General features: G+C 42.5%; 2 protein-coding genes across 4 annotated transcripts in view; both read right to left on the reverse strand.

Moving 5' to 3' along the window:
• Positions 1-980: 980 nt before the first annotated feature.
• On the reverse strand, positions 981-37,376 carry Ywhae (tyrosine 3-monooxygenase/tryptophan 5-monooxygenase activation protein epsilon). 2 transcript variants are annotated; one of them, XM_041665159.1, is made up of 7 exons: positions 37,192-37,376; positions 17,540-17,739; positions 13,634-13,740; positions 12,288-12,494; positions 8,840-8,976; positions 3,796-3,839; positions 981-2,005 (listed from the first exon to the last, which is right to left on the reverse strand). In XM_041665159.1, exons 1-6 carry the CDS (start codon positions 37,253-37,255, stop codon positions 3,832-3,834), a joined length of 723 nt encoding a protein of 240 aa, XP_041521093.1. In that variant the 5' UTR covers positions 37,256-37,376; the 3' UTR covers positions 981-2,005; positions 3,796-3,831. The 2 variants fall into 2 exon arrangements, with proteins under 2 accessions (XP_041521093.1, XP_041521092.1); XM_041665158.1 differs by lacking the exon at positions 3,796-3,839 and having other exon boundaries at positions 37,192-37,375.
• A 14,106-nt stretch (positions 37,377-51,482) lies between these two features.
• The window catches only part of Crk (CRK proto-oncogene, adaptor protein), a 27,405-nt gene continuing 15,492 nt past the window's right edge, over positions 51,483-63,395 (reverse strand). The window contains exon 3 of one of the 2 annotated variants that reach the window (XM_041664075.1): positions 51,483-55,078. In XM_041664075.1, coding sequence (XP_041520009.1) covers positions 54,941-55,078 — 138 coding nt within the window. In that variant the 3' untranslated portion in view covers positions 51,483-54,940. The remainder of the gene's footprint in view (positions 55,079-63,395) is intronic. The other variant, XM_041664076.1, reaches the window with a different exon arrangement.

Raw genomic sequence — 63,395 nt, forward strand, 5'->3', positions numbered from 1 at the left:
TACCCAAGTGTCATAAACTGTCACAAGGCTTTATGACTTTCTTGACTTGGGCCTTAAGTACCTGGAAACCGTATGCTGGATATAGATAGTGATCAATCATCTGAAAAATCATACTTTATGGAAACAGAATTCACAAAATCAAAATAACTGCTGGCATGTTCTGGTGATAAAACTAAAATCTGGCTATGTGCATGCTTAAAATCCTAACAATTTGGCTGAGGCAGGATGGGACCGTTGCGTTAGCTGATCTGTGGAACTAGGCTAGGCCTCATCATCCATTAAATAATAACTGGAGTACACTGCATGCCACTTCAGAAAAAGTGAACTGTGGGGAGTGTTTTCTAATTGGAAATTCTTTAAACACTTAACACTACAAAAGGTATGTTTTCTCAGGATATTTACAAACGCACCATGCGACCCATGCAAACACTCAACATTGCTTACTGCAGCACCTAAATGACGCCAAAACTGGATCCACTTTGTGAGTTGTTCTTAGGAACTCAGGCATTCGACAATGTTAAAGGAGACCAAAGTATCAACACACTACCACATACACTGTCTCTGAACAAACTATGCACATGCTGTAAATGTTTCTGCTAAGGCCAACACTAAGAGGGGATTCAATCACTCTGCTCTTGCCACTAGTTTTTTCAGTGAGAAAGTGTAATTTTCCTTTAGACCAAAGAGCATTATTGACATGTTGAACCTATCTGGTTGTACAACTCAAAATTACACAATAGAAAATGATCCATAGCTACACCTGTGTTAAATATGATTGTTATACTTTAATGATAAACAAACATAAATACTATGTTGCTAACTGGTTTCAAAGACAGGACATGTAACCTACTGACTTGGCTGTTCAACACCACATTACAAGCAGTTTCCCCGTGCCCCAAATACAGATCATTGGGAAACAAATGATTTATGGAAGATAAAATGGGAACTATTTTCACATTCAGACAAACAATAATGTCAAGTATGTTTGGACTAGAGATTTTATTTTAGAAGTATAAAGGATGGAGGCGTAATATATTTGGCATTTTTAATTTAGGTTTGTTTTATTTAAGTTTAATGTTAATTCCATGCTGTGTTTCAGTAAGAACAATACAGATGCTGCATCTGTGGCTCCAGTCAGACATCCAGTAGTACAAATTAGCTTCAAGTTACACATACTGAACAAAAGAGGTTGAGCGAGCGGAAGAGGAGGAAGAGGGAAGGAGGCTAAGGAGCGAGGGGAAAGGAAGAGAGTTGAACACGCATGCAGGCTTCCATACCACCTTCAATGCTAACCTGCTTCAGAGGGGGAGGAGTCGGCAAGAATGAGCAGCCACGGATTGTTGAACTGTTACCAGCACCATGCCTTTCAGCAACACTTCAGCAGAGTTCCAAACACATTTGACAGCAAAACCATTATAACAAACTCCCCCAAAACATCTCAAGCTAATATCCAATTAAGTTTAAACATTGGTATAAAATTCAATTTAAACAATTAAAAAAGGAAAAATGACAGCACATATGCGCCTCTATCATGTGATTAATCTTTCTTAGATGCATCACCTAGAAGTCTAATGGCTTTCAAATGTCATTTCCATTTCTATTGATGATCTTGCCCGTGTGGCTGGAGACAATACAGTAATGCTGAAAAAGCCTCTATGCAGTCCTGTTAGTGTCGTAAAGAACCTAAAAGCTGGGACCAGTAAAATCCACAGAAATTCACTCTTGCCTTTAAGAACTTCTGAAAACTGTTTGTTTGTTTGTTTGTTTAAAAAAAGGGGGGAGGGGAGAAAAAAAAAGAGGAAGAAAGAAAAACAACAGGGCAGGAACCTAAATTCTGAGACCAAATGTGAAAGTCAAATTTGGTGGTTCTCAGTGACAATGGGGAACTTCCAAGGGGAGGGTGGGGAGGGAGGGTGATCAGAGATGTGTTCTCTTGTTGGCTTTAGTACGTCTCACTGATTTTCATCTTCCACATCCTGCAGCGCTTCTTTATTCTGCTCTTCACCTGTAAGGAACAAGGCACAATTACTTCACACTGTCACACACTCTAATGGTCAAGCTAAAGGTTCATAGTTTCACTACAACTGTTAGCAAACATGGGCAGGCAGAGATCTTCTAACCTCACATCTGAGGGGCTTAAACCAAGAGCTGCCAACCACCAACCAGTCCTGAAACAGTCAAGTGTTAGAGGGTGATAAAATTAAAACTTTTAAAGGCAAAGAAATCAAATGTCTCTGTTAAATAAGCTCTTCAAGAATACACAGCAGAAAGAATACTCTTAAATGAACTTCAGGCCTTTGTGTGTTTCTTGGGCCAAATACTCTTTTCTTTCTCAATAACCTTGCCTCTTCAAAAAGCAACAGCATTTTGCTTTTTATCTAGGGAGGCGGGGAGTAAGAGGAGGGGCCATCTACCCACAAGCAATCCTTCTAGGGAATAAAAGCGAGCACGACCACAGTGGTTCTATGGTGTCTGGGAAGATGTACTACTGTGCTGGGCTATTTCTCTGTATGGTGGCCAAATAGGCCACACAGTGGAGTCTTTTCTTCAGAGTAAACCACTCGGTCACTGAGGTTATTACAGAAGGGCATTTGGGCCAGCTCTCAGGCTATTTCTCTTTACTCTTTGGACATGACAATTAGCCTGCCAAGTTTCAACTGCACTATGGCATGCAAGAGAAAGTCAAGTTTATTCACTGGAGGATCACCTACCTACTTATAAGCATTAATCAAGTCAGCCATAGTTAAGGAAACATGCAAAGCTTTTGTTAAAAAATGATTCAACTGATAAAAATTATATTTTGTTGTATATTTTAATATGGAGAATTACAAAAAAAAAATATATAACCACTCAATTAACCAGAAGGTAGGGTGTATAGCATGTACTTAGCATGCATAAGGCTCTACGTCCAATCCCTAGCAACACATAAAAATAAGAATACACAACCACACAGTTAACTGCTACTAAACCAATTTTGAAAGTGCTACCAAACAATTAAAAAAAAAAGCACCTAACAATAGAAATGGCTTAGATAGCATTTATACTAAGATCAACTTTTAAACAGTCTGATGCACCACCACAGCAGTAAGCATCAAGTAAAGAGCTACAAACATTCTTGTAAGGAAATCTGACATTGACATGTGATTAACAAGTCAGGTCTTTATAACAGCACAAAGGTTCAAGGCCTTGAGACACTGTCTCAAAAATAGAAGTTACTTAAAGCACATGGAGGATTTAACTTGTAAGATAGAAAAGACGGGCGGGCGGTGGTGGCGCACACCTTTAATCCGAGCACTCGGGAGCAGAGGCAGGCGGATCTCTGTGAGTTCGAGGCCAGCCTGGTCTACAGAGGTAGTTTCAGGACAGGCTCCAAAGCTACAGAGAAACCCTGTCTTGAAAAATCAAAGATAGAAAAGACATGCAAAAACAAACATATCCATCTCCTAGGAAAGAATGGAGGGAAGCTAACTCTCCAGAGGAGTACATCCAAGCTTAGGAGCTTGCATGTTTTCTCTCATTTGCAACAGGAACAAGTGGCAAGTATGCTAAGAGACCACAGGAACACACACAAGCAACTTGCAGACATGGCAAGAGTCTCAGCCACAAGTCATGAAAGTCACTGCATATATAAGGCACACCCAAGTAGACAAGGCAGGTAGCAGGCCACGGCTGTCTCCAGACTTAGCACCTGAGAACATAATAGGGTGAGTCTCTAAGGACAGGTGGAAACAGGCAAGCATCATCAGTGAGAACCAAACTAAAAGCAGAGCTCCCTGCACCACAGCAATGACTTACAAAGTAGTTTTAAAGGAAGAAGAGTTGGGTTTTCCTTTAGGAATCTACAGTCAAGAAGAGAGGGAGGGAGAGCAATCAGATGAAAGCACATTACAGAAAAACAAACCACAACAGGACAAAGGAAACATCCCAGGAGTCAGCTCTGGTCTTTCTACATGAATAAACTCAAGAATTAACCTGTCCAGTTGTTCCCTTTACTCCTAAGAAACCTCTGGAGGCTTATAAATTGGGGAAGGGCCCACAGATATTTTTTTTTTTTTTTTTTTTTTTTGCTTAGAGGAAGAAAAGGAGCAAGTAGAGCAAACACATTTCCTCTATGAAACAGTCATTCTTGCAGTGTGACCTCACTAAAGAATCGCTGTTGGGGGCTGGAGAGATGGCTCAGAGGTTGAGAGCATTGCCTGCTCTTCCAGGAGTCCTGAGTTCAATTCCCAGCAACCACTTGTGGTTCACAGCCATCTGTGATGGGGTCTGGTGCCCTCTTCTGGCCTTCAGGCATACACGCAGACAGAATATTGTACACATAATAAATTAAAAAAAAAAAAGAATCGCTGTGCTTCATAATGTACTGCAGCATGCACATGTGCGTACACACACACACACACACACACATTTTTTAAAGGAATTATCTCACTGGGCTGATGAGACAGCTCAGCACTTAACGCTGGCTGTTCTTGCAGGACACAGGTTCAGTTCTCAGCACCCATGTGGTGGCTCATAGCCATGTGTAACTCAAGTTCCCAGTGATCTGACACCCTCTTTTGGCCTCTGCAGGTACCAGGCAGGCAAGTAAGCATGTAGTACACACACATACACACAGGCAAAACACTCATAAAATAAAACAAAAAAATTATATCCCAATAAATTAGACCAGTCATTAGGATACGCTACAGGAAAAAGACACAAAAGAAGTAAAACATACACATCATTAGATGTCCTCAATTCAAACATTTAATGATGCTAATTTTCATGACCAGCAGTAAAATAAAAGGGCTCTAACTTTAGCCAGCTTTAATCCCAGCATTTGAGGGGAGGCAAAGGTAGGTGGATCTCTGAGTTCCAGGCCAGCCAAGGAAACCCTGCCTTGAAATAAAAATTCAACAAAAAGTGCTTGAACTTAAATTGAATGCTAGAAAACTGCTAATCCCTCAACAGAAGTATTTCCACATGTACACCCTCAGAACAACTGAAGAACTGTCTGTAAAATTGTAAACATGAGCTGAGCGGTGGTGGCGCACGCCTTTAATCCCAGCAATCGGGAGGCAGGGGCAGGCGAATCTCTCTGAGTTTGTGATCAGCCTGATCTACAAGAGCTAGTTCAAGGACAGGCTCCAAAGCTAGAGGAAATCCCCTGTCTCAAAATAAATAAATAAATAAAGTAAAAGTGCTTGCTACACAAGCATAAAAAGACCACATAATGTGGCAGATGGGTCTCTGCAGATGTTGGGGAGCCACACTAGACAATTGACACACACACGGTGGATGGTACCTCTGGCCTCCACACATAAGAATAAACAATTTTTTGGACCTAGTAAAATGGCCCAGATTAAGATGACATATTGTTGTGCAAGCCTGACGATGGGATAATCCTCAGAACCCAAGTAAAGGTGGAGAGAGCTAGGTGTGGTGGCACACACACAGGCAGGTTGATCTGAGATCAAGGCCAGCCTGGTCTACACAGAGAAACCAGAAACACACCGCACCCACCCCCCAGAAGTTGGAAAGAAACTCCACAAAATTATCTTCAGACTTCCATGTGTATGTACTCCATGCACATGCATGCGCAAACACACAAAAATGAAGTTTAAGTAAATTGAATTTAAATCTGTATAAATTATATTTCATTCATTTATGGGCGGAGGGAAGAGCAGGGTTTTACTATGTAATCCTCACTGGCCTGGAATTCACTAGCAGACCAAGATGGCCTCCAAATCAAAGATCTGCCCACCTCTGCCTCTTGAGTGCTGGGATTAAAGGCAAGTGGCTACATTACTTTTATTGATGTTGGTTTATCATGATAAAGAGCTACAGCAGAATTGTAAAATACAAACTTGGCAAACTTCGCAACTTATTGTATGTAATGATGTAGCTCAGGTAGGCCTCAAATTTATTACATATAGGAAAGTTCTCTACCAACTAAAGATCTTAAAAGGCATTTTAAAGATTGGCAAGATGACTCAGTGGGTATGAGTTCAACAGAGATGGCTCAATGGTTAAGAGCCACCTGCTCTTCCAGAGGTCCCGAGTTCAATTCCCAGGAACCTTACATGGTAGCTCATAACCATCTGTAATGAGATCTGGCGCCCTCTTCTGGCCTGCAGGCACACATGCAGACAGAACACTGTATATATAATAAATCTTGTTAAAGCATTTAACCCCATTCTAAATACCAATATCCACATGAAAGCTGGGCACAGCTGCAATTGCTACAATATGGGAGCTCAATGGTCAGCCAGGCTAACCACAACGGTGAGCTTTGGATTCAAAGAGACCTTGTCTCAAACAGTAAGGTAGAAAGGGATTTAAGACATCCCACATCATGCTATGCCTCCACATGTGCCTAAGTACCAACACTAACATGGGTGCACATAGTCCCACACACACATATATACTTTTTTTTTTTTTTGTATTTTTTGTTTGAGACCAGGTTTCTCTGTATAGCCCTGACTGTCCTAGCTAGACTTGCTCTGGAGACCAGGCTGCCCTTGAAATTAGAGATCCACCTACGCTCCCAGTGCACCACCACTCTGGTGGCTCTATCAAGATGGTAGGAAAAGTGTAGGAAGTTCCTATCATGTATCTCATTACAACACTTGTCTTGTAATACATAAATACTTGATTACTTAGTGAGCTTTTAAAAGCCGAACTAACCAAGTTCTCATATTAGCACCACAAGCTAAAGTCAAAAATCAAATCAACTTTGCCAGAGAAAGGAAATGGGTAACATTCATAACCCATGCATTTCCAAGGTCAATACAAAGCATGTCAACCAACCAGAAACTGTAGTTAGAAGTAAGCTATTAAATATAAGCTTCTATCTGAGTAACACACTTAACATGACTATGATTAAAACAGAAAAACTAGATGGGTGGTGGTGCTCTTAATCCTAGCAACCGAGAGGCAGAGGCAGGGGATCTCTGTGAGTTGGAGGACAGCTGGTCTACAAAGTGAGTTCCAATAGCCAGGATTACACAGAGGAACCTTGTCTCGAAAAACCAAACAAACAAAAGCAAAATTACAGATAAACTCTGAGATGGGAGATAATTCATTGGTTGGGGGAGTGCTTATTGCTCTTGGAGATTCTATTCCCATTATTAATTTAGCACTGGATATGCATGAGAAGTTTACACATGCATGCTAACAAAACACTTCTCATTAAAAAAAAAAAAAAAGCAATCTTAAGGTTGGAAAAATGACCACTCACTGATTGCTCTTCCAGAGGTCCCAAGTTTAGTTCCCAGCACCCCCATGATTGCTCACACCTGTCTGACCACTTCTGGCCACTCAAGGCACCAGACACACATGTGCAGCAAAACACCCATACACATAAAACAACTGTTTAATAATGAATAAATCTTATTTTACCTAACACTTTTGTGTCCAATCCCCTACACTAACTTTATAAAATTACCTCATAATATTCAGTAGTTTTCTCATCAACCCCAGATAAAACTGATCTTTGTCTAGACACTAATGGCCCAGGCCTTTAATCCCAGCACTTGGGAGGCAGAGGCAGGCAGATCTCTAAGAGTTTGAGGCCAGACTGGTCTACATAGCTAGTCCTAGGACACCCATGGCTACACAAAAGAAACCCTGTCTCAAAAAATTACAATACCAAACAAAAAAATCTTTGGAGAATGAAGTACAGCTAAGTGTTAGAACATGTGTTTAATTAACATGCATAAGGGTCTGGAGTCTACCTACACACAGAGGCACACACACCTTATCAACAAATAAAACTTCAACTATTATATTTGAAGTTAAAATTTACACGTGCATTCCCCCAAACAGCAATTACTTCCCCCAAATAGTAACTTTGCAAATGAAAACCCAATACCAGACAATACCAGAACTCTTAAGCATGGACCTAGGGACAGATCATTTTATTTCTCGTAGAACCCTAGAGGAAAATAGTTGCTTTTTAGTGAAAAAGATTTCTATGCAGAGACTATGGTATGGCCAGAGGTGAAGTATGTAGCTGGTTCACACAGACCTGAGGTTTGAAGAAAAACCCATGCAGGGTTGTTTCATTAATACATACTAATGCCACAGAGTTTTATAAACCCCTACCGCCCACTCTCAAGTGAATTGCAAGAAGATAAAAGGAAATGATGGGGGCTAGATGTCTCAGTGGCTAAGAGAACTAACTACCTGCTCTTCCAAAGGACCCAGGTTCAATTCCCAGCATCCACATGGAGGCTTACAAACATCTGTTACTCCTGTTCTAGGGGATTCATCATTGCCTCTGGTCTCTGACATTCATGTGGTTAACAGACATGTAGGCAAAACGTTCAAACACATATTAAACAATATAGGTTTAAAAAATAGAAAGGAGGGGCTGGAGAGATGGCTCAGAGGTTGAGAGCATTGCCTACTCTTCCAAAGGTCCTGAGTTCGGTTCCCAGCAACCGCATGGTGGCTCACAACCATCCGTAATGGGGTCTAGTGCCCTCCTCTGGCCTGCAGGCATACACACAGACAGAATATTGTATACATAATAAATAAGTAAATAAATAAATAAATAAATAAAAAATAGAAAGGAAATGGTTTCCAGTCATTTCTTCCTTACACTGATTATAGCATACTAACAAGTCATTTTTAGAGACAAAACTTTTACAATTTTGAATATTGGCATAATATTTCTACACATGTATGAAACTGTCAAACCAGCCCTTTACTTCTTTATCAAGGGTCAAAATGGCACTTGGGCATCATTCCCTATAGAAAGAATAAACTTTAATTACTGCAGACAGGCTATGAGAACCAAAAAAGTTCTTTCTTAGAAGAGGCAACCACCCAAAGAAAAACATCTGGGCTTGCTCACCATCGCCCTGCATGTCTGAGGTCCAAAGCGTCAGGTTATCACGTAGCAGCTGCATGATAAGCGTAGAGTCCTTATAGCTTTCTTCACTCAGCGTGTCCAGTTCTGCAATAGCGTCATCAAAAGCTGCTTTTGCCAACCTGAAATGAATATACCGTCCGTCAGTACTCAATTAACAATAAAGATAGCAACAATGGGCTACTCTCAGTTACTCTAGCAGTCCCACTAATTATAAAGGTAACACAGACAAATGCTGAAAGATAACTTCGAATAAAAATATGAAAGACTTGGTATTTTTGTTCAGCTTACTTTTAACTTAAATAAAAAAATTTTTAAAAAATGTGTATCTAGAATTTGGTATGAATGTAACTGAAGGTCAGATGACAAACCTGTCACGGCTGCCTCTCTCCCTCCATCACATAGATCCCAAGGACCAAACTCAGGCTAATCACGCTTGATAACAAGCATCCCTACCTTCGCAAGCATCTCAAGAGATGTTCGTGCTGCTTTTGAATGTCTTCCTATACAAACCAAGCCTAGTCAAGGGTGTTAACAAACAATGGAGGCAAGATCTAGTCCCATGCCACCTGGGTGACACGGTAAGACTGCAGTTTAAAGCAATTACAAAATGGCCTCAGCCTTTCGGCGTTATGATTACAAGCCTACACCACCTTACCCAACTAAGGAATTAATTCTTTAAAAAAAAAATGGGGGGAGGGGGTCGCTAGAGGGATGACTCAGAGGTTGAGAGCACTGGCTGCTCTTCCAGAGGTCCTGAGTTCGATTCCCAGCAACCACATGGTGGCTCACAACCATCTGTAATGAGATCTGGTGCCCTCTTCTGGTGTGCATGCATACATGCAGACAGAATACCATATACATAACAAATAAATAAATCTTAAAAAAAAAAAAAGATACCTCTCCTGCCCACGAGGAGTTGCTTTTTGTTTGTTTGTTTTTTCTTTGGATTTTTCAAGACAGGGTTTCTCTGTATTGCCCTGTCTGTCCTTGAACTCAACTCGTTCTGTAGACCAGGCTGGCCTCAAACTTCAGCAGATACACCTGCCTCTGCCTCCCCAGTGCTGGGATTAAAGGTCATCACCACCCAGCCAAGATTTACTGTTTTATTTTAAAGTTTTATTTTATGTATATGAGTGCTCTACTGACTTTAGGCCAGAAGAGGGCATCAGATGGTTGTGAGTCACCATGTGGTTGCTGGGAACTGAACTCAGAATCTCAGGAAGAGCAGCCAATGCTCTAAACCGCTGAGCCACCTCTCTAGCTGGAAGATTTATTATTTTTGACTATATGTAGTTGTATTTAAATGTTCAAGAGTACAGGTATCAGATGAGGCTTGAAGACATCAGATAGATCCCCTGGAGCTAGGTCATAAGCACTTGTGATCTCTTCATGTGGGTACTGGAAATAAACTCAGGTACTCTAGAAATACATAGGGAGCCATCCCTCTAGCCCCAAGGCACTAACTATTAATACAATTGTTTTTTTTTTCCTTGGGCGGGGAGTCGAGACAGGGTTTTTCTGTGGCTTTGGAGCCTGTCCTGGAACTAGCCCTTGTAGACCAGGCTGGCCTTGAACTCATAGAAATCCACCTGCCCCTGCCTCCAGAATGCTGGGATTAAGGGTGTGCGCGATGATCTCCCGGCTTCTTGATACAATGTGTATGAACTATTACAAACAGACTAGACTGTGAAAATAATCCATGGAGTCCACCCTAAAACTCCACCAAAATACATGTGTGATAAAGATATTTTCCTGCCAGGCAATGGTAGTACACACCTTTAATCCCAGAGGCAGTAGGATCTCTTTTGAGTTTGAGGCCAGCTTGGTCTGTACAGAGCGAGTTCCAAGGACAGCCAGGGTACACAGAGAAACCCTGCCTGAAAAACTCAAAAAGGTTCAAATATCTTTGAATAAGACAAATGTAGTATATACCTACAATGGATACAATTAAGAATACCACACCCCAACCCAAAGGAAAAGAAGACTGTTTTGTTCAGTGTCTCAAGTAACCCTGGCTGGCTTTGGATGTCTAGCTGCCCGGCTTCCTCTTCTAGAGTGCTGGAATCACAGGGATGCATCTCCACACCCTGCTTTTGAAAGAGGGGCAAAGAGACGGGCGATGGTGGCGCACGCCTTTAATCCCAGCGCTCGGGAGGCAGAGATAGGCGGATCTCTGTGAGTTCGAGACCAGCCTGGTCTACAGAGCTAGTTCCAGGACAGGCTCCAAAGCCACAGAGAAACCCTATCTCGAAAAACCAAAAAAAAAAAAAAAAAAAAAAAAGAGGGGCAAAGAGACAGGATTTCACACTATAACCCAGGCTGGCTTCAACTTGCACTCATCCTCCTGCCTCAGTCTCCTTATAGGCATAAGTCACTGCCTCTGGATAAAAGTTCTATCTGTAGGCATTGTTACCAAGAAATTAATACAGCAAACAAAAAAGGATAGAAATAATTCTACTTATATAAGACGCCAAGAACAAGCAAACTCGGGTTACTCGGGTTAGAAGAGACTGGGGAATGGAGTTACTACTTTAAGCTTAGTTTGGGTGAAGTGATAAAAATCTTTTGAAATGGTTAGTACTGATGGTTATAAAAAATTGTGAGCATATTAAATTCTACTCAATTATATACATGAAAATGGTTACATTGAATTCTTTGAAGTATACATGTTTACCAGTACAATACTTTATTTGCATCCATGATTTCAAAACTAGAAACAAATTGATATAAAAATCAGAGAAAAGGAGGCTGGAGAAATGGCTCAGTGGCTAAGTGTATTTACTGCCTTCCAGAGGATTTCCAAGTTCAATTTCCAGTACCCACAATTGTGCCCATCATAGTAGAAAGAGAATTAATTCCAAGTTGTCCTCTGACCTTCATCTGCCATGTTATAGACACATGTATACGCATACACACCAAAAAGTGCAGAAATTTTAGTGTGACAGTTTCACAAATACCAATGATAATTGTTAAAATTATAATTTAAAAAATGTTCATGTAAGGAGGTGGTGGCACATGCCTTTAATCCCAGCACTTGGGAGGCAGACGCAGGTGGACCTCTTTGAGTTCTAGGACAGCCTGGTTTACACATAACAAGTTCCAGGACAGCCAAGGTTATATAGGAAAACTCTTATCTCGAAAACCAAAAGCAAAAAATAGCAAAAAGTTCACCAAGAATATTAAAAGCATTCCCAGGGAAGTGAGGTGGTAAATGTCTATAATCCCTAACAATTGGAAGAATGACACATGAGAACTGAATGTTCAAAGCGAGGCTAAGCCAGATACCTGGTACCAAGACCCTGTTATAAGACTGAACGAATGCTAATACATAAAAATTAAGCCAACAGACTCCTGTGACAGCCTAAACAGAAGGTAGCTCCTCTGGAACCTTTGCACTTCACACTGGGAACTTGGTTCCTCCATTACTTACCTGCAGGCACGGTCAGGGGAATTAAGAATTTCATAGTAGAATACGGAAAAGTTGAGAGCAAGACCTAAACGAATGGGGTGCGTTGGAGGAAGTTCTGTCATGGCAATGTCACTAGCAGCTTTGTAAGCCACAAGGCTGTTTTCTGCGGCCTCCTTCCTGTCATTTCCTGTGGCAAACTCAGCCAGATACCTGTGGTAGTCCCCTTTCCTACAACACAACAGCAAATAAAATCCCAATTAGAAACTCCTTAGAGAATGACAATTTTCTCTACCACATTATACACAACAAAATACAGTTTAATGATTAACATATATTTTTAGAAACTTTAAAAACAATGTCAGAATCCATCAGCTTGGCTCATCTCTTCTTTCCTTAATAAGGATTTCATATTTAAAATTATTGAGAAACTTTCACAGAAGACAACTAAAGCAAGCAAAAATCACCTAACTAGTATAAAAATGTTTCCAAAGAACCACAAATTCATTAATCACAATACACATTTGCTGTTGTCACTGCAGTGCCAGGACACCTGAAGCCCTGAGCACAATGTGCCCCTACTATTCCTGAGCTATGCCCTTGTAATTTCTCCACAGATAGTTAAGATTACACTGTGAACTTCGCAGCTTTAGCTAAAGAGGAAACCACAAAAGCAAAAACCCCAGGCAGGGTGTGGTGACATATAATCTTAGGAAGCTGCTAGAAAAAGATTATTTGGGCCAGGCAGTAGTGGCACAGGCCTTTAATCCCAGCACTCAGGAGGCAGAGCCAGGAGGATCTGTGTGAGTTCAAGGTCAGCATGGTCTACAGAGCATGGTTCTACCCTTTGCCCAAAAAGAAAGAGAAAAAGAGAGGGAGGAAGGGAGAGAGAAGAGAGAGAGGAAGGAAGGAAGGAAGGAAGGATGGATTACTCTAAAACTGAGGTCAACCTGATGACTGAGTTCCAGACCAGCCAGAGCTGCCCAGACAGACCTTGTTCTCAGAATAAGCTTGGGATGGTGGCACACACCTTAACCCCAGGAGGCGGATGTAGGGCGATATCTGAATTCTAGGCTAGTATGGTCTACCATCTTGACTTCCAAGCCAGTCAAGTATATAAACAATGGGGTGAGAGTGGCAACGACGACCAAAAGTTAGGTATTTTGTACAATAGTCTGGCAATCTCAAATGCAACAATATATTAATTCTTCATCACTACAGTATTTGTAACTAATTAAACTTTAGGTTTTGGTAACTAACCCTCCAATATTCAACTACTTTAAATCAAAGCTGAAAATCCACATTTAAAAAGTTATGGTTCTAAGGCTAACTTTAAATCTCACATTTTTCCCTTCTAGTATAGAACCTACATTTTATAATAGAAAACCTTGGACTCGCCAGTGTTAGCTGCTGGAATGAGGTGTTTGTCCAGTACATCCAGAATGTCACAACAGATTAATTTGAGCTCAGTTTCAACCTAGGGAGGGAAAACATCAGATTAAGTTTGGCAATTCCAAAATCTTGTTATACGAAGTTTAATCTGAAGAGCCCAGTCTTAAACAGAACATCTTATCTGTTTCCAAACTCTTTTCCCAAACCTTAAGTTGGCAGAAAACTACTCAGAGTATAGAAAGTCTCTTGCTTTTTAAACCATGCACATACAACTCACAGTTCCCCTAAAGAATCACCAGTGAGTAATCCACATTCTTTCTAAATGTTAGACACTTACATGAATTAATTTCCATTATAAGGTACCAACTATAAAGGTTACTCTTGGTTGTTTACTTGACTACACTTGGAAGCAACTAAAACCAAAGCAGTTGGGCAGGCCTGGGAGGGATTTTTCTTGGTATGATAATTTGAGTTGGGAGACCCACCCTAAATTCAGATCATGTGAGGGGGCAGCTCACATAAAAGGACAAGGAAGAAGGAAGTGCTTTCTCAGCTCACTCTCATTGGCAAGTTCATCTATCCTGAGCCATTCCCTCTCTAGTGCTAGCACCTACACTAGGAAATTCCAAAAGGGACCGAAAACTAGCAGTTCTAGGACCTCCCAGAGGCTCAAGCACCAGTTTGGGAATGCTAAGACATCCAGTCTTGTGGACTCAAGGACTTCTGAACCCTTGGCCATTCTGTCAGGAGACAATATCAGACTACTCAAGGTCATAGCCTGCAAATAGCTCTTTAAGAAGTCATAAATGTTGTATATATACGCATTTATTTATTTGAAGGATACAGCATTTGCCCAAAGGCCATCAACTTAAAAGAACTTTAAAAAAAACAATGGGAGAGTGAAATGGAGTATAGGTTAGTGGTATGGTGCCAGCCTAGAATGGACCAATTCCCAGCATCACAACAAGTATGTAAAGAGAAGTAGGTGACAGGATTTGAACCAAAGTCACAACTCAAACTCAGACAGTTTGTCTTCAGTACTACTATGTTCCAACATTTACTTCATTGTAGAGATCAGACCCAGCTACAAGAGCAAAAGAACCTGTAGGCCAAATTAAATGCCGACATGAATCTACTGGTTTGCAATGTCTAAAACACGTGGCATCTCTGAACATATTTCACATGAATACATGTTTCATGTTTGAGGATATAATGAATTTATGACAGTCATGGGAATTCGCAAGAAGGGAATTTAAGAGACCAGCAAATGTGAGAAGAAACATGGAAGTGCTTATTTATAACCTTCCTCAGTTTCTAAAGAGTAGTTAGAGTAAATGATGTTCCCATACCACAGACTTTTTCTGAAAACAAATAACATTGTTGTGCTTTATATAAACTTTATAGGACATGTTGGCCAGTGGAGCAGACTTCTCTACTGAACGATAAACTCCTAACTCTGTATCAAAGGAGCTGTAATAATAAAACTGAGCCTTATGCAAATTGCACCAGAGCCTCTCGGGTTGGCTGTGCCTGGAGTCCCTGGTTTCCAGCTTACAGTTCTTCCAGCAATAAGTGAGGAGAGGTGACTGGCGGCCAACCTCTCCCGAACATGTTCATCTCTCTTGCTCTCCGTTTTCTGTAATTCAGACACTTTAAGAATTCTCCCATTTTTCTTGCCTTTAGTTCAATAAGACTGCCTGTACCTCTCTTATGGCTTTTCAAGTTGAGATAGAGTTGCTGTTACAGTCTCCTAAATCCTTACTAGATACTAATCCAAACATCAAACTCAGCTTTAACATCACTGCGTACCTCCATGGTCTTCTCCCTCCTTCACAAAGTAACTATGGTCCACCTTTTTTCCAGTGACTTGATATATCACCATGGTATAAACAAACCAAATCTTCCTCACCCTGCCTGTGTTTAAACAGCACTAACTTTCTACCCTACCCTGGACAGTCCATTCCTGGTCTCCCCTTTTTCTAATTCCTTATTCCTACTAAGATCATCAAGACTTCAGACTCTTGGCTTCACCTCCCAATTGGCCAGTTTTCCCCTTGTCTCCTCATCACATCCTATAATCTTAACTATAATTTTTCTCAATTTCTTCATGTCTGAGGAACACCAAATTATCTGTCAATCCATATTCTTTGGTCCAAGGTATCTAAGGGCAATGATAATTCCAACTTACCTCAAGATTTCTAGCATGTTCCCTAAGAGAGTTGTATCCCCAGTTTTACTATCTATAAATTGGAATAATAGCTACTTTTCCGGGGTCTTTTTTTTTTTACTTACTTCTTAATGTTGCTAGATATTAAGCCCAGAGCCTTACACTGGGAGGCTTCCATTTTTGTATATAAATACACTTACAAATAACTTCATAAATCCTTTTCAGAGTGCTGAAAGCCCCAATAGTTTCTATTGTTTAAAAAAAAAAAAAAAACACCCAGAATGAGTCTCCATAAAGACAGTAATTATGTTTCAGCAGTATTTATACCCAATAATTTAGTACACAGAGGCATACAAATACTTATCAAATTGTCCCATATCGGGCTGGCAATATGGTTCAGTTGGTAGGGGTGTTTACCGCCGAGGCTAATGGCTCAGTTCACACTCTGAGACCTGCATAGTGTAAGAAGACCAACTCATGGAAGTTGCTCTCATTTCTACACATGCCCCATGGCACTTCCTGTGTACATACACAATTATGTGCAAAAACTGAAGCTGTTCTATGCATTCACTAAAAGCAGTCAATGAGGTACTTTATACCATAGCAAGAGCAGCAGTTCATTTGTTCTTTACTTGTGTGTGCTATGCTCAAACTTAATACCTGTGCTGGACATACAGCTCAGTGATAGCGTGTGCAATCCAAGACTAATCCCTAGCACCCTTCCCTCTCAAGATATTTCTCCCTCTACAGCTTCCAAAACAAATGGTTCTTGGCTTTTATCCCAAAATATTCTCTAACCTGTAATTTCTAATCAAGGTTAGTGAAATACACACACACACACACACACACACACATTTAATGTAGTTTATGTTCGGTGTTGAACCCATATGTCTAACACAAATTACTTAAAGCTGAAAGCCTGAGACTTAGCTGATACTCAAAAGAAACAGTGAGGTAAGGTGGGGGGGATTAAGTGGAGAGAACGGGAGGAGGAGAGGGAGTGGGAACTTGGATTGGTATGTATAGCGAAAAAAGAGAGTTTGTTTAAAAAGAAAAGATTTTTTTTAAAACCACACATTTCCTTTCTCTACTAGATAAAGAAATCATTTAGGACATTCAGGTAACAGCCACTCCTATTACTTCTGTCACAAATGTTACCATTTGTGACAAATGGACGCTACTCTGGATCCAGCTTCCTGGCTCAAGAAGTAAGTAGTTTTGCTATCAGATATGGACCCTAAACTGCCATTCAGAATGCCAAATCAGAGACTCAGGATCCATTTTGATCAAGGACAGAATCCTCTATACCTGAGCAAAAATAAACCTTTTCTCTATGAAAACTAATCACCTCTAACAAATATACAGAAATTAATGGTACCAAACTATAAATTAACTCGGTGTCACCTGTATTTGAGAAACTATCATCTTTTAAAAAATATCCTATCAAGTGGATGTGGTAGTATAATGCCTTTAATCCCAGCATGAGAGGCTGAAGCCAGACTAGTCAACATCATGAGTTCCAGGCCAGCCAGGGCTTCGAAGAGACCCTGTTAAGAGCTTTGGTTGCTCTTGCAGAGAATCCAAGTTCAACTGCCAGCATGTGCACTGCAGCTCAAAACCACAACTACAGTACCAGCAGACCCAGTACTCATACACATTATTCAAAATAAAAACAAAAGCATAGTATCAAATCAAATAAAAGGCAACAACATCTCACCATTTGCCGGTACTCCCGAATCATCTTTAGTTTGTCCTCTCCTCCCTTGTTTTCTTCCTTCTGTTCAATGCTGCTGATTATTCTCCAGGATGCTCTTCTGGCTCCAATCACATTTTTATATGCAACAGATAAAAGGTTTCGTTCTTCAACTGTCAGCTCCACATCCATTCCTGCTACTTTCTTCATTGATTCCACCATTTCTATGCAGGAAATAGTAAAAGGAGACTATAGATTTAATAGGTTTTGTTGACCCATCCCTTTCACCGTTATGTTTTTCCCCACTGCAAAGCTAAGATATAACTGGGGGGGGGGCTTGAAATCCGAAGGGGGGGTGCATGCCTGCAATCATAGCATAGAGACTAATGCAGGAAGACTACCTTAAGTTCAAACTCCACTTTGAGCTACAAGAGTATGGAACCAGCCAAAGCTACATAGGAAGACCCTTGTAAATAAAAGGGGCTAGTTCAGCTAGAACCTAAAAGCCCTGTTTAATCTGGAGCAAATATTCTTCCCAATAAAAAATAGTTAAACCAAAATAAATGAGTCAAGTCACCAAGCATTAGGGGGTGGGGGTGGGGTACCACACACAAGTCTCAATCTCAGAAGGCCAAGCTATCAAATCAGATATCATGGGGACCTTGTCTAAAGTAAAACAAACTGGCTCATACCTATAGCCTGTAATCCTAAATCCAGGAAGCTGAGGCAGGATTTCTATGAGTTTGAGGCAGTCTGTTTCAAAAAAAAAAAGGTGGGAAAGGGGTACACTATGAATCCTTCTGCTGGTATAAGTTTTGGTAATTACTGTTACCACTAGATGGCAATCAAAGGAAGGGGGCCAGACAATCTGAGATATCCCAAGTATAGCACAAAAAAACCCTAGCATTTTATGAATAACAAAGAAAAAACTGAAAATGTCATAAATACTAATTATTATAAAGAAAAGTGGGAAGGGTAGTTTTACAAAGGTTTTAATGACACTATTACCAAATAGACCTTAAGATCTACTGATTTCAGGATCCCTAGTGATAAGAGCCAAGAACCTACATTTTAATAAGCATCCTAGGCAGACAGTAACATCCTGAGAGTAATACATTAGCCAAATGTTATCATCACAATGAATTAAGCTATATTAAGTCAAATGCTGTAATTGTAACCCCTGCAACTAGGAATGCTACATAGTTCATAATTAGAACCTATCTCACAAAAACAGAACAAAATTTAGAGTTTTCCAAATTAGCAACCTGACTTTCGTATTTCAAAATCCACCCCTTTACAGTTAGCTGCTGAAATGACTGAACCCAGCCAGTCAAGCCTTTTACACACTAGGTAAGCACTCAACCATTAAGTCACAACACCCCCCAAGCTGCCAATTAGAATTTTGGTCTGCTAATGATGTTAGACTTCAGTCCCATCTTCTTTCTAGTTGTGTCTTAGTTATTTTGACTGCACTCTTTGGAGGGATGAACTGTGTTGACATACATTGGTAGGACACCTAATTTTTAATAAATCACTAAATGACCATTATGAATTATTTTTAAGCTCACAACAAATTCAGGCCTTTTATCCTTAAGAATTTCCATTTCTTTATACAATATTCAGCATGAACGAGTCCAAGGCCTAACCTCCTTTGAATGTCTACGAGTTTCATGAAACCCTCCATGTCAGTTATCCTTAATTACAATGGAAGCATAACCCTAGCCATAGCCTGCCTGCCTGCTTTCCTTCCCTCCTTCCTTCCTTCCTTCCCTCCCTCCCTCCCTCCCTCCCTCCTTCCTTCCTTCCTTCCTTCCTTCCAAAAGCTGCCTGATTCCCAACTCTGGACTCCCACTAACTCATTAACATAAAATTTCTCACTCAGCATATCTAGCATTTCATGAAATCTCTGCAGGAAGGACTTTATCAATTCTACGTAAAATTTCTGAAGCAAGGAAAGGCTGTCATGTATCTGCAGCTGATGTGATCTAAACCTTTGAACCAGACAACTACAACTCATGACTGAATTACTACTTGAAAGTAACAAGCCTCCTCCTTCCATCACATGGGTTCTAGGGATCAAACTCAAATTCTGCAGACCATGAACACATTTTCTGTAACTATTTTTTGAGGGGCAGGAGAATAAAGCAAGGTCTTGCTATATATATAGCCCAGACTGGCAACAAACTTGTACAAATCACCTTACATTTGTCTGCTGAGTGCTGAAATTGAAGGAATGCCCCACTCCATTTGATCCTGATTTTTTTCTTTTTCTTTTTTTTAGTTTTTATGTGTTTTGCCTGCAAGTATGTCTATGAATTACAAGTGCGCTTGGTGTCAAAGGCTAAAAGGCGGCATCAGAAACTGGAGTTGCAGGTGGCTGTGAGCTGTCATAGGATGCCAGGAAGAACAGCCAGTGCTCTTAACCACTGAACCATCCCTCCAGACCCTCTATAAGACTTTTGATACTTGAGGACAGGGAGTGCTGGCTGAAAATCACTATTGCATGAAGATTCTGAAACATAATTTCCAGACATCAATAGGCATGTTAAATCAAACATACCAGACGTGCTGAGCTCTGAGTCATTTATCATCCACTGTATGCTAACAGACTAGTTAGATAGCCACACTATGCTGAACAACCATCTGAGACAACTTTATGTTTTTTTTTTTTGGTTTTTTTTGGTTTTTTCGAGACAAGGTTTCTCTGTGGTTTTGGAGCCTGTCCTGGAACTAGCTCTGTAGACCAGGCTGGTCTCGAACTCACAGAGATCCGCCTGCCTCTGCCTCCCGAGTGCTGGGATTACAGGCGTGCGCCACCACCGCCCGGCTCAACTTTATGTTTTTAAGGTTACTGCTAAGATAACCAAATGTAATTTACCTTCACTTAATTTATCCAATCCCATACACACACACCTTTTGTTTGCTGTACTAGGGACAATAGTTATAGCCAAGTAATCTACCACTGAGCTACAAACAATCCCAGTTCTTACTCTGAATCTTGATTCTTTGGTCTCTCATTCATTCATTCACCCACTCATTCATTCAGCTAACTCATCCAACTTAAAGCAGGCACTGTCTATTTTTCATTTTATTTATGTGCATTGATATGAAGGTGTCAAGATTCCCCTGGAACCAGAGTTATAGACAGCTTAAACTGTTATGTGGGTGCTGGGAATTGAATCCAGGTCCTCCAAGAGAGCAGTCAAGTGCTCTTAAACCCTGAGCCATCTCTCCAGTCCCACACTGTTTCTAACGCTCTGCTCCCCATGTAGTACTACAATCAGTCTTTTTTGGTTTTGTTTTGTTTTTGTTTTTCGAGACAGGGTTTCTCTGTGGCTTTGGAGCCTGTCCTGGAACTAGCTCTGCAGACCAGGCTGGTCTCGAACTCACAGAGATCCGCCTGCCTCTGCCTCCCAAGTGCTGGGATTAAAGGCGTGCACCACCATCGCCTGGCTACAATCAGTCTTCTTAAAAGATCTTCCAGCACCCAAGCCAGGCAGTGCTGGAACAAGTTCCAGGATAGCCAGGACTATAGAGGGAAACTCCTTCAAATACCAAAAAGAAAAAGAGCTGGGTGGTGGAAGGAAGGAAGGCAGGCAGGCAGGCAGGCTGGGTGGTGATGGCACACATCTTTAATCTCAACACTCTGGAGGCAGAGGCAGATGGAGCTCTGAGTTCACAGGCCAACCTGGTCTACAGAGCAAGTTCTAATACAGCAAGTGCTACACATAGATAAATCCTGTTTTGAAAAACAAACAAAAAAAAAACCACAAATGAACAAAAGGAAAAAAAAATATCTTCCAACACCCAGCAGGTTGGATGGTGCTTGTAATCCCAGCACATAAGAGGCTAAGTCATAAAAATCCCTTTAGTTTAAAGTCAGTATGGACTACAGTGAAGCCCTGTGTGTGTGTCCCGTCCCCCGCCAGGAGTGGGGCTGTGGAGGAGCTGAACAAAGCCAAGACAGGCTGATTTCTATAAATATGAAGCCAGCCTGGTATAGATAGCAAGTTCCAAGCCAGCCAGGGCTACACACAGTGAGACCATTTTTACTGTTTTGTGTTTGGGGTTTTGTTGTTTTTTGAGCAGGGCTTCTCTGTGTAGCCATGACTAGCCTGAAACTTGCTCTGTAGACCAGCCTGGCCTTGAACCAGAGATCTGCCTGCCTCTACCTCCCCTACTGATTAATTCAAGATGTGAATCTTGAGCATGGGGCACATTAACATCAGCAAAATGAACCAAAATTATTGGTTCTCTTGCAAAGAACAATTTCCAACATGTATGCCAGGCAAATCACAACCATCTATAACCTCTAACACCAGCTCTGAGGAGATTCAACACCTCTGCCCTCTCCACAAAAACTGCATTTACATGTACATATCCACACATACACATTTTAAATAAAATTAACTTTCTAAAGACCCTGAGCTAAACCCCAGGCTTAAGAAAGAGACTTGAGGGCTAAAGAAATGGCTCAACAACTAAGAACTAAGAACAGTTAATGCTCTGGTAGAGGACTCAAGTACAACTCGCAGTACACACACACACATACAGGTAACAACTGCTCCTAACTCCAGTCCCAAGGGATCTGGCACCCTCTTTTAGCGTCCAAGGGCACCAGGCACATACAGAGTACACATACATACATGCATGCAAGCAAAACATATATTAACATATATTAACATATATTAACACACACACTTTTGAGACAGAGTCTCTCTACACAGCCCTGGCTGTCCTGGAACTCACAGATATACCTCCTTCTGCCTCTGCTGGGATCAAATGCATATGCCACCCCATGGCTAGTTAAACTATATTTTTAAGAAAGAGACCTAAATTGCTTCATTTCATACCCCTTGGTATAGCTCCTTAATAGCCCGGTAAACTTAATCCTCTCAACTGTAGTCTACCTAGATTAACAATCTTTAGCCTTACAAAAAAAAATACAAAATACCTAAAGGATACAAATATCCATTATCAAACTGACAAGTTCCCCCAAGGTCTAATTCTGTATTTCCTAATAAAACTGAAGGTCATGCCAAACTTGACAGCTTTTAGTTTTATTATAAACTATTCTGTTTAAACTTGCTCAAAATCTGTCATGCCATCACTCTTAAAAAGTTATATTCACATTACTAGGCATGGTGGTGCACACCTTTAATCCCAGCACTGAGCAGGTAGAGGCAAATCTCAGAGTTCAATGCCAGTCTGGTCTAAAGAGAGAGATCCAGGATAGCCAAGGCTACACAGAGAAACTGTTTCTCAAAACAACAACATCGAAAAGCTATGACTAACACATGGAAGAACATGCTTTTGATCCTAGCACTCAAAAGGTAGAGACAGGAGGATCTGTGAATTAGAGGCCAGCATAGACTGCTCTACATAGTGAGTTCCAGGACAAGTAGAGCTTCATAGTGAGACCCTGGCTCCAAACAAAATGAAACGAAACAAAAGGCTGCACTCACGTGAATATCCTTCCAAATCATTTAAGTATTACAGAAGCCAGTCACAGCAGTATATCCCTGAAATCCCAGCACCAGGAAGGCTGCCAGTGTGAGGCTAGTCTAGGATAAAGGAAAATCCAGTCTCAAATGCTGGGCGGTGGTGGCACAACACCACCTTTAATCCCAGCACTTGGGTGTCAGAGGCAGGAGGATCTCTAAATTCAAGGCCAGCCTGGTCGAGACAGAGAAACCCTATATTGGAAAAACAGAAACAATCCCCCCCCCCAACTGATTTCCTCTCTTACGGATGATCAAATTTAGTCGCTAACTCCCACTGGGTGGCTCAACCACCCTGTAACTCTAATTCCAAGGGATCTAACACTCTTCTGAACCCCATGGGCACTGGCAAATAAGTAGTACAAATAAACTCCAGAAGGCACAGATATACAAACCTTTAAAAACAAGACAAGAGAAAACAACAAAAAAGGTCAGATGTATTCGCATGGGACGTGGAAGATGACACCAGAAGTCAGTCATCATTGGCTAAGCATACAACAAATTCAAGGCCAACCTTGAATTTGTCTTCAAATTCAAACCTGAAACTGTCTTCAAAACATAAAGTCAGGACAGAAAGATGAATCAACTGACAAAATCAGGCCAAAGCATAAAGCATAAAAAGAATGTCCACAAGTGTTTACAGCAAGGGAACTACTGAGCATGGACCACATGTAGGTTAAGTGCAGTCCTTAGAAGCTAGGTATAATAATAATGCCCTTTGTATACTTTGGTTCCAGTTTTCTTTTTAACCCTCTAAGGTCCAGTGCTCAATCCCCTTTATCAGTGCCTTTGATGATACACAGAAGAGAAGCTCTGATTTGACATCCTCATTCCCTTCTTTTAATCCTCTGGTTTTCTTAATCCTCACACTAGAGAGAAGCAGGTTTGTCTCAAACAAACAAAGACCATAAGGAATGTGTTTAGAAGAAGTTAGTAACTATTAGCTAACTGAAATGTAAGTATAAAGGCAGACACGGGAGAATGACTGCATCAAGCAGCTACAGTGAAGAAAGAACCACTATAAGGTCTAAAGTTCTAAGATGTGAAAGCAAACAGCTGTTTCTAAAGACAAGTTCCAGAGGCTAAATAAAAAGGTGTGGTGGTACAGAGATGAAATCCTTCCAATCCCAGCAAAGGAGGTTCTAGGAGACCTTGTCTCAAAAGATCACCTGTCAACCATCCCCAAAGGGGGAAAAAGGCACCTGGTACAATCAATGCAGAACAAATCCGAATTTAGTAAGTGATACTAAATTAGTCAAGTATCTGAAAAACAATGATCTATTCCGAAGGTTCTCAATCCCAGGAAGGTTTTCATTAAGGTTAAAACAAAGTATTCCCAAAATCCTCTTGCTAGGACTGAAAAGAAAAATCAGTGGTTAAAAAGCACTTCCTGCTCTTCCAGAATTCTGCTCCCCAGTCCCTTCGAGAGTCAGCCTTTACTAATTCCAGCTCAGGAGATCCACCACTACCCTGGCCTCGTGAGCACTCGCACATAGGACATACACATGAAGTTTAAGTTCTCCTGATCATCTAGACAAAATCTAGTCAATTTTTGAAAGTTTTTAAAATGTGTTCACGGGGGCTGGAGAGATGGCTCAGTGGTTAAGAGCATTGCCTGCCCTTCCAAAGGTCCTGAGTTCAATTCCCAGCAACCACATGGTGGCTCATAACCATCTGTAATGAGGTCTGGTGCCCTCTTCTGGCCTGCAGAGATACACACAGACAGAATATGTATACATAATAATTAAATAAATAAATATTAAAAAAAATAAAATAAAAAAATAAAATGTGTTCACAAAAAACTACAAGTTGTTGAATGTCGATAGGAAAACAACTTTATATGCACATAGCATCTACTTTAGTAAACTTTTTTTATTTGCTAATCTTTCCTGAACTGCTAGCAGCTACTCTCAAATAGCTGCCAAATATTCCTCATCTATATACTAAGTTATACAAAAGTAAAATAAACTACCACTAATAACCAACAATTCTCCTAGCTTAAATGAGGAAAGAAAATTATGTAATGTGTGATACAGAAGGATAAAATGTAAGACAGAACAGGCTAAGAAAAATGTTGGCAGCATTCTGAAACAAAGGTAGAACAGGGTCATTAAGAAAAAAGCACCACAGCTGGGTGATGGCGGCACATGCTTTTAATCCCAACACTCTCAGGAGGCAGAGCCAGTCTGATCTACAGAGCTAGTTCCAGGACTGAACCCACCCCACCACCCTCCCTCAAAAAGAAAAAAAAAAATAGAAGGTAGAGTACATCTTAATCCCAGTACTTGGGAGGCAGAGCCAGACAGAACAGAGAAACCCAATCTTGAAAAATCAAAACCAAAAAAAGAAAGAAGGCAGGAAGGGAGGGAAGGAAGAGAGAGAAAAGCAACACAGCCAAGTGGTGGCATACACCTTTAGTTCCAGCAATCAGGAAGCAGGAAGCAGAGGCAGGCAAATTTCTGAATGAGGTCAGCCTCTAGGCTATGTATTTATTGAGATGGAATCTTACCTAATTCAGGCTAGCCTTGAATTCTGCTATACAGTAGAAGCTGGCCTCTTTTGCCTTCACCTACAAAATATTGGGATTATAGGCATGCATACATGACCACCTTTTGTTTTGTTTCTTTAGAATTATTTTATGTATATGAGTGTTATGTTTGCATGTTATGTCTGTACAGCACGTGCATGCCTGGTGCCCAAGAGGGCACAGGATACCCTGGAACTGAAGTTATACATGGTTGTGAGCCTCTATGTAAGTGCTGGAAATCAATCCTGGGTCTTCCATAAGGACAGCAGCAAGTGCTCTTAACTGCTAAGTCACCTTTCCAGCCCATTTGTTTATTTTTAGAGTCAAGATAGCCTGGAATTCTCTATGCAGCCAAAAATGATACGGATTCCTGACCTTCTGCCTCCACCTCCTGAGTAAAGTCACTAGTCTTTTATAAAGCTTTAGTTCAGCTAACTCTGATGCATACCTACAATCAGCACTAGTCAGACAGAGTATCAGGAGTACCAGTTCAAAGTCAACCTGAGCCACACAGTAAGATCTGTGTCAACCCCACAGATAAAAAATTATGATATATACACAAAGCAAAACAGTCCAGGTACATCGTAGAATACATTGGCACCTGTGAAGTTCCAGTTACTGTAGAGGATAAGGGAAGACAACTTGAGCCCCACCCCCCCACAAATCAGGCCTAAGCAACATAGTGAGATCTCATTTCATTCAAAACACAGAAGGGGCCCAATGAGACAGCGCGATGACCTAAGTTTGATTTCCACAACCTATGAGAAGGAAAGAACAAACTTCCACCAAGTTATCCTGACTTCCACATGTACACCATCATTATTGTTCATACAAGTACATGCATCATAACACTCAGTCTAAAAAGATGTTTTATTTTTTAAATTATTTTTATGTACATGGGTGTTTTTCCTCCATGTATGTCTGCATCACATGCATACAGTGCCCTTAGAGGCCAGGGAAGCGATCAGATTCCCTGGGTCTGGAGTTAAGACAGTTGTGAGCCACCGTGTGGGTGCTGGGAATAGGATACAAATCCTCTGAAAGAGCCAAAAGAGCTCATACCATTAAGCAGACTCTCCAGCCCCCCCCCCCAGGGGGGGGGAGGGATAACATTAAGAGGCGAGAAAGCCTGAGAACATAGCTAACTAAGTGGAAAGCATCTGCCTAGTGACCTCCTTAGAAGGCCCTAGGTTCAATGCCCAGTACAATAAAATCTGAAAATTCCAGTTAGAAAGGGCTGAGTCAGGACCACATGAGGCCAAGAATTCAGCCTGGGCAACAATGAGATTCCTCCCAAAACTAAAAGGGTCAGTGATAGATTACTTGTTTAACTAGTATGTGCAAGGTCCTATGTGCAACTCCCAGCACAATAAATGGTTTGCAATCCCAGAAACAGAAAAATGGAGAGACTAGAGGATTTCTGGAGCTTGCCATAGCTTACTTTTTTTAAGTTATAGGCTAATAAGACCCTATCTCAAAGGGTGAGAAGGTACATGAGGAATAACAGCTGAGGCTGTCCTCTGGTGAACACATCGGTGAAAAATAATATTCCAGTCTATAAACTCACTGAACAATATTTCTTTCAGAACAGCAATTCCTCAGGCCTGCAATATCAGTTCTCAGGAAGTGAGGCAAACGCACGGGGATCAAGTTTGAGACCAGCCTATACAACATACTAAGAGAGGGGCAGGGGTGGTGGCGGTGAAGAAAACGAGAGGGAGGAGGGAAAGGCAAGCAGGCAGAGGCAATTCATTAGTATATATGCAAGAACAGATCCTGAGACTAAGGAAAGGCTCCCTCACTCCTATTTAATGACTGCCCCACTTTCCACTAGCTCCTGTTGCCTCACCACTAGAAAGCAGACTCAACCAACACACTCATTCATACAAAAGCAACAAGACTCAGTGAAATTAAGCCAAAAAGCTGTTCAAAGCAACTTAATGTACTTGCTGTCTGTGTATTTACTAATGTGCAGTTACATACAAGTACATGTGGAAACCCCGAGCCACTCTCAGATGTCATTACTTGGAAACCATCCATCTACCTTGGGTTTTTTTTTTTTCCTTTTTATTTTTTGGTGGTGGGGGAAGGGGGGCTCAAGTCATGATTTTTCTGTGTAGCTCTGGCTGTCCTGGAACTCACTCTGTCCTCCAGATTAGCCTGAACTCAGTGATCCACCACCAGGCTCCACCTTGCTTATTAAAAACAATTTATCTCACTAAACTCTAGGGTTCAACAATTAGGCTTTGGTGAACTGTCAGGAAACCCCAGGGATTCACCAGTCTCCACCTCCCCAGAGAGGGGATTACAAGCATACTGGAATGACAAGCATGCAACAGTGCTATAACCAGATGCTGCAGCTTAAGCTCAGTGTCTGTGACTGCATGTCAAGCACTTGATAGACTGAGTTATCTCCCCAGGCCCCCAAAGCAATTTCCACGTTATAAAATTAGGACTAAGAATAGTGCTTCAGTGAGAGGATCAGCCTAGACACTGAAGGCCGTCTAAGCTGAGAAACAAATTCAAGGTTAGCCTGAGTGAGACCGGTCTTGAAGGGGGGGGGGGGGGCACTTTACTTTTATGAGTATTTGTTCCTGGGTATATATGTATGTGCACCCAGTGCATGAAGGTGACTGCGGAGACCAAAAGAGGACGTCAGATTCCAGAAACTGGAGTCACAGGTGGCTGGCTGAGTTGCTACGTGGGTGCTGGGAACCAAGCCTGAACTCTCTGCAAGAGCAACAAGCATTCTTAACTGCTGAGCCATGTCTCCAGCCCCCCCGCCACTCAAATATTTATCTGAAAAATTAGTGGCACCTGCTTTGCAGGGCTGTTTGTTTGTTTGTTTACTTATTTATTTATTATGTATACAATATTCTGTCTGCATGTACGTCTGCAGGCCAGAGGAGGGCACCAGACCTCATTACAGATGGTTGTGAGCCACCATGTGGTTGCCGGGAGTTGAACTCAGGACCTTTGGAAGAGCAGGTAATGCTCTTAACTGCTGAGCTATCTCTCCAGTCCCTGTTTATCTTTCTTGAAGCAGGATTTCACTATGCAACCTCAGCACACCTAGAACTTGCTATTTAAGATCCCCTAATCTTTGCTTCCAAAGTGTTTGGATTAAAGGCATATATCACCACAGCCCAGCTGGACTGTTTGGATCCATGACAGAATAGCACAAGAGTAGTAAAGCCAGGAGGTGGTGGTGCACACCTCACCTTTAATTCCAGCACTAAAGAGGTAGAGGCAGGGATCTCTGTGAGTTCAAGGTCAGCCTGGTCTACAGAGAGAAACCACATCAGAAAAAGAAAAAAGAAAAAGAAAGTACTAACCTGTCTTACTTTGGGTTCCTATTGCTGTGAAGACACATAACTACAGCAACACCCAAGTTTTATAAAAAGGCAAACACTGACAGGGGCTGGTTTACAATTTCAGAGGTTTAGTCTATTATCATCATGGTATGAAGTGGCAGCATGCAGGTAGTAGACAGTGCTGGAGAAGGAGCTGTGGGTTTTGCATCTTGATAGGCAGGTGGCAGAAGTCCATGTCCCACACAGGGCACAGCTTGAACATGAGACACATCCCCACAATGACATACGTCCTCCAATAAGGCCATACTTCCTAATAGTGCCATTCCCTTTGGACATACCCATTCAAACCGCCATACAACTCAAGGCAGACAAACTAAAACCAGCATATTTGCCTCTAACACTACAATCGGACTGAATAGCTGGTATGTCTACTGTCAGCAACTACAATTTCCTTGACTTCCCATTCCCACTTTGGAGAGTGAGACAACTGTAAATGTTTTAATTTTCTTTTGATCTACTTTATTTTCTACCAAACACAAAATCCGAAGGAAACCAAAGTTCTCAGAACTCAAGATTTATAGTTATCTGTGGTAGAGGAAAAAGTTTAGGAAATCTTTTTGATGATTTTATTTTTTTATATGCACTAGGGTTTTGCTTACATGTATGTCTGTGTGATGGTGTCAGATCCCCTAAAACTGAATAAAGCTGTGAGCTGCCATGTGGATGCTGGGAATTGAACCACAGTCCTCTAGAAGAACAGCCAGCGCTCTTAACCCCTAAGCCACCTCTCTCGCCCTGGGAAACTTTCATTTAAATGAGAAAACTAGTCAGTCAGGCATGGTGGCACATGACAGAAAACAAAACCTATGTCTCAAAATAAAAATGGTGGCGCACAGCAGAGGCAGGTAGATCTTTGTGAACTGAAGGCTAGCCTGGGTCTACAACATGGCAAGTACCAGGCCACCCAGGTCTTAAAAAAATTAGTTGGGCATGGTGGAACACATGTGTAATATTCCACTACTTCAGCAGGGATGACAGAATGATTGTCAGAAGTTCAAAGTGAGCCAGATTCACAAAGCAAATTGCAGGTCAACTAAGTATAGAAAGACCCTGTCATCACCAAAAATAAAATAAAAACACAGAGTGGGAAGAAAGCTTAGTCCATCAAAAGCCTGCATACAAGCATGAGAACTCAAGTTCTATCTCCAAAATTTACGTTAAAAAAAAACAACAACAAAAACAACTAGCATGAAATAGTACTTAACTGTAGCAAACTAGTCACAGAAGAAACATTGTAAGCCGGGAGGTGGTGGTGCACCCCTTTAATCCCAGCACTTGGGAGGCAGAGGCAGGCGGATCTCTGTGAGTTCGAGACCAGCCTGGTCTACAAGAGCTAGTTCCAGGACAGGCTCCAAAACTAGAGAAACCCTGTCTCGAAAACAAAAAAAAAAAAAAAAAAAAACCAAAAAAAAAAAAAAGAAAGAAAAAGAAACATTGTAGTACTGTTTGTTACTTGCTACCTCCTGGTGAATTCTACTTTACATTCTATCAGATTCTATTATATCTGGGCTATTTGGAATACTAATTATATACCACATTACCCCTCCAAAAATGGTCCACATTTGTTATCTAAGGACATTCACATGGATGTAGTAATAAGGGCGGCGGGGCTGCGTCCCCAGCACCCCGGCCGCCTGCTCGGCTAGCTTATGCCTGAAATAACAACACATAAACTGTATTCATTTAATCACTGCTTGGCCCATTTCTATCTAGCCTCTTCTAGGCTAACTCTCACATATTAATTTAGCCCATTTCTAATCATCTTTGTAGCACCCCTAGGTGCGCTTACCGGGAAGATTCTAGCCTATGTCCATCCTGGGTCGGAGCTTCATCTCGTGTGTCTGAGGCCTCTGCTCCCGAGACGAGAGCTGTGGAGTCTGAGCTCACTTCCTCTTCCTCCCAGCGTTCTGTTCTGTTTACTCTTCCCACCTATCTTCTAACCAATGAGGGCCAAGCAGTTTCTTTTTATTTAACCAATGACCTTCCTCCATCACATGGAGAAATGAAAAAAGGAAAAATATTTTTGAAGTGCTCTGTATAAATATGTGGCATTAGCTACAGTCAAGAGACACTGACATATCAGTAAATTTAGTTTTGTTTTTTGTTTGTTTTCTTTTAGGTTTTTCGAGACAGGGCTTCTCTGTGTCGCTTTGTTTCCTGCCCTGGAACTAGCTCTTACAGACCAGGCTGACCTCAAACTCAAAGAGATCCTCCTGCCCCTGCCTCCTGAGGGCTGGGATTAAAGGCGTGCGCCACCCACCACCTACCGGCTTTTTGTTTAGTTTTTAAGATTTTAAAGGATATATGGAGAGGGGTTTTGCTGTGAGCCGCACCAAGAAGGTCAAAGACCTTCTTATATTAAGTACTGGTTGGCCTGGAACTCACTATGAAATCAGGCTGGCCTCTAGCAGGGTGCCTCTTGCCTCTACCTCAAAAGTGCTGGGATTAAAGGCAGAAGACATGTGCCACCAGGGTTTTCTTGGTTTTTGTTTTGTTTTTGCTTTTGAAGACAGGGTTTCTCTTTAGCTCTGGTGGTCCTGGAACTCACTCTGCAGACCAGGCTGGCCACGAATTCAGAAATTCACCTGCCTTTGCCCTCCTAAATGCTGGGATTAAAGGCGTGCGCCACCATTGCCTGGCTCAACCAGGGTTTTCAAGAAAGACTGGAACCTTGGTTGGGTACAGCCTACCCCTAGTGGCTCAGGAATTTGAGAAGAGGACAAGTCTGAGCCTAGGCTGGGGGAAATAAAAGCAGAAGCACTTAGCATACCAGATAGAAATGTTAAAATACTACCTAGACCTGGGAAGTAGCTCAGAAGTAGAGCACTTGTGCATGGCCCTGGGCTCCCAGGACCAGGGAATAGTAAATATCCTAGTCTCTTGACCAAGACAGCAAATTATCAAAGGTCTGTTTTCATGTGCTTCTGCTTTTATTCCCCCAGCCAGCAAATTAACCCAGCGCTTTGCTTGTGTTTAGCAGGCATTCAATCACTGAGTCAACATACTCAAGCTCTGTTTCTACTTTAAGACCAAGTCTGACTTAATTGCTAAGATTTACGTCCTCCTGCCTCAGCCCCCCACTGGGATTAGTCAGGAGCCCCACCACGGCCCTGCTTTAGAACTTTTTTAATGAAAGAGGAAAGAGGATGAAGAGTTGGCTCAGTGGTTAATAAAACTTATTCTTGCAGAGGATCCAGGCTTGACTCCCAACACACACATGGCAGCTCACAACCACTTGTAAGTCCAATTCCAGGGGATTCAATGTCCTCTTCTGACTTCTGCAGGAACCAGGCACGCATGTGGTACAAAGAAGGCAACACAGAAAAATCAAAGCAGCTCTTTAAGTGAAAAGACGGCCTGTGAGACAGCTCAGAACCTGCCATCGAGCTTGACCACCTGAGTTCAACCTCCAGGACCTACGTAGTGGAAACAACAGTTTTCCATTAGTTGTCCTTTGATCTCCATACATGTGCCACAGTACATGCCAACTCATACATAACATATACAATACAAAGCTGGGCATAGTTGTGAAAGTCTTCAATCAAGGACTCAGGAGACAAATGCAGCCAGATCTCTATGAGTTCAAGGACAGCCTGGTCTACAGAGTGAGTTCCAGGACAATCGGAGCTACATAGTGAGACCCTGTCTGGAAAAAACAAAACCAAAAACCACACAAAATTTAAAATAAACAGAAAGCTTAGAGAACATTCACAGTAGTAAGAAATCATTCAAATAACAGTGATTCATCAACTCGTGGTATCCCCAAGTTGTGTTAGACAAAGAACATGCACAATACTATACAAAAATCTGTAGTGTAGCCGGGCGGTGGCGGTACACACCTTTCAGCACTCAGGAGGCAGAGGCAGGAGGAACTCGAAGTTCCAACCTGTTCTATAGATGAGTATGACAGCACAGGACTACACAGAAAATCCTGTCTCAAGAACAAACATCTGAAATGTACAAAAAGAACATCCCTTTATTTTGAAGGTGAGACAGCGTCATGTAACTGCAAATTCACTACGCGTAGCTGATGCTGACCTTCAACTCCAGATTATCCAGTTTTGTCTTTAGGAGCACTGGGATTACAGTGTGTAGGACCCCCACCTGTGATGAGCATTCCTTGTAAAGGAAGGCAGGGGTGGACATGACTGGATACAAAAATGAGGACCTCTGTGAATTCCAGGTCAACATAGTGAGACTGTGCCTCTAAATAAAATGGATGGGTGAATAAATGTTTGTTCCCTATCCTTCCCTAGCACAGTTTGTTCTTAGAAATGAGCCTTTAGGAGTTGGGCAGTAGTGGTGCACGCCTTTAATCCCAGCACTAGGGAGGCAGAGTCAGGCGGATCTCTGTGAGTTCAAGCTCAGCCTAGTCTACAAGAGCTACTTCTACAAGGGCTGTTACTCTGTCTCGAAAAACCAAAGCAGAAAGAAAGAAATGAGGCTTTGGTGTTTGAAACAGTTCTCAAGTCAATGACTCAAAACATATGTATTTCTGGCATTTCAGCATTCAGAATGACCCAAAGTGGCCATGGGGGAGGGGGGCACAAGCCACACCCCAGAGAGGCAATTAATTTCTTCTTTTTTAAAAGATACAGACTCACCAGGCAATGGTGGCACACGCCTTTAATTCTAACACTTGGGAGGCAGAGGCAGGCAGATCTCAGTGAGTTTGAGGCCAACCTGGTCTACAAAATGAGTTCCAGGGTAGCCAGGACTGTTACACAGAGAAACCCTATCTCAAAAACCAACCCCTCCCAATGCACATGCAGGCGCGCGCACACACACACAAGCACCTCATCGTAACTCTGGCTGGCCAAGAACTCTGAGATCTGCCTGCATCTGCCTCCTCAGTGCTGGAACTGAAAGTAGGTACCACTCCACTTGGCTAATTTCTCTTTTTCAGACAGGATTTCATAGTTCAGGCTAGCCTGGAACTTGAGAGCCTCTTCCCTATCTTCTAAGTGTAGTTTAAAGGGATGTGCCACCATACTAAGCCCCACTGAGCGATCCAAGCAGGATGAAGATTAGAAAATGGCCAAAAAAAAAAAGCACTACGACACAAGGCAAACATGATGGAGCACTCCCCAGGACTCGTGAGGCAGAGGCAGGAGAGTCTCTGTGAGTTCAAAGCCAGCCTGGTCTATACAGTGAATTCTACGACTGTCAGGACTCTTTAGAGACTCTGGGAAAAAAAAAAAAGAGGAGAGAGATTGAGAGATTAAACGTATTAAAGTGAACAGACCACGTCTCAAGCTTTGATATTTCCTACAGGAACCCCTAAAAGATTGTTCTTGAAACAAGCTTCTCGCCCTCTTCCAAGGCCATTAAATATCTACATAAATTGATTTCAATTCCCTACAGGGAGAGTAAAAGATACTTTAGGCACTAGATTCTAGGGCAGTAATAAGAAGGAAGGTCAGTTAAAGGCCCATCGTTTCCATCTAAGTACCCAGAACTCAGGATTCCAATGCATTCTCACTACACCCGGTGTCTGACTGAGTGGTCACTTCTCTAGAACCACCTCTGCTACACAAACAAAGCTGAACCACTGCAGTCAGTATACGAGTTTCCTTTGACTGCCTTCCCTCCTCCTCTCCCTTTCTACTGGATCCCTTCCTCATGCCAAATCACAAGAGTGCTTCCTACTTTATTTCCTTCCCTCCTTTAGAATCTAAAAGGAGATGTAATAAACAGTCACTAAGTGGCTTGTCTACACTCTTATGCTCAATAATCAACAGGACCAGGCTTTGGTCAAGTCCTCAGCACTCAAATCTCAAGTATGACTTAAAATTAACTTGTCATTTATTTGGAAGCTACGATCATATATAAGCTTCCAAATCCTTTCTAAAAATGTCTTTTAGAAACAAACCAAAAAGCTTCACCCATACCTCCTTTTTTTGGGGGGGGGGGAGGTGTTATCACATTCACACAAAGCCTAAATCCCCACAAACAAATGTAATTTCATGTTTCCTCCCAAGGACACTAGATTAAGGGACACTTCTCTGGGGAGGTGAGGAGAAATCTCCAGAACCAGCAAACTATCCTGGCTATAGACACTAAAATGAAGGCTGACCTTGAGCTGCGTTTGTAGTCTCCCCATCCCACCTCCTCCCACGCCCACCAGGAGCCTAGAGCAGTACAAACAGCAACTTAAATCTGGAAGACAAAATTTAGTTCAGTAGCTTTCCTACATTGGAGGTTTGGGGGTCTTCTGTTCTACTTTCCAAACACTGGAACAGTGATCTCCAACAAGACTAGTTCAAAAGCTGTGACAGGGCCAAAGGGGCTCTCTAGGAGAAGGGTCTGACTTAACTTTTGGAAAACAAGTGGCTTAAGTAATTTGGAAAAAAATCTGAGGGACAACAGCACTTAGTTCCAATCATGTCTCATCCCACCTTAGCTCCCAAACATTAGAATCACAAGAACCTGCTTGCCTTAGTGCACATGCCCTTAATCCCAGCACTCGGGAGGCAGACTGGTGAGTTCGAAGCGAACCTGGTCTACATACTGAGTGAGGTTTCCAGACAGCGACACAGTGAGACCCTACCTCAAAAATAAGTAAATAAGCCGGGCGGTGGTGGCGCACGCCTTTAATCCCAGCACTCAGGAGGCAGAGGCAGGCGGATCTCTGTGAGTTCGAGACCAGCCTGGTCTAGCTAGTTCCAGGACAGGCTCCAAAACCAGAGAAACCCTGTCTCAAAAAACCAAAAAAAATAAATAAATAAATAAGTAAATAAATCACAGGAACCATATATGCTATTTGTCACTTTTAAAATATTAGTTCGATGGATACTGCCTAACTCAAGTATTTAGGAAAAAAATTAGGGGAAGAAAGGCATAAAAATATATAAACTGTCTACAACTGACTAAACACATTGGATATTTCGATGAAATACAAAAAAAATCAAATTAGCACGAGCTAAGGATATAGGTTAGTGACAAAGAGCACTGACCTAGCATGTACAAGGGTTTGGGTTCCAGTACCTGAGGGTGAGGGGGTGTAGAACGAACAAAGAGTAATTATTAAAATGTGTACATAAAACCATTTGCTTAAAATGGATAAGAGAGTTAGATTGTATCGAAATACTTGAGCCCTTGCTTTGCAGGCATGCCACCGGGTTCGAATCCCAGCCTTGCAACAATGAAGTCATAAAAGAGAAAAAAAAAGGACGATCTCCTAATTCAAAATTCCCAAGCCTCAACCGAGTGCTCAAAATAGGATAAGACCCCCAAGCCAAGCAAAACGCATTTTATTTGAATTAACTATTTTTCAACAGGTCTTGCCATGTGTCATAATGCTGAGTGTGAATGGTAAAGTCATCTCTACAAACGGGTAGACTGAGGCACGGGCACTGTAAAGGGCACTCAGTAAGTACTAAAGAGTCCTAGCAAGCTCAGTCTCCTGTAGTCTAGTCTTCCCATTAGAACTCGATGCTTCTGAAGGTTGAAAAACAAACAAACAAAAAAACCGCAGGAACTTTGGGGTATCCTGGGTGAGAACAAAACGTTGCATGAGTGAGGTCCTACACCTCCCCGGAAGGAGGCGAGGCAGAAAAGCCCCAAAGCCCTCAACTCCGAGGTGCGCCGGCCTACGGGAAGAAATCCAATCGCAGCATCTCCGCCTGCCTCCACCCAAGGATGATCCGCAGTGATTTCCACACACTCCGCCCTCACCAAAGACGACTCCCCACCACCGGCCCAAAGAAGCTGTCCGCTCCCGAGGCTTCTCCTTTGTGAGGCTCCACGGCCGCCGCCCCACACTGGGCCTCCAGGGAAAAGCCACCGCCCCCACCCGCCATATTTCCCTGAAAGGCGCCCGCGCTACAGCTCCCTGGATTCCGCCCTCTCCCGAGCGGCCGGTGCTGCTTCTCACATCACCCCACCCGATTGTCCTCCACATCCCGCCGCGGTCCCCAAAGCTCCCGTGGGGACTGCGCGCCGGGACAAGGCACCCGCCATCTCCTCCCCCCCCCTCCCCCGCCCGGGGACTCGCCCTCCCCCTTCAGCCGCCATTTTACAACCAACTCCTCCACCCTCCACCCCGGCCTGCTGGCTGGCGAGCGTCTGCAAGCTAAGGACACCGGAGGGGTCAAATCCCTGAGCCCGGAGACTCCCACCGCCCCGGGGGCCCGCAGCCCATTTCCTGCTTCCCGACCCACGTCCCGAGCCAGGCTCGGAGACGATGCCGCCATTTTGTCTCCGGTTCCCGGCCTCTGTGGGCGGCGGCGGAGGGTCCGAGACTTCCAGCCCCCCGACACCCCCCCAACTCACCGTCGTATCGCTCGGCCTGCTCTGCCAGCTTCGCCTGGTACACCAGATCCTCCCGATCATCCATAGCGGCAGCGGCTCCGGCAGGGTCTGCGCGACGGATGGAAGCGGATAGCGTCTCCGACTCTCAGCTTCTCGCTCCGCGTCCGAGCAGTAAAAATGGCGGCGCCTCAATCCGGGACTTCCGCCTGCGCACGCGGACAACTGCTCAGCTCTATGGCAACCGCTCCCTGGCAACTGGCGCGGCGGGGCGGGCCCGGGAGTTCGGCGCCAGAAAAGGCTGGAATCAGCACGGCTGACGCCCCTCCTCCGTCGGCTCAGCGGGCGGCCCAGCAGCAAGGCGGGAACTGCAACTGAGAAGGAGAACGGCCTGGGACAACCCGAGAGGCTGGAGGCAAGTTCGGCCGAGACTGGGCTAGGAGCCTGCTCGGTGACACAGAGCGAGACACTTCATAGGTTCTTGCAACCTCAGGCCACTCACTGTGCATGCTTGCACGTTTTTCTCATCCGTACGCCTCTTTCAGGTCCTTTTAACATCTATGTAAAGAATTGGCAGGTGAACAAGGGAGGGCTCCAGTTTTCACGCATCAGCTTTTCTCTCGCTCACACACTAAGTTTTTCTTTCTTCTTCCTTTGAGCCGTATTTTATCACTTTGGTCCATCATAGATAGGATTTTGTTAAAAGTCCCTGGTTTCAGCTGGGTGGTGGTGGCACACACCTTTAATACCAGCCCTTGGAAGGCATTGACAGGCAGATTTCTATAAGTACTCGAGACCAGCCTGGTCTACACAGTTCCAGGACAGCCAAGGCTACCCAGAGAAACCCTGCCTCTAAAAAACAAAACAAAAAGTCCCTGGTTTTATCTTACGGGTATATGCCTTTAATCTTAGCGTTAAGGGATCTCTGAGTTTGCGAGCAGCCTGATCTACAAAACGAATTTCAGGTTAGCCATGGCTACACTGTGAGACTCCCCCATCTCAAAAGGAAAAAGAAGGTGTGTGTATGTGTGTGTGTGTGTGTGTGTGTGTGAGAGGGGGGGGGGTGTTTTTCCTAGGTATGCATGGTACATATCTCCCCTCCCCACCTGTACTATAGTGGCAGAGGTTGAAGCAGGTTGGATTAAGTATCAGGCACTTGAAGCCAAACCAGGCTACATAGGGAAACTCTGACTCAAGAGGAAAGGGGAAAAAGAAAGTGGCATGCCTAGTTTGGAGTGCAAGGTGCACCAGAGGGGGAGTAAGGGCAAACTGAAATTAAATAGCTAGAAGTAAATAATCCTCAATGGCAATGGCCATCATATTCTGCTTCCCAGTGGATTTCCAATACCTTAATATCTGTCGCTGAGCCATGGAGGAAAAGGACCTCAAAATAACTATGAAATATAAAGGTTGGGACTGGTGAGATGGCTCAGCGGTTAAGAGCACTGACTATTCTTCCGGAGGTCCTGAGTTTAAATCCCAGCAACAACATGGTGGCTCACAGCCATCTATAATGAGATCTGGTGCCCTCTTCTGGCCTGCAGGCATATATGCAGATATAAAACTGTATACATAATAAATAAACCTTTAAAAAAAAGAAATACAAAGGTTGGAATTGACTGGGCAGTGGTGGTGCACCCCTTTAATCCCAGCACTCTGGAGGCAGAGGCAGGAGGAACTCTCTGAATTCTCATACAGCCTGGTCTACAAAGCAAGTTCCAGGACAGGCAGATCTGTTACACAGAGCAACCCTGTCTTGAAGAAGAAAAAAAAAAGAGATTGTAATCAAATTATGATAGGCCTGAGGTCACGAGCCAAGAGGTGTGTATTTTAGTCTGTGAACAGAAGGGAAATATTATCCGGTTATGGGGGTGCACGCCGGTGGTAGGATTTGCTGAAGGAGGCAGAGGCAGGAGGATCAGGAGTTCGAGGCCAGCCTGGGCTACACATGTAAAAAATAAAAAAAAGGGAAATATTATTTTGTTGTTGTCCAAGTGCTGGGAACTGACCCCCAATGCCTCCAGCATGTGCTTTACCACTGAGTTGCAGTCCTGTTCAGGTGAGTTCTATTTTACTGATTCCAAGTGGAAGGTGACATCATCATGATTAGACTTAAGAAGAGTATTGCATATTTACAGAAATGGTGATGCACACCCATAATTCCAGCACTATAGAAACAGGCAGAAGGACTGTGAAAAGTTCTAGGCCAGCCTGGACTATAATAATGCCCTACCTCAAAACACTCAGAGAAAAAAGAAAACATTTCAGTAAAACAAAGCAGTAATGAACAAGAATGGTAAATTTTATCATATTACAAAATATAAGCAAACGGTACTCGATAATAGCCTCTGGATAAAGAGGAAAGGATGGACAGAAATAGCATCACAGAAAAGCCACAAGACTTTGTAGGTGACTAGTTGCTGTGGGACAATGGTCTTGTATCCTGTAAAGATTTGTCACTTGTGTTGGTTTAATAAAATGCAGATTGGCCAGTAGCCAGGCAGGAAGTATAGACAGGGCCACTAGAACAGGAGAATTCTGGGAAGAGGAAAGGCTGAGTCTATAGTCATCACCCAGAGACAGAGGAAGCAAGATGAGAATGCCTCACTGATAAAAGGTACCAAGCCACATGGCTAACACAGACAAGAATTATGGGTTAATGTAAGATGTGTTAGTTAATAAGAAGCCTGAGCTACTAGGCTAACCAATTTATAAGTAATGGAAGCCTCTGTGTATTTCTTTGGGACTGAACAGCTGAGGGACAGGGTAGGACAGAAACTTCTGTCAACAACCAGCTATGGGAAATAATGCAAAAATTGACTTCCCATCTTTCCATCCTGTCACAGGAAAGAGGAACAGTACCAATAACAAAAAAAGTAGAAATACAGAGCTGAATATGGTAACTCACATTTAGAATCCCTGCCCTGAGAGACTGAGGCAGGAGGGTTGCCATGACCTTGAAGCCAGCCTTGGTTACATAGTTCCAATTCCAGGCCAACTTGGGCAAGAAAGTAACCAAGCAGGCTACAGGTGGTGGCACACGCCTCTAATCCCAGCACTAGGAAGGCAGAGGCAGGTGGATCTCTGAGTTCCAAACCAGCCTAGTCTACAGAGCAAGTTCCAGAACAGCCAGGGCTTCATAGTCTCAAAAAATACAAATAATAATAATAATAAAGAGCAGAAATTTAAGAAAAGTTGCTGGCTGAGAGGATACAGAGAAAAACATTAGTTCTGTTAGCCCATGCTATTTCAAGGTTCCCCAAAGATTACACTGGTAGAATGACAAGCATGAAATTGAAAAGGAGGACTGATAAACCTGGTGTGGTGGTACATACCTGTAATCCCAGCACTGAAGACACCAAGGCAGGAAGATTGGGAATTTGAGGCCACCCTCAGCTACACATCAAGCATAAACCCTCCCTGGGTATCGCAAGGTGCATTTTCCTAGCAATTAAGATATTTAAGTATATTATATCACTTAGGCAACTGTGTTTCATTTGTTGTAGTCAGGTTGGTTTTGTTTTTTTAAGATTTATTTATTGTAACTATGTATATAGTGGTTTTGCCTGTATGTAGGTGTGCATCATGTATGTCTAGGGCCCTTGGAGACCAGAAGGGAGCTTCCTTGGATCCTGTGGTAACAGATGGTTGGGAGGTACCATATGTGTGCTGTGAACTGAAGCCAGGTTCCCTGCAGGAGCAACCAGTGCTCTTAATTGCTGTGCATCTCTCCAAACCCTGTAAATAATCTTCAAAAGTTGGAAAAATCAAATTCTACAAAATGTAATTTTAAACTATTCCAATAAAGCTGGGGGGAGACAGGGAGTTTGACAAAAACAGGTAAACACTCCCTGAGTTACATGAAACTGTCTCAAAACAGAAAGGGCAAGGAGGGGCGTGACAGGCACACCCCAAGAGGCTCTCCACGTGCCCATAATCCCAGCCCTTCGGGAAGCTGGGGATCACTTGAGTGCAGAGTTCCAGGCCAGCCTACAAAACACAGACCTTTCCTCAAAAAGAAGAGCAGTGAGGCTCTAAAGAAGGGGCCAACAGGAAGGCTCAGTGGGTAAAGACCTTTGGGGCCAAGAAGACCAGAATTCAATTCTCAGATTCCACAGGGTATCATTAGATAATGAATAATAAATAATTTATTCACCACTAGATGAATAAAATCCAAAAAAGATAGTTGGAGGCCAGTTTGGTCTACATGGGGAAAATATGTGTGTGTGTTGTGACAGGGTCTTACTATGTAGCTCTGAATGTTCTGTAGTTCACAATGTGGACCAGGCTGACCTCAGACTCAGAGATGGCCCCTGCCTCTGCCTCCTGAGTGTCGGGACTGATTGTGTGGGCCACCATGTCCAGCTGTGAAAACAAATCATTTTACTTTAAAGGTCTATTTTATTAATTTCTTTTGAGATAGGGTCTCACTATATAATGCTGGCTAGTCTGAACTCAATTTGCTGACCAGATTGAGCTTGAATGCACAGAGATCTGGCTGTCCCTGCCCTGATTAGAGATTTGTGCCAAACTTCTTTCTTTCGTTTTTTTGTTTTGTTTTGTTTTGTTTTGTTTTGTTTTTGAGCAGGGTTTCTCTTTGTAGCTTTGGAGCCTGTCCTGGAACTTGCTCTGTAGACTAGGCTGGCTTTGAACTCACAGACATCTGCCTGCCTCTACCTCTCAAGTGCTGGGATTAAAGGTGTTCACCACCACCATCCAGGGCAAACTTTATTTAAACAACTAAGCCAAGTATGGTGCCACAAGTGTGTACTCCCTACATTCAGGAAGCTGAGGCAGAATGATATACAGTTTGAAGCCAGTTTGTATTAATCCTGAAAAGGCCCCCATACATATTTCTTTTATTGGTTGTTTGTTTTGGTTTTTTGAGATATATATTTCTTTATAAAAATAGAGTGGGGGGGGCTGGAGAGAAGGCTCAGTGGTTAAGAGCATTGCCTGCTCTTCCAAAGGTCCTGAGTTCAATTCCCAGCAACCACATGGTGGCTCACAACCATCTGTAATGAGGTCTGGTGCACTCTTCTGGCCAGCAGGCATACATGCAGACAGAGTATTGTACACATAATAAATAAATATTAAAAAAATATATAGAGTGGGGGACTGGAGAGATGGCTCAGAGGTTAAGAGCACTGGCTACTCTTCCAGAGGTTCTGAGTTCAATTCCCAGCAACTACATGGTGGCTCACAACCATCTGCAATGAGATCTGGTGCCCTCTTCTGCCCTGCAGGTATACATTCAGGCAGAATATTGTATACATAATAAATAAATAAATAAATAAATAAATAAATGCACAGTGTCACTTTAAAAAAAATAGAGTTTGGAGCCAGGTGGTGGTGGTGCTCGCTTGTAATCCCAGCAATTGGGGCAGACTAGGTGGATCTCTGTGAATTCAAGGCCAGCCTCTTCTACAGAGTGAGTTCCAGGACAGCCAGAGCTACACAGGTAAACCCTGTTTTAAAAAACAAAACAAACAAATAAACAAAAACTAGAGCTTGAGGTATATTTTATTTTATTTATTTATTATTATTATTTTGTTTTTGTTTTTTTGAGACAGGGTTTCTCTGATAGCTTTGGTGCCTGTCCTGGAACTAGCTCTTGTAGACCAGGCTGGCCTCGAACTCCCAGAGATCGGCCTGCCTCTGCCTCCCGAGTGCTGGGATTAAAGGCATGCGCCACCACCGCGCAGCTTGAGGTATAATTTAACAAAAGAAAGATTGTCCAGCATGTACAAGGTCCTTGGTTCAATCTTCAGGAAAGCAAAGAGGTTTTGATTTTTTAGGAAGATAGATTTTCAGTTGAGTATAGGGGGCTTATGTCTTTAATCCTAATACTCAGGAGGCAGAGGCAGGAGGATATCCCATGAGTTTGTGTCAGAGTAGTCTATATGGTGAGTTCCAGAACAGCCAGAGCTGTGTAGAGAGATCCTGCCAATAGATAGATAGATAGATAGATAGATAGACAGAAAGAAAGAAAGAAAGAAAGAAAGAAAGAAAGAAATGTTATCTTTAATCCTAGTACTGAAGAAGTGGAGGCAGGAAACCTTTCCAAATACAAAACCAGCCTGGTTTGCAAATCTAGGACAGCCAACACGTGGCCAGGCTATATCTAAAAGTAAACAAACAAAAAGTCTTAAGTACAGTCGTCACATAATCATGTAAGATACATTTTAAACTTCCTAAATTACGTTTGAAAGAGATGGTAGCACTGACGATTGGTAAACATCTTTTTGAAAATGAGATACTGAGATGTAGCAATCACTGTGACTCAGTAATCCTACTCCTGGGAATCCATGCTAAAAATAATCCAGTTGAATCCAAAGACTCATGGAGATAACTTGGTAAGATTTTCCAATTGCTGCTGTAACTACCACCAACTGTGAGGCTCAAAACAACCCATGTTTATCACTAAGTTCTGGGAGAGGATTAAAAAACACTGCCAAAAATGGGGTTCATTCTGGAGGCTCTGGGGAAGAACCCCTTCCCTTAGCTCTTTAAATATGGCCTTCAATGCTGGTCTTCCTTTATCTTATGAGCATCTTATGGTACATCTAATACCATAATACCATTTGTTTTTTTTTTGGGGGGGGGGGTTGCAGATATTTTTTTTTTTTGATTTTTCGAGACAGGGTTTCTCTGTAACTTTTTGGTTCCTGTCCTGGAACTAGCTCTTGTAGACCAGGTTGGCCTCGAACTCACAGAGATCTGCCTGCCTCTGCCTCCCGAGTGCTGGGATTAAAGGCATGCGCCACCACCGCCCGGCTTTTGCAGATATTTTTGAGTCAGGTTCTCATTATGTAGCTCTGGCTGTCCTAGAACTCAGTGTGTAGACCACACTGGCCTTGAAGTTACAGAGATGCACCTGCCTCAGCCTCCTAAGTGCTGGGATTAAAGGCGTGGCCCAGTACATCTGGCTTCATTAGTTTATTTATGTATTTACATATTCATTTATACATTCTTTTTTTTCTTGTTTGTTTTTCGAATCAGGGTTTCCCTGTCTAGCCTTGGCTATCTTGGAACTTGCTCTGTAGACCAGGAGGCTGACATTGAACTCAAAGATCCAATGGCCTCTACCTCCTAAGTGCTGGTGTACCAACACTGCCTGGCCTTACGTTTTGTTTGTTTTCTGAGTCAGGGTGACTCTATGTAGTGCTAGCTGGCCTGGAACTATGTAGACCAGCTACCCTCAAACCCAGAAATCTACCTGCCTCGGCATTAAGGCATGTGTCACCACACTCAGCTTAAATTGTTGTTTTTTTTTTCCCCCAAGACAAGGTTTCTCTGTGTAGCTGAAGTTGAGATCCACCTGTCTCTATCTTCTGAGTGCTGGGATTAAGTGAATATGCCATTACTACCTGCCTAAAAGGATTTATTTTTTAATTATGTGTTTGTGTGTGACGGGTGTGTGTATATGTGATCACAGGTGCCCAAAGAAGTCAGTTGCACTGGAGCTGTTGTGAACCACCTGACGTGGGTATGGGGAACTGAACTCAGGTCCTCTGGAAGAGAAGTATATGCTGTACCACTGAGCCCTGTCTCCAGCCCCTATTAAACTTTACATTTTATTAGAGTGTATGGGCACATGGACTTACAGCATTGAACGTGGCCCAAAAACACCTTGCTGGAGTTAGTTCTCTTTTTGTGTTCCCAGAACTAGAATTCGTGTCACAGCCTGGTACGGTGGTGCACACCTTTAATCCCAGCACTCCAGAGGCAGAGACAGGTGAGCTCTGTGAGTTTGAGGCCAGCCAGAGATAAGGTTCGAGCCTGTCTCTAAATGGAGAGACGGCTAGAGAAAGCCCTCAGTAGTTAAGTAGTTATCTGTTCTTTTGAGGACCTGGGTTCACTTCCCAGCCCTCACATGGTGGCTTAAAACCATCACTAACTCAAATTCCAGGGGATCCAATGCCCTCTTCTTGTTTCCAAGGGCAATGCATGCATATGCTTTGCATACACATACATACACACAGGCAACACATTCATACACATAAAAGTTTAAAAAATTAACCAAACAACTTAGGTCATCTGTCTTGGCAGCAAGTGTTTTTTACCTGGTGAGTCATCTTGTAGGCCCCTACTTATTGACCAATAGAGCAGCAGTAGCTCCCCTCTAGGAACTTCTACACCCAGTTAGAAAGTGGTTGGTTACTCCCATAGCAGTGACGCCACTATTGCAGGAGTGGGTGTATTCTTTCTGGCAGGTCTGCCGTGTGAATGAATGACCCATAGGGATTGGCACTATTAAGAGGTGTGGCCTTGTTGAAGGAAGTGTGTCACTGTACACATGGGCTTTGAAGTCTTATAAACTCAAGTCTGGCCAGTGTGACAGTCTTTTGTTGCTTGTTTGTCTTCCAAACAGGGTTACTCTGTGTAACAGCTCTAACTGTCCTGGAACTCACTTTGTAGACCACGCTAACCTCAAACTCTCAGAGATCCACTTTCCTGTCCCTCCAGAGTGCTGGGATTAAAGGCATGCACCACCACTGCCTGATGTGAGTTTTTTCTTCTGCTGCCTATGGATCAAGATGTAGGACTCTCATCTCCTTCTCTAGCACCATGTCTGCCTGTACGCCATCATGTCCCACCATTATAATAGAAAAAACCCCTTAAATGGTAAGCCAGCCCCAGTTAAATGTTTTCCTAATTAAGAGTTTCTGTGGTCATGGTGTTTCTTCACAGCAATAAAACCATAACTAAGACAAGGTCCATAGCTGAGTAAGACTGTTGATGACAATTGTCCTCAGCAGATGTAGGATATCTTTCAGCACTATAAAAAACAGAAAAGATTTCTTTTGATCCAGCTTCCTTTCACTATGTCCCAAATGTAAAGCTTGGCGACACCTTTCAGATTTAGTACATTTTGTAGCTTATGTGTCCTTTGCACAGCATGCACGTGGAGGTTAGAGGGAAACCCAGGGGGGTTACTTCTTTCCTATGTGGGTCCGAGGGATGGAATTCAAGTTGTCAGATGTTACCTGCCAAGTCATCTTACTGGCCTTCTTGCATTGTGAATAGAAAGGTGTGATTGACCTGGGCAGCCAAAGATAATCCAGAATCAACATTCAGACCACAGAAGCCACATCCCTTCCACCACTAAGATAAATCCTTAGAGGTCTCAGGGATTATGATGTGGGCATCTTTGCGGAACATTATTCTGTCTACCCCAGTGTCACTGATATACTGTTAGAGTCACTGACAATATCATCATGATGCCCAACATGATTAACATATACTTCATTTTATCATCTAATATCCAGTCCACAGATCAATTTTCTATGACTTTCTCAGGTGTTTTTTAATTATATAGTACATGTATCTTTAATTTAGATTTGAGTGTTTTGCCTGCATGCATGTATATGTGCTGTGTGCCCGCAGAAGTCAGTAAAGGGCATAGGAGTGCCTGGAACTGGAGTTAACAAATGGTTTGTAAGCTGCCGTGTGGGTGCTGGGAAACAAACTTAGGTTCACTGCAAGAGCAACAAGTGACCACTGACCCTTCTCTCCAGCCTGGATTTTCTGTTGCTTTTTTTTTTTTAATATTTATTTATTTATTATGTATACAATATTCTGTCTGTGTGTATGCTGCAGGCCAGAAGAGGGCACCAGATCCCATTACAGATGGTTGTGAGCCACCATGTGGTTGCTGGGAATTGAACTCAGGACCTTTGGAAGAGCAGGCAATGCTCTTAACCTCTGAGCCATCTCTCCAGCCCTTTCTGTTGCTTTTTGAGACAGGGTATTACAGTGTGGCCCTGTCTCGCCTAGAACTCACTTTGTAGACCAGGTTGGCTTTCAACTCAAGAGATTCCCTGATGCCTCTGCCACGCCAGTGCTAGGATTAAAGACAGGTCCTCCTGTGTCCACATCCCAAATGGTGGAATTAACAGGGCATGCTGGTAAAAAACCTTTAATCCCAGGATTTGACAAGCAGATCTCTTGATCTCTTGAGTGTGAAGCTAGCCTGCTAATATATATAGGACTATGTAGTGGGATACTTGTCTTGAAACAACAACAAAACAAAAACACCACCCACCCAAACCCAACAATAAAATCAAACCCAAATGCTAGAACTACAGGTACACATCATGTCCAGCTTGTGATGGGGATCTCATCCAAGACTTCTTGTGTGCTGGGCAAGCATTCTTCTATCTCAAGTATATAGCCATTACCCAACAGACCGTATTTTTATGATAGGCTTGCACAGGTTTATTATTCTGTAGTACTGGGGCCTGAGCCCAGAGCCTCGGACATGCAGGGCAAGCTCAGTATCACTGAAGAACAGCTTACATCATACCATTCATTCTACATACAATTCAAAGTTGTTTTTTTTTTTTTTTTTTTTTTTACTATACAACCATAGTTACAAGCTGGTTTTCAATTATTTCTAATATTTCAGAGGCCTTTGTTTCCTAGATTTGGTGGTCATGCATATACTCTTAGAATTCGGGTGGTTGAGGCAGGAAGGTTAGTTACCACGACCTAAAAAAGCAAACTTAGGCTATGTAAGTATGTGGGACTCCAAGAAAACTCCTAAAAACACAACCACTGAAATGTCCAGACAGCTAATCGAGTACCACTGCCAAGCCTAGCAACTTAAATTTGAGTGCCTGGATATACATGGCAGGAGAAAACCGATTCCTAAAGCTGTCCTTTGACTCCCATGCATGCCACGGAGTGCCAAACACACTCATACTCACAAAATAAACAAAAGTTTAAAGAATACGTCAGACATGATGGCACACGCCTTTAATCCCAAGATTTGGAGGCAGAGACAGGCAGCCCTCTGAGTTTGAGGTTTGTCTGGTTTATATAACAAATTCCAGGGCATTTTGGGCTATGTAGTGAACCCATGGTTTAAAAAAGGGGATTGGGGGTGGACCTGTGAGGACTGGGAAGTGAATGTGATTGGGGTATGTTATGTGAAATTCCCAAATGATAACATTATTATGTTTGTAAAAAATTAAGAATCTAAAAAGTCAACTACCGATCTCTCTCTCTCTCTCTCTCTCTCTCTCTCTCTCTCTTTCTCTCTTGGTTTAAAAATTAAAAAATAAATAAAATAAAGGAAGCCAGAGTCTGGGAATATAAAAAACAAATAAAATAAAAAGTCAACTACCCTAATCAGTCTTTGGCATATGCCCTAAAGAATCTAAATCTTAGGCCGGGCGATGGTGGCGCACGCCTTTAATCCCAGCTCTCGGGAGGCAGAGGCAGGCAGATCTCTGTGAGTTCGAGACCAGCCTGGTCTACAGAGCTAGTTCCAGGACGAGCTCCAAAGCCACAGAGAAACCCTGTCTCGAAAAACCAAAAAAAAAAAAAAAAAAAGAATCTAAATCTTAGCATTGATACTTGCACATGTCTGTTTACTGCCACTCTCCTTTTTCCTTTGGTTTCTTCAAGACAGGGTTTCTCTGTGTAGCCCTGGCTGTGCAGCCAAGTAAACCAGGCTGACCTTGAACTCAAGAGATCCGAATGCCTTTGCTTCCCAAGTGTTGGAATTAAAGGTGTGCACCACTACCACTCGACTGCCACATGAAGCAAGAAGGAATCATTCTAGGTGTCCATGAGTAGATAAATATGAAAATAAGATAAATACGTACAATGGAATTTTATATAGTCATAAACAAAAACAAAATTTGGGCTGGAGTAATGGCTCAGTAGCTGAGAAAACGTACTGCTCTTGCAGAGAACTGAGTTCAGTTCCTATCATCTGTAAGGCAGATCATAACTGCCTGTAACTAGTTTCAATGGATTCAGCACCCTCCTCTGGACACACATGACATTCATTCACAGACACACAATTTAAAATAAAAGGTTTACAGGAATATGCATGAAACTGGCTATTATTGAAGTGACCCAGACTGAGGAAGACAAATAGCACATGTTCTTTCTCATGCAGATCCCAGCCTTTTTTCCTACCAAAACAGGGTTTCTCCATGTAGGACAGGCTGTCCTCAGACTCACAGAGATCAGCCTGCCTCTGCCTCCACAGAAGTGCCCCCCTCACCCACTCCCAGCCTTTGAGGTAGAGGTGGGGAAATCAAGACAGTTTCTGTGTAGCTATAGAGCCTGTCTCTACCTTCCCAGTGCTGGAATTAAAGGCGTGTGCCACCACCACCAGGCCGACTCCTAGCTTTTAATTATATGCACTTATGTGGGAGCAAGTGTGGGGAAAGATTAGAAAAATAGAAAGAGGTCCATAGAAGGGAAAAGAGATTTTGAGAAAAACAGCACCCTAGACCAGACAACAGCGGTATATGCCTTTAATCTCAGTGCTTTGGAGGCAGAAGCATCTCTGTGAGTCCCAGGACAGCCAAGGATACACAGAGAAATCCTGTCACAAAAAAACAAAACAAGCCAGGAGATGGTGGGGCACACCTTTAATCCCAGCACTCGGGAGGCAGAGGCAGGCAGATCTCTGTGAGTTCGAGACCAGCCTGGTCTACAGAGCTAGTTCCAGGACAGGCTCCAAAGCCACAGAGAAACCCTGTCTAGAAAAACCAAAAACAAAAAACAAAAAAAACAAAAAAACAAAACAAAAAAAAAACAAAACAAAAAAGCAGCACCACCTGCTATCTGTTCACTGTTGTGGCTTCTGACCACAATTCTATTCCTTTCTGAACCAGAGTCTCAGTTTGCAGCCCTAGAATTTAGCCCTGGGCTAAAATCGAGACTATGCTCAACAACCAAAAACAAAAACAAAAAAAGCAATGGAGGGCTTACTTTAATTCTAGTGGAAGAAAACTTGTCATGTCCACTTGCTATATTCTTTTTGTTTTAGCAGATGACTCCTGAAGACATTTGAGACCCTGGCTGAGATCAATTCTACCAACTCACCTTAGCATTAGGATATGGTCACACCCACAGCTATCACACATAGATGGGATTCACTAGGATCCTACGTTGTTACTTTCTGAGCTGCTACCTTCAGAATCTACAATACTGAAAAATACCAAAAGATCTAAATGATAACAGAAGAGATATCGCATGTATGTAAGCCTGTGCAGCACATGTGTCTGTTGCCTGAGGGAGCCAGAAGAGGGCATTAGGTGCCCGGTAACTGGAGTTCTAGTTCTGAGCTGCTACATAGATGCCAGAACTGAAACTAAGTTCTCCACGAGAGCAGCAGTGACGTTAACTAACTACGGTGCAATCTCTCCAGCCCTGAATATTTTCAATGTATTAAGCAATTTCCATATAGTATTTTAGAACAAAGCACACTGAACATAACCTTGTTATATGTTCATAATCTCTTGGCTCACAGGTTAAGATCACTGGCTGTTCTTTTAGAGATCCCAAGTTCAATTTCCAGCAACTACATGGTGGCCTACAACCATCTATAATGAGATCCGGTGCCCTCTTCTGGCCTGCAGGAATACATGCAGACAGAACACTGTATACACACACACACACACACACACACAAAAACTTTAAAAGAAAAAAGATACAAATCAGTAAAGAATCATTATGTGTTTAATATAATTATCAAGTGACAAGATGACCTTCCCTTGTATGGAAAGGGACACACAAAGGCTGGGAGAACATTTTGTATTTCTGCAAAGGACAGAAAGTGACCTTCCATCCACATTCTCCCCATATCCTGAAGAAAACACTCCACACTTTTATGGGATTGGGGCGCTGGGGGCTGAAGTCAAAGCCTCATTCACGCTGGGCATCCACTCTTCCTCTGAGGTCCAATGAGCCCTCAGCAAGTTGACTCCTGGGAGCCAAGCTCTGAGCTAGGCTCTGAAAATGGAAGAAGCAGACATTTCTCTTGCCTTGCTGGAGTTCATACAGTTGAGCTAAACAATCACAAAAATGGTAACTGGATGGTGGTGGCACAAGTCTTTAATCCCAGGAGGCAGAGGCAGGATTTCTGTGAGTTCAAAGCCAGGTTGGTCTACAAAGCAAGTTCTAGGACTGCCATGGCTACACAAAGAAACCCGGCCTCAAAACTCATAAAGCATCATTTGAAAGGAGCACCATGAAGGTAACAGGACTTACTTGGGGGTTTGAGAACATCTCCAAGGCAGCTACATTTAAGTTGGAACCCAAAGTAAAGGTGTGTGTGTGTGTCTGTGTTAGTGGGGGAGGGGGGAGACTGGCCAAAGTTTAATTTCTTTACAGGGGGAGTAGGGCAGAGCTCCTTCAGTTCCTACTCCTACATCTGGGCCTCTTTCCCCATTTTCTATGCAGCCAACCTCTCTCCACATTTATGAGAAAATATCTGAGGTTCCCTGAGCAACTAAACATGGGCTGTGTGAACACTCTGACACTATGTAAAGGAACCCAACATTCAACATAGTAAAACAAAAGTTGGACAGTTTATTTGATCAAAAGTTGAAATACACTTAATCACCTTGCTGTTAAGCTTGTAAATGCCAAAGTTAGATCCCACCGGAGGAAACTGCTTTAGTTCTACACTGAGATACTCCGAAGTCCACAGCAGCAACTATGTGGTGCTGTTTTGAGTCTAAGGCATAGTATATTATAAGCAATATATAAAATTTGTCTGCTAGGTATTTAGTAGACAGGTTTTGCTAAGTTGATTCAGGCTGACCTCGAATTCCTGTGTTCAAATAATTCCACGGCCTGGGAAGTGCTGAGATGATGAGGACATGCCACAGCACCATCAAACTATAGCTCCCAATCCTAGAGTAAATGATGTCAATTTGGGGCACACACTTTGGAGAAGGATGGGTAGATTATACAGAAATGTACAATCTACTTTTTGCTGTTGTTGTTACCTTTAGAACCTTCCCTGAGTACCTGCTACTTACATTAAAAAGGGGAAATGAATAGAGCACCTACACTAACATTCTAAAGACCAGCTGTATAAGTCTACAGAGTTCCTACACATTGTCATCTTCTTACACTCACAAGAACCCTTTTCCAGCTGAGTCTGGTGTTGTTTACAAGCTGCTTCTTTTAGATTTCACAGGTGACTGCTTTTACGTTGCCCTCACAGTAGTGCCATACTTTCTAGAGATCCCACAGCAGACCCAAGGATTAGCCCCATCTTTAAGCACCCACCATGTATATAACAGTTTATGTGACTACTGATGGGCAATTGAGACACACCTTCAACTCTTTAAAACATAAAGGTTTCACTCTTCTGTGACAAATATTCCAAGATTATTTTCTCCAAAAGATCACCAAGCCAAACATTTGGCCATACTTTTATTTACTACATATACTATAAACATATACAATACATGCTACAAAAAAAAAAAACATTTTTTAAAATTTAACTGTCAAGAAAGTGTATAGTGTTATAATACAATGGCACATGTTCATATTTTATTTCAAATCGGTTTGCTTATCACCCACTTCAAACCATTAATAGTGAAATGTTACTCGTGGAAAATTAAAATTATCTATTCGCATTATTAATAAACAATTCCAACAAATTAATAAGAATTAACCATGTCAAATATTAGTATCCAAAACTGGGCTCTTGCAGAAGTGATTATATAAAACATAGCAGCCAATTTCAGGTTACTTTGCTCTGGGACAATGGACATATGCACTTGACTAGGATTCTCGCACTTGCTATTTTTGGAAGATATTTGTAAGAAGTCCTTTGATCTCTTGAGGTCCAATAACTGCTATACCCAGCCAAATCCAACCAAACTTCATGTAATGGCTCTGAACAACTAATCACCGAGGAGTTCTGATCCACGTAGAGCTGTGTATCCCATCAACACCACACATAATGAAGAGATAGAACAAGCCAGCATCAAAGGCAAAGGCAAAAGAAAATACATTCAAATCAGTTGTGACAAGGATTTTCTACAAGTATTTTAGATGCCATAATTTCAGAGAGTTTTTTTTTTTTTAATTATTTCATTTGGCTTTTGAGACAAGATCTCATTTGGGAACCCTGTCTGTCCTGGAATTAGCTCTGTAGTTTGAGGCTGGCCTCAAACTCAAGAGACCCACCAGCCTCTGCCTCCTGAGTGCTGGGACTAAAGGGACTAATGCCTGGCTTAGGAAAACAAGATTTAATGTCCATTGGAATTTACAGTATCTATACTAACTGAAAGCTGAACCAAGTTAGTCAGGTGGAATATGTAACATACTGCAAATCTGCCCACTCAACATCGAGCACCTACTATGTACTTAGCACTGTGCCAACATCTCCAAAACTATTAATGTCTTTATCAAGCATTTACCTTAGAGGGAGGTAAAAATGTATTAAAATCAGCATCAACTGATTAGTTTGCCTGTGGTAATGTATGCAATCCTATACCAGCTGGTGTCCCTGGGGATGTAATAAATTTCTGTACTCTGCTCATTCTTTCACACAAAATTTCTACACACGTGCTAAGCAACATGCTAGTCACTGCAATACCATGATTTGGTATGTGTTCAAAGGATGTAAATTCATCATATTAATCTATACAGGACAACTAAGAAGGTGTATTATTTTTCTAAAATGAGGTTCAAAGCAAAGTATAAGGTGTTTCTATTGGTCATACCACACCAGAGACCAGCAAGTGCCTTTATCGCCCAAAAGTCTCATGTTATAGTCTAAAGAAACCCTAAATCATCTGTGGCCTCATAGGCCTATTCTTTGGAGCATCTGACCCCACATAAATCATTCTATATTTTAAAGAGCGTATAAACTAAATCTGGACAAAAGAAAACCCAAATGAAGACAATTTATAATGTAATGTACTTCAAGAACTATTTTGGCCATGTAAAATGATACATAAGTAATTTATGACTGGCACAGTTTTCAAAGTACTAATCCTACCCCGAATGCATAGAATTCTAATCTGCCTTTTATACAACTTGCACATGATGCAGAGGGCAGAGTTTGGCCCCTGATACCTTCAACAGGATACCGTAAGTGATTGGTCCTTCCACTCCAAGTAGAATCTGAGAACTCTAAGTATCCCATTAGGATACTAGCAATCAGGAGAAATGGCCCTGCCGGATCCATCCCATCAGCAAGGAGTCTCGTAGCTGTGGTAGCAGTGTGAACCTATGATGCCCCCTTGGGGGAAGGCAGAGAGCTGGGAGTTTATCCACTGAGTGAATCCAATACTGGCTTAAAGCTATGCACTGAATAAAGTGCTCTGCACATCCTGCTTCTCAACTGGAATGAAGAATACTCATTATCCTAAGAATCAGGCCACTTGCAGGTACAGGGGAAGAGAATAACAAGGAAAGAATCCAAGAAAAAGTGTGAAGCATTGACTGGGAAGGAAGACAAATGCCTCTAGTAGTGTTCTCAGAATCCTCAGGATTTGAAATGTCAGAATGAGTCATACAATGGTCATGGTCCATAAATGCAAATGCAATCCCACTGGGTAATATTCACACAGTGCATGGCAGTGGGAGGGAACAGTCTGCTGCCATTTGATAGCATGGTTTCAGAATGAAAACAGAACCGCTGAAGAAATCAGGGTAAGCAGTGTGTAACATTCTTTTCCTGACCATCAGTTTTCCACAGGTTGATCTATACTGCCCAAGGGAAAGGAGACAAAGATTTTCCCTCTTCTCATACAGGCATGGCCACTACCACCTAAAATTGCCAATTCAGAAGTTAACCACACAAGCCCTCCAGTTTCGTACCCTGAATATGGTAAATACGAGTAAGAATGGAGTAATTCAGTCTTAAAAAAGATCACAGGTAACAGAATGCTTATATAAACTAGACTGCTTTTGACACCTGTAAGAAAATTGTATAGATGGCAATTGGGGGGGGAAACAGATTGTTCCCATCTGTCAGCAAACTGTTGAGCTATACTCAGCTGAAGTCCTCATCAGGATTCTGTTGATCCAGCAGACGGACATGTGTGAATGGGAAGTGACCTCGTTTGCCATTACACTCCCCTTCCCACTGACCACTCACATTAATCTTCGTAACCTTTACCAGCTCACCGACCTGCAGGACGAGAATAAGGAGAGCACTTTATTTCCAGTTAAGAGCGCAAGCTGAAAATCTCCATTCTCTGTTAGGCATCCCCTGCCCATGTGATTGCTCTAGGGCTGATGTTACAGAGACAGCTACTCACTACCTCCCCAGCCCCAGCCACCACACTGGTTACTTGTGGTTAATGCAGGCAAAACGAAGGAGTGTTGTTAGCAGTGGAAAAAGACACTGAGAATACAGAAAGGAAAATTGATCCTAGGCAATGATCCTCCCTGTGAACCTTGACATGTCTAGATGAGCTACTTACTCCTTTTCTACTATTCTCAGCAACCCCCACTCCCACCCCACCTCACCAGATCTGGCTTAAGGGATAATGCCTAGATCTTTATGTGGTAGCATGCCCCAAACCCTACCTTAGAACAACTCTCTCTCACATATTGTGGCTGCCATTGCTTGCATAGCAGCAGGCAACCACAGCAAGCACACTGAATTTGGACCTAGAAAATGAAGTGCTCCTTTGTTTTTCAGCCAAGGCCAAGTCTTTACCTAGAGAAGGTACAGACCAAAACGCCACATCTTCTAAGTTCCTGGCAAATGTCACCTCTCCAACCAGTACTAGCTGACTTTCTGCTCCTTAAAATGGAGCATGTTCAACTGGGGACAAAAAAAAAAAAAAAAGCCAGGGCTGGGCAGTGGTAGCGCACGCCTTTAATCCCAGTACTTGGGAGGAGGCAGAGGCAGGCGGGTCTCTGAGTTCGAGGCCAGCCTGGTCTACAAGAGCTAGTTCCAGGACAGGCTCCAAAGCTACAAACAAACAAACAAAAAATCCCAAAAACCCACTAACTACTATAGCTATAACCAGTCAGTCAACTATCACTCTATTTACAAAATGTCCCTTATAAAATCAAATATAAAATTTTAACAAGATATACCTTTGCCTTGCTGTGAACTTAAGACATGGTCAGTTTGATAAATATATTCACTGAGGCAAAGCACTAAACAGCATGGTGGTGCACGCTGTAACCCTAGCACTTGGGACACAGAAGTAGGAAGGTGAGGAGTTTAAAGCCAGCCTCAGCCAAAAGGAAATGTGAGGCACATGCTGGGCTACAAGAGCCCTGTCTCCAAAGAGAAAATGTAGCAACAACAAAACATAAAACACAACGAAAAGACCCCAAATAAAAAGACGATGACCACTGTTTGTTTGCCACTTGAGTTTTTACACTGTTCGTGTCTTTTGAGTATATTTTATGGTACAGAGGGTATTTTAATTAATTAGATGTTAATTTCTAATTCTCAATAACCCTCCATGATACAAACATTTTTTTTTTATTTTATAGATAAAGTGGAGGATTAGGACAATCATGATATTCACAGTCAATGATCTGAATTCAGTTACATGACGCCAATGCGCACTGTGCTGGCTTAGATCAGGAACTTTGAAGCTCTGCTGTATGAGGCTTCAAGGACTCCCCAAGAACGTCTCTAGGAGTTACTGAGCAAAGCGAACTCATGGGATGGTCCAGGGTCTCCTATGGAACCAGTCTGACCTCACTCACAGGGAAAAACTCTTGCTTACTGGTTGGTCTGTAATTTCCCAAGGAAAAATGTGAAAACCACAAAAGCCTGATGTGGTTGTTTGAATAGCAGAAAAGCAAAACAGGCCAGAGGGGAGTAATGGAAATAAGAGGTAAGATATAAAGGGTAAAAAAAGAGAGCAGAGGCTGGAGAGATGGCTCAGCAGTTAAGAGCATTGCCTGCTCTTCCAAAGGTCCTGAGTTCAATTCCCAGCAACCACATGGTGGCTCACAACCATATGCAATGAGGTCTGGTGCCCTCTTCTGGCCTGCAGGCATACAAGCAATCAGAATACTATATACATAATAGAGAGAGAGAGAGAGAGAGAGAGAGAGAGAGAGAGAGGAGAGGAGAGGAGAGGAGAGGAGGAGGAGGAGGAGGAGGAGGAGGAGGAGAGGAGAGGAGAAGAGAAGAGAAGAGAAGAGAAGAGAAGAGAAGAGAAGAGAAGAGAAGAGAAGAGAAGAGAAGAGGAGCGCGCGCAGCTCCAACTGCCAGTGCCAGGAGGGCTGTGGCTACCTGTGCAAAGGCAAGGGAGGACAGACCAACCCTGCATCCAGGCCTAGATCCTCCAGTCCACTAGGATTCAATTCACTGCTAGCAACTGTCCAGCTCAAAGATCCTGACATCCGACTGCCTCTAACAACCACAGACTTTTTCATACAGTATTCAAGGACCCAAGACATCAAAGTAAAATTTAACTTGCTAATAAAAGGCTAGTAAAGGCTAGCGTGCACCTCCATGATATGATATGCACACAGCATACATAAGGCCCTAGACAATAGACACAGAGCATTCTGAAATGCTGGAAATGTTTAAATTGTTGACATACATGATCATCATACAAGTGTCCATATCTGTAAACTCGCTAACCAACATATTTAAGTTCTGTATGTTACCAAATGATTTTATCCCTTTCCTAGGTGTTATATCACCCCATCTGTTATCAGGCCTTTTCTCTTTTAAAGAGAAATGGGGAGTTCCTACAGGACCAGATGTCACTATAGGACAGAACTGTATGTACATCATACACCAAATCTTTGTACAAAATAAAGTCATCAACAGAGCCATCTTTTTTTTTCTCTTTTTTCTGTGGGGTTGTTTTATTTTGTTTCGAAACAGGGTCTTCTCACTATGTAGTCCTGGCTGGTCTCAAATTCACAGAGAGCTGCCTGCCTCTGTCACTTAAATGCTGGACTTAAATGTATGAGCTATGTCTATTTTAGAGAGAAAGAGATTCTCTTGATTCCACCCTACGAAGGAGACTGGAGAAAAACTATCTTACTCTTAAATCAAATACCACCAAAACATCAGGTGATAAAGGGAAATACAAACATCAATGAAAGGATCATAAAACATATCCCCCCCCCCCCCAAGATAGGTTTTTCTGTATAATAGCTGTGGCTGTCTCAGAACTCATTTTGCAGACTGGGCTGGCCTCAAACTCAGAGAAGTGCCTGACTCTGCCCCCAAGTGCTGGGATTAAAGGTGTGTGCCATCATCCCCAGCACTGACTATAATTTTTAAGTGGTCAGCTGGGCTAATCAAACAGACAATTATTAAAATAACCCTTAGTGCCCCAGATCATCCTCCTGAAATGCTCAAAGTGCTTCAGGGCTCTTGAGGCCGGGACAAGAGCAAAAGAAAACACAACACAACTAAACTTAAAGGGCAAGAGCTCCCGGCAAAGCCACATCAGACGGGTTTCCAACAGTTTGGGGAAAAGAACAGCATCAAAATCAATTCTTGGGGTTTTAGAAAGTCAGACAAAAGAGGGAGGTTTATTTGGTTTTCAGAGCTAGTCAAGTAGCTCAGGCTGACTTCACACTCACCCAGCAGAGAATGAACTGCTGCTGCTCCTTCTGCCCAGACCCTCTCACCTCCGAAGTGCTGGGATTTCATGTGTGCAGCATCATGTCTAGCTTTTGAGCTATTCTACTTAATTTTTGTCTGTTAATTTGAGATAGAATCTTACTGTATAACCCTTGACAGTTTATAACTCAATACAGAGACAAGGCTGGCTTCCAACTCTCAGAAATCCTCCGGCTTCTGCTCCTCCCAAGTGCTGGGAAAGTGCCACAAAGCCAGTAGAATAAAAGTATCTGCCTCAGAAATGATAAATGTTTTTAAATGTTTTTTTCTTTATTGAGACAAACTCTCACTATGGATTCTTTTTTTTTTTTTTTTTTTTTTTTTTTTGGTTTTTCAAGACAGGGTTTCTCTGTGGTTGTGGAGCCTGTCCTGGAACTAGCTCTTGTAGACCAGGCTGGTCTTGAACTCACAGAGATGCGCCTGCCTCTGCCTCCCGAGTGCTGGGATTAAAGGCGTGCGCCACCACCGCCCGGCTCACTATGGATTCTTGGTTGGCCCATTACTTCCAATATTGACCAGGCTAAATTTCCAATTATCTTCCTCTATCTGCCTGCTGGATATTAGAATTATGGATAGATGCTATAACCCATAGTAAAATGTTACAATCTTTTCTTGTTTTTTTTTCAAGACAGGGTTCCTCTGAGTAGCCCTGGCTGTCCTAGAACTCACTCTGTAGACCACGCTGATCTTGAACTCAAGAGATACTCCTGCCTCTGCCTCCTAACTCTAGAGTACAGTGATTAAAGACGAGCCATGACAGCTCAAATGTCACAACCTTAAAATATCTTTGTATCTTTCCTTTGAATGTAAAGACTGCGGCAGTTATAACATTACTCATTTCAATTTTGTTTTTCGAGACAGTATTTCTCTGTCTTGCAGCTCTGACTGTCCTGGAACTCAATTTGCCTCTCCCTCCCGAGTGCAAGCACTACCTGGCCATTCCAAATATCTTTTTAAAATTTATTTTTATTTCATGTGCATTGATGTTTTGCCTGCATGTGTGAGAGTGTTGGATCTCCTGGAGCTAGAATTACGAACAGTTGAGAGCTGCCATGTGGGTGCTGGGAATTGAACTCAGGCCCTCTAAAAGAACATCCAGTGCTCTTAACCACTGAGCCATCTCCAAAAAAAAAAAAAAGCCTGGTGGCGCATGCCTTTAATCCCAGCACTCGGGAGGCAGAGGCAGGCAGATCTCTGTGAGTTCGGGACCAACCTGGTCTACAGAGCTAGTTCCAGGACAGGCTCCAAAGCCACAGAGAAACCGTGTCTCAAAAAACCAAAAACAACAACAAAACCACTGAGCCATCTCTCCAGCCCATTATTTCAAATTTAAAATGAGCATAAATAGAAAACAAAAGGCCAGTTAGGGTACATAGTGCAGCACATATAATCTTAGAATGCTGAAGGCTGAGCCAGGAGACTCAAAACTAATCTGGCTTACAGTGAGACTCTTCAACATTAACCACAAAGACAAACAAGAAATAAAGAAAATATCTTAACATGTATTATCAAGACTCTCAAAAACTTAGTTGAAGATGACTTTTTCTAACTCCCAAGTACCAGAAAAATGGGTGTGTACACATGAAAGTTCTAATGACTTTTTTTCTCCTTGAGATACCATCTCACTATATAGTCCTAGCTGCTCTGGTACTTACTAGCTATGTATTATTCTTTTTTTTTTTAAAGATTTATTTATTTATTATGTATACAACATTCCTTCCAATGTATGCTTCCCAGGAGAGGACACCAGATCTCAGTACAGATGGTTGTGAGCCACCATGTGGTTGCTGGGAATTGAACTCAGGACCTCTGGAAGAGCAGACAGTGCTCTTAACCACTGAGCCATCTCTCCAGCCCCTATGTATTATTCTTAACTAGCCTTGAACACAGTATTCCTTCCTAGCCTCACAAGGTCAGCTTTGCTTCTTTTTCTTTTTCCCTTTGCTCTTGGGGTGAGAGGGTACAGTAGGAAGGAGCTTGAGACAGGGTCTTGACCTTGACGATTCTGAATGTTACAAGCTCCAATGATTCTTTTACCACCGTTGCTCCATCTGGTCTTTATTCTCCTGACTGATCCTGTAACATCCTCAAGAGCAAGCCTGAAGATGAAGCAGTGAGTGATCCATAAAGGGGACTGAATAGGGTTATTGGCTCCCAGGGAACTTAACAAACTGGTTTGTTTCCTGGCTCTGTACAGCCAAAGTCAGCTGTGACCCTAGTGAAGACATATTCAAACCTAGAGTGGTCCAGGAACAATAGAACACCCAGCTATCCTCACCAGCAAGTTTTAGCAATAATGAAAAAGAAACTGGAGCCAAAATGGCATTAAATTCTGAAATTCACTAAATACGTGGCTATTAGGGATTATGGGTACTTCCCAAGTGAATGCTTTTCTAGGTTTTGTTCCTATTACCTAACAGGAAAGACAGCAACAATACCTAGCACTCCTCTGATCCAGACCTCCAGGACTCCAGTGAGCCCCAAACAGGGACAGAAGGCCAGGGAAACAATGGCCTCCTGTATGCCAGGGAGCCCAGAGGTTCACAGCAGGTGTTTTCCTGTCATTCTTCATGAGGTGTATTTTAAAATTAGCTCTTTACATTTGCTTGTGTGTGTGTGTGTGTGCGCGCACATGCGCGAGCGAGCCTTTACTCCATAGCACACACATGGAGGTCAGAGACAACTTGTAGAGTCCCGTCTCTTCCTACCATGGGTTTCCAGGATGGAACTCAGATCTCAGACTTTGATGGCAAGCATCCTTACCTGCAGAATTATTTCACCATTCCCATAATATATTTTGAGACAGTGTTTTTCACTGAACCTGAGCTCACCAATTTGATAAGGCCTAGCTGTCCAGTGAACTATAGGGATCCTGTGTCTGCCTCATCCAGTTACTGGAATTAAAGTAACATGCTGTTGCTCCTCACTCTCTACGTAGGTTCTAGGCATTCAAAAACAGAGCCACCTCCCCAGGCCTGTCCAAAACATTTCTTTAAAATAACAAAGGCAAAGAAACAGTTTAAGATTTGTCTGGGGAGAAAGCTAAGGAAATTATAGCACTTTAAGGCAGGAGTCTGCAAATCGCTGCTTCTTAATCAAATCCAGCTTGCTGTTTTGTGAACAGTTTTTCTGTCATTGTGTCTTTGTGTCTGCTTCAGAAGCTAGAGGACAGCTCTGTGGAGTCAGCTCTCTCTTTCCCCTTCTGCAGGGGTTTGGCGTCTACATGGTCTCTATTCAGAAGCACTCTACTCAGCCATTGTAACCAAAAGATAGTTATAAACAAGACAAGTGTAGCCTGGTATGTTCCCATAATGCTACTAGTGAGCTAGCAAGACGATAAGAAAGCTTGCTTCAAAATCATAAAACTTGCGTTCAATTTCTGTAAGTCAAGTAAAGGTGGAAGGAGAGATTAAGTTTGATGGTGTACACCTTTAATCCTGATACTCGGGAAGTGAACAAATCTGAGTTTGAGGCCAGCCTGGTCTTCATAGTGAATTCCATGCCAAAGCTACATAGATAATGTCTAAATAAATAAAATCAAAAGGGGCTGAAAACCAGGTATAGTATCTCATACCTGTAATTCTAGTCCTTGGAAGGCTGAGGCAGGATTGCCTTGACTTTGAAACAAGTCTGGGCTACAAATATGAATTCCTGCCTCAAAAAGAAAAGGCTAGAGATATAGTTCATTAATAAATAAACTTTCCTAGCATGCACAGCCTTAATTTAATCTCTAGTACCATTGAAAACACCAAAGCTGGGAGTCGGGCATGGTGGTTATGCATACCTTTAATCCCAGAATTTGGGAGAGAGAGGCAGGGAGATCTCTGTGAGTTTAAAACCAGGTTGGTTCAGTGAGTTCCAAGCCAGGGCTATAAAATGAGACCCTGTCTCAAAAACAAACAAGCAAACCCCTGCCCGCCCCCCAAAAAAGCTAAACAATCCTGGTCAGTGGGTGTATCACAGTGGTAGAGACCACAAGAGGCCTGGGTTCAAATCCCCATACTACAATTTTTTTTATAAAGATTAGTATTATAAATGAAACCTAAAGCCCCCTAACTGTAGTGTTAGACACATGGCACAAACCACACAGGAGTGTCAGAAAGTATTTTAAGCTGTTGAGGGAAATGCAGTAATACTTCATCTGTATTGAATTACTAGGTGAAAATGGAGAGATGGCTCAGTGGTTAAGAACACTGGCTGCTCTTCCAAACGGCCCTAGGTCAATTCCCAGCACCCACATGATCATTCACAACTGTCCAAAGGAACCGTACCAGTTCCAGGGGAGCTGACAGCCTTATACAGACATACTTGCAGGCAAAACCCCATTGTATACTAAATAAATAAACCTTTTGTTTAAAAAAAAAGTCTCTAGGCTAGAGGAAGTACACAGCTTTGACAAAAGGTTATGCTATGGGTGTATTTTGAAAGATATCATGTTTATAAAGTTGGGTTGTGGAAGCTTAACGTAATGATAAATAAACATAACTATCCAGGGCTGAGCAGTGGTGGCGCACGCTTTTAATCCCAGCACTTGGGAAGCAGAGGCAGGCGGATCTCTGTGAGTTCTACAGAACAAGTTCCAGGACAGTCAGGGCTACACAGAGAAATTCTGTCTCTAAAAACCAAAACGAAACAAATCAAAAACACCATCCACTGTCCAGGCAAGCATGGTGTCAGCACTTGAAGACAAAGGCAGGAAGATCAGGATCAAGGCCATCTTCAACTACATAAGGAACTGGAGAACAGTGTGGGCTCCATAAGACCCAGTCTCAAAAACACCAAGGTATGGACAATGAGTTTAGTCTCGGAGTGTACCCCTGTAGTGGGCACATGGTGGAAGAGAACTGACTCCCAAGTTGTCCTCTAATCTCACATGTAAAGT

The sequence above is a fragment of the Microtus oregoni genome, unplaced genomic scaffold, assembly GCF_018167655.1.
Source record: "Microtus oregoni isolate MIOR12 unplaced genomic scaffold, Mior012 000015F_ref0000493, whole genome shotgun sequence".
Lineage (NCBI taxonomy): Eukaryota > Metazoa > Chordata > Mammalia > Rodentia > Cricetidae > Microtus > Microtus oregoni.

Bases quoted from the DNA above. Each gene is read 5' to 3' on its own strand.
- Ywhae (XM_041665158.1), bottom strand. From the start codon at position 37,255: ATGGATGATCGGGAGGATCTGGTGTACCAGGCGAAGCTGGCAGAGCAG. The intron at 13,741-17,539 runs GTGAGATGTTGT...TTCCCTCCCTAG, and splicing joins TTCGGGAGTACCGGCAAATG to GTTGAAACTGAGCTCAAATT. The intron at 2,006-8,839 runs GTGAGCAAGCCC...TGTTCCTTACAG, and splicing joins CTCAGACATGCAGGGCGATG to GTGAAGAGCAGAATAAAGAA.